The sequence below is a fragment of the Candoia aspera genome, chromosome 8 (assembly GCF_035149785.1).
Source record: "Candoia aspera isolate rCanAsp1 chromosome 8, rCanAsp1.hap2, whole genome shotgun sequence".
Classification (NCBI taxonomy): Eukaryota; Metazoa; Chordata; class Lepidosauria; order Squamata; family Boidae; genus Candoia; species Candoia aspera.
Window position 1 is genome coordinate 14,538,096 of NC_086160.1, and position 71,428 is coordinate 14,609,523.

General features: G+C 40.3%; 3 protein-coding genes across 5 annotated transcripts; 1 reads left to right on the plus strand and 2 right to left on the minus strand.

Moving 5' to 3' along the window:
• Nucleotides 1–1,435: 1,435 nt before the first annotated feature.
• Nucleotides 1,436–14,836, minus strand: YIPF7 (Yip1 domain family member 7). The gene is made up of 5 exons (XM_063309929.1): nt 14,721–14,836; nt 11,864–12,009; nt 5,574–5,719; nt 3,380–3,561; nt 1,436–1,651 (listed from the first exon to the last, which is right to left on the minus strand). The coding sequence occupies exons 1-5, from the start codon at nt 14,834–14,836 to the stop codon at nt 1,489–1,491; spliced, it is 753 nt and encodes a 250-aa protein (XP_063165999.1). The 3' UTR covers nt 1,436–1,488.
• An 8,112-nt stretch (nt 14,837–22,948) lies between these two features.
• On the plus strand, nt 22,949–46,640 carry GUF1 (GTP binding elongation factor GUF1). 3 transcript variants are annotated; one of them, XM_063310347.1, is made up of 17 exons: nt 23,005–23,453; nt 24,911–25,022; nt 26,164–26,312; nt 27,082–27,162; nt 29,180–29,257; nt 30,379–30,462; nt 31,227–31,291; nt 32,062–32,265; nt 32,667–32,806; nt 36,927–37,050; nt 38,237–38,369; nt 39,092–39,235; nt 41,906–42,039; nt 43,200–43,301; nt 44,088–44,207; nt 45,414–45,450; nt 45,872–46,640. In XM_063310347.1, the coding sequence occupies exons 1-17, from the start codon at nt 23,301–23,303 to the stop codon at nt 46,007–46,009; spliced, it is 1,998 nt and encodes a 665-aa protein (XP_063166417.1). In that variant the 5' UTR covers nt 23,005–23,300; the 3' UTR covers nt 46,010–46,640. The 3 variants fall into 3 exon arrangements, with proteins under 3 accessions (XP_063166418.1, XP_063166420.1, XP_063166417.1); XM_063310348.1 differs by lacking the exons at nt 43,200–43,301; nt 44,088–44,207; nt 45,414–45,450; nt 45,872–46,640 and adding an exon at nt 42,918–43,105 and having other exon boundaries at nt 22,949–23,453; XM_063310350.1 differs by lacking the exons at nt 43,200–43,301; nt 44,088–44,207; nt 45,414–45,450; nt 45,872–46,640 and adding an exon at nt 42,856–42,905 and having other exon boundaries at nt 22,949–23,453.
• Nucleotides 46,641–47,953: 1,313 nt separating this feature from the next.
• Nucleotides 47,954–59,624, minus strand: GNPDA2 (glucosamine-6-phosphate deaminase 2). Its single transcript, XM_063310351.1, has 7 exons — nt 59,525–59,624; nt 58,654–58,819; nt 55,753–55,854; nt 55,414–55,596; nt 54,247–54,431; nt 51,921–52,095; nt 47,954–48,879 (listed from the first exon to the last, which is right to left on the minus strand). Exons 2-7 carry the CDS (start codon nt 58,775–58,777, stop codon nt 48,818–48,820), a joined length of 831 nt encoding a protein of 276 aa, XP_063166421.1. The 5' UTR covers nt 58,778–58,819; nt 59,525–59,624; the 3' UTR covers nt 47,954–48,817.
• Between the last annotated feature and the right edge of the window lie 11,804 nt (nt 59,625–71,428).

Below are 71,428 nucleotides of genomic sequence, written 5' to 3' on the forward strand. Positions count from 1 at the left end.
ACAGCTCAGCGGTTTAACCCGCAGCGCCACCGCGTCCCTTACTTACTCTATCTTATCATTAATATCTGTGCAGCTCCTGGAATCCAACTGGACTGAAGTGATAGATGAATCCCATAAATAAATAAAGCTTTTGGTTAACTCATTTTTTAACTGATACAGTAACTAATTTAGCAGTAAAGCAGCTAATTACTTAATCATCTTGAGTGAGATGGACTGTGATGAAATTTGAAATATAAATAAATAAATAAAATTAACCTTTTATGGTATTTTATTCACATCCTGTCCTTTTGTGATCTCAGAGAAAAATAAATTACAGTAGTTTAAGATAAGGGATACATGAATTCCCAGCCCAGTTCAGAACTGGCTTGGTAATTACAATCTTACTCCACATCCATTTGGGATTACTTCTGAGAAGTCCCTCCTACAGTGAAATCCTGGCACAACTATGCGCTGATGGGCTATATATAAATGACCTATGTCATTGCCCTAAAAAAAAAAAAAGTTCCCAGTCATGGCTTTGAACAACTTTCTGCAACCTGATGTCTTCCCAATGTATGGTACTTCCATATTTTGCTAGAATTCAAGTTTTTATGCCCTAGTTTTCTTCACCTCTAAGCCTATTGACCATTAGGGGCAATAAATACAGAATGAGCAGAAGGTCCCAATCGAAGTGAATATTGTAGCTCAGGGTTGAACTGTGGAGTCCTTGCTGTTCTCAACACTAGGATTAACACCAGATGAACCATCAAACAGCACAATACGCCCTAATCAAGGAACTATTAACTCAGGCAATCAACCAAGCAGCAAACAGCAGCCCAATCAAGGAACTCCCAAGGAGAGAACAACACCCCCACCAACACAAGCAGGGCAAGCCACGGTATATAAACTGAGAGCAAGGCCCACTCCCTCTTCGCACTGAAGATGTTGCCTAGTCTGGCAATGAAACGCCTGCAAGAAAACAACAAGGCTCAGAGAGCACCAAGGACTCCAGAGCAGAAGGTCACTACACCTTTAGACATGGGAAAGACTTACTTTGCATGTCTTTATGTAACATTCCTCCTATGGGTTAGATTGACATTCTCAGTGATTTCCTCCCTTCCTTCCTGAAATCTAGGGATTATTGATATTAGATCTGAACTAGGACAACAATCATATAAAATGTTTGCATGAAACAAATCCAAAGCCTTGTCCTAAATGAAGAAGATGTTGATCACACATCAGCTTGGTTGGGTAAGACAGTCATGTGATTCATAGCAATCAATGTATTTCACTGCAAATGAAGCTTTACTGGTCTTTTGGGAACAAGACCACAAAAACAGAGTGACAACCCACAGATATACAGAAGTTACAGCAAGTATTATGAAGCAGACAGATGAGCATCCCCACGTCCCAGGTAATTTCAACCTTTGAAGTTTGAAGATAGTTTTTAGTTTTGCAACTGGTTATACAATAGAGAAAGAATACAGCCACCTGCTATGATAGCAAAGCTCAGAAAACAGTTATAAGGGCAAAAAGCCCATAGAGTAAACCACAAGGATAAGCAACCAAAACCTGCTGCCCTTCCATAGCCAAAGTGGAAGTGAAGATCTTGGAGGCTGAGAGGCTGCACCATCCAACAAAGATCAGAGCTACCAGAGTGCCAGGGATCCCTCTGAAAGAGCATGAACAGTACAGGTCATTGATTAATAGAAACAGAAGGACATTCTCTCAAGACTTTTGCTAGTGAGCGCCTGGGGTTAGCAGCAAAGACAATACCACATCGGAACAAAGAGAGAGAGGAGTGAAGCACATGGGGATGAAAAGCACTTCAGAACTTGCAGGTGTAAAAGATGAAGCAGCAGGTAGTGGCTCAGTGGCTGAGGCCAGGAAGGGCCGCTTTTCCATCATGGTGCCTCCATCATCAAGTTGGCTACCTTGCTGACGGCCTTCTGGAAGCTTTAGAGTCTAAGCTTTTTAAGATAGTGTTTGCGGAATGATTGTGGTTGTCGCTACTTGGGTGTCCATTTTTTATTACTTGGTTATTGTCGTCATTGTTATTACTAAGCATGGTGTCATTCATGTTTTATTACACTTTATTGTTTTGTATTTTAATATGTTGCCAGCTGCCATGAGTCTTGAGATTTGGTGGTATACAAACATGATAAGTAAGAGTCAAATAAATAGCGGTTTTACATACTCGGGACACACCCACAGGGCTCTTTTGCACTAATGCCAAAGCAGTGCTACACTCAAGTTCCCACACCATTGTTTCTCATAAACAACTGGGCTAACTAACTTCCAGCTCATCTGCAGGGCAGCAGCAATCACTGGGAAGATAGCTTTGCGGCCGTCACATGAGGTTGGAGGAGGACAGTTTGCCATCTGTGGGAACTCTTGGACCTTTTAAAGTTGTGCAGAATGGTGGCTTTATAGCTGCCCCTCATGATAATTCACTGTAGCCTTTCAAAGCACTAGAAAAAAATGCTGTATGAGGTGAGAGGGAGGAGGAGGAGGCACTCATATCTTATGTGATCCCTTATTGGCTGGCTGGCTGGAAGAAGGTGACTGGCTTCCCTAGAGGTTATCCTTATTTGAGAAATGCCACCAAAAGGACCATTATTGGTCAATGAGATTTGGTGTCTGAATTTTTTTGTAGCAAAACAGCAGCTGCATGAAAAGTGCCACTAGGGAATCATTGTATCAGAAGTCTATGCACTCATGAAACAAAAGTCTTCTTTTGAAAAACAACAACAACAATCCAAAGGTGTCTACTTCCAGAATAATCTGCCAGGAATGTTTCTGGTGGAGAAGAGTTGTTCTGTGGAAATCGGCAGGAAAACTGAAGGAAGAATGGAGGGGAAAAGATACTGAACAACTTAGCTCCTACATGCATTTAGCCACTCTGTGGATATTATGAAGTGAGCTACAGTTCACAAAAGTTTACACCTTTCAACTAAAGTTCTTAGTCTTTCTGATTTTTTATTACCAATTTACAGTAGGTTCCAGCAAGAGATAGTTTTGAAGGATCCATATGGTAGAATTATAAGTTCCCCTTTGGGCATCAGGAACTGCTCCCAGCTGGGACTTGGCTTCAACTGGAACAATCATCTTAGGGAGTAGGAATATTTAAGGAATATTTTACAGCAGTTGGTTACATGGATCTACTTATTATCTGTGTAAGCTAAACAGAAACCTTTACCGAGATAATATATTGTGTGCTGGGGAAAGGCAATGGGAACAACTGGAATCCAGATGCTCTTGATATAATGTTCTGGATGCTGAGCCAAATATAGTAGTTCTAGCAAAGCAAGATTTCAAGCTCACACCTATCTCATTTGTTTCAACAAAGCACACATGAATGCCCCTTCATTCCATTTACAACATTTCAGAGGATACTTACTGTAGGGAGAAAAATACTGCACAGGTGGATAAGATCACCATGGGCAACAGGCTGTAGCCTAGCACACTTGCTACACATCCACGGGAAACACCTACAATGCTCATCAGATTCAACAAAGCATGGATTGCTATGCAGCCAATAACACTGATGCCATAAACATAGCCAAAATGGACTTTTCCTGCCTGCAGAAATGAGTGAAGCGGAGAGCATGTCACTGTCCATTGGCAGTTGGGTTAGAGAAGAGAGGCTCTCATATTCTTCAGTATAAGGAAAAATACGGATCTGAGCAACAGAAGTACAGTCTTTTAAAGCTCACAGCTCATTAAACACGGTAAGTCAAACATTATCTATGCTATTAAGGGAATGTATACTATATATACTGTGTGTGTGTACACACACACACACACACACACACACTGCTAGACTTCATTCTGAGGAAGAAAGTAGGACTGATTAGTCAGCAAGATTGAAAGATAAAGGAGGATATAGAGAAACATACAAGAAAACTCGTAAGTTGTCATAAGCTCTTCCTTACGATTGATAACTTACTAAGAGAATATAAGCTTTTCTTATGCTCTTCTCTCAATCATCATCATCATCATCTATGCAAAATATTATTTAATGAGGTATAAAAGGTAGTGATCAACAGTCAAGCAATCCCTTCCCTTCCCTTCCCTTCCCTTCCCTTCCCTTCCCTTCCCTTCCCTTCCCTTCCTCAAATTGGTATGATCTCCAGTCCTCAGAACAGCTTTTCTATTGCATACACATTTATAGCATTACAGTGCTAAGATCGCAAACTCATTGCCACAAGATTTTAATCCAGAGGCTGCCATGAAAATAGGAAGGACTTTTTTAAGCCTGAAAAAAAATTCACCGGAAACAACTTTTCCCAACACTCATATTTCCAGTGCTACCAATTTTGCTGCTGGCATGTTATTGGTGTACAACACCATTAGTGGAACAGATTACTATCTACTTCCTCTGCAGTCATTAAAGGTTTTCAATAGATTTAGCATTTTCAATTTGGGCAGAGACATTTGATCCACAATATTTTCTACAGATGCTGTACATAACACAATGCCACCAATAACCAGCCAATATTTTAACTTGTTTGTTCCAGCATGTTTGATTAATTGACAAAGCAAAATTTAGCAGCTTAATCTAAGATTAACAAATTGCTATGCCAGCGGCAGAAGAAGGCAAGATAGTGGCTAAATGAAAACTTGCTTTGATATACCGCTCGATGCAAGAGACGGAGGGCGTTAGAAAAAAAAGAAGGTGAAGCTGGAACAGATCCAGTCAAATTGGTTTTATCTCCTTTAGTTTCATTAGAGCCTTGTTTTAAGTGGGGGCAGGAATAGGCTGTGAAGAAAAATCCACTGAATTGAAGCTTTAGGCATCTGAGTTTATTTATTTTGGGGGATTTTTAGATTGCTGCAGTTGAGTGACTCTCAGCAGTTATGTAAACAAGAACATACTTAATTTTTTTCCAAGAGTAATAATTCATGATCTAACCCTCAGACAGTCACTCTCATGTGGAAAAGTCCTCAGTCCTGAATCAAACTAAAGTATAGCAAAGATGTCACAGCCTTTCTTGGGTTGCTGATAAATATTGCCAGGTACTGACCCATAATGTCAACAGTTTGTAACTTTTTTTTTGAAGTGTTGGACATGTTCTCTCCCAATATATTAATACACCAACTACCCAAGTTTTCTGATCTTTCATCTATGAGATAATAAAACAGAGCTCATGACTGCTTTAATGATATTTTAATACAAAACTTTAATCCCTGCTATCCTGCTGTTGGTCACGTAGAAGAGCATAGTGGGTGAGAACCAGTGTTGGAAGAGACTGAAAATATAAAAATTGCATCCCACTTAACTTTTCAGATTGTAGGCACTGCCTCAAAATTAAATCCCAGTCCTCCTCAGTTTACAAATCCACAGTCCTTTACACCTATTTTAATTTAAATCAAATTCCCTTTTGAAAGTTAATGATGTCACAGAATACTACTTTCAATAAATTCCAAGATTAATTGTTTCAGCTAGCAAAGCTGAGGGCAAAGAAGGAAGGAATTCCCCTGATGTGGTTTTTAAATAACCTACACATTTTTGTAAATATCTCAAGCTGACTGTAATATTGGAGTCAATGACTGACAGATAAGCAGCCTCAGAGCTGGTAAGTCTAACATACCAGGAGCCATGTTGCCCCAAGGGCCAAGCAGAAAACCAAAGGTCCAGTCAGATCTGTCTCGTTCATAATGCTGGCTTCAGCAGGCTTCATTGGGTTCAGCACTGTTAATGTTTTTTGCCAGATATGATTGAAGTTGATCCCTAGCTCTGCAACAGAAAACAGAAAAGGGTTCATTATCTAAGGGAAAACCTTTGGGCAATGGTTCATCAAAGACCTTGAGAGACCAAAGAAGAAAACATCAGTTGGCTGTGGATGTTCTAATGACCCATAGGATATAGCACAACTTAATTTGGACTGCAGCTGGGAGGAGTGTGTTACTAAATTATGAGAGTGAAATCCATGTCAAATTAGGAAAGGGAAAACTATACAAAAATGATAAACTATAGGACTACAACAGCGGAGCTGGGTATAAATCTGAACAACCATGAGATGTCAGCAAAAAGTTACCATTCTCAATGTTTCTTTGCTGCATTTTTGTGGCCACCTGGATTTTTCCAGGCCAGCTATGGTATGCTTTGATTTATAAAACACACACACACACACACACATGTCTTTATAAAGTGAACAATTAATAACTTTAAAAACATGAATGATACCAAGCTGGTATCATCTTGCCCTTGGTCGGCCCCTCTTCCTTTTGCCTTCCACTTTCCCCAGCATCAGCATCTTCTCCAGGGTATCCTGTCTTCTCATTATGTGGCCAAAGTACTTCAGTTTTGCCTTTAATATCATTTCCTCAAGAGAGCAGTCTGGCTTTATTTCCTGGAGCATGGACTGGTTTGATCTTCTTGCAGTCCAAGGCACTCTCAGAATGTTCCTCCAACACCACAGTTCAAAAGCATCGATCTTCCTTCGCTCAGCCTTCCTTATGGTCCAGCTCTCGCAGCCATATGTTACTACAGGGAACACCATTGCTTTAACTATGCGGGCCTTTGTTGTCAGTGTGATGTCTCTGCTCTTGACTATTTTATTGAGATTTGTCATTGCAATCCTCCCAAGAATTAAATGTCTTCTGATTTCCTGACTGCAGTCAGCGTCTGCAGTAATCTTGCACCTAGGAATACAAAGTCTTTCACTGCTTCTACGTTTTCTCCCTCTATTTGCCAGTTATCAATCAAGCTGGTTGCCATAATCTTGGTTTTTTTGAGGTTTAGCTGCAAGCCAGCTTTTGCACTTTCTTCTTTCACCTTCATCATAAGGCTCCTCAGTTCCTCTTTGCTTTCAGCCATCAAAGTGGTATCATCTGCATATCTGAGATTGTTAATGTTTCTTCCAGCGATTTTAACTCCAGCCTTGGATTCCTCAAGCCCAGCATGTCGCATGATGTGTTCTGCGTACAAGTTGAATAGGTAGGGTGAGAGTATACAGCCCTGCCGTACTCCTTTCCCAATCTTAAACCAGTCCGTTGTTCCGTGGCCTGTTCTTACCATTGCCACTTGTTCCCTATACAGATTCCTCAGGAGGCAGACAAGATGACTTGGTATCCCCGTGCCACCAAGAACTTGCCACAATTTGTTATGGTCCACACAGTCAAAGGCTTTAGAATAGTCAATAAAACAGAAATAGATGTTTTTCTGAAACTCCCTGGCTTTTTATTTATTTATTTATTTAATTAATTAATTTGTCCCTGCTCGTCTCCTCCCGTCGGGGGACTCTGGGCGGTTTACAGTAAAATAATCAATTAAAACAACAAACATGCAATATAAATACAGTATGTAAATATAAAATTACTCTTAATAAATAAATATAAAATAAGGGTAAAAAAGTAAAAATGTCCAAGTGGCAGAAGAATCTGATACAGTCCATACGTGGGAGGAGAGGTTTAAGGTACCAGCCATTCCCATGTAGATCTACTCCCCTCTCTGCCCCAGGTGAGGCAGCAGAGCCAGGTCTTTAGACTCCTCCAGAAGGCCAGGAGTGATGGGGCCAGTCTCACCTCCGGGGGCAGCATGTTCCACAGGGCGGGAGCTGCTACAGAGAAGGCCCGCCTCCTGGACCTTGCCAAACGGAACTCTCTTACAGACGGGGTCCACAGCATGACCTCTCTGCACGATTGGGTGGGATGGGCTGATGTAATGGGGAAGAGGCGGTCCCTCAGGTAGCCTGGCCCCATGCCATGTAGGCTTTAAAGGTGATAACCAACACCTTGAATTGGATCTAGAAGCAAACTGGTACCCAATGCAGCTCACGTAGCAGCAGTGTTACATGTGCCCTTCTGGGGGCACCAAAAACAGCTTGTGCGGCTGCATTCTGGACCAGCTGAAGCTTCCGGATACTTTTCAAGGGTAGCCCCATGTAGAGCACATTGCAATAGTCTATATGAGAGATAACAAGGGCACGAGTGACTGTTTGAAGGGCCTCCCAATCCAGGAAGGGACGTAACTGGCGCACAGCACATAGCTGCGCAAAGGGTCTCCTGGCCACAGCTGCCACCTGCTCTTTCAGCAGGAGATGTGAGTCCAGGAGGACCCCCAGATTATGCACCGGGTCTGTCTGGGGCAGTGTAACCCCATCCAGAACCAGAGATGACAAAGTCCCGGATACAGAAGAGCCATTAACCCACAGCCACTCGGTCTTACCAATATCCATTATCGGATATTGGCAATTTGGTCCCTAGTTCCTCTGCCTTTTCTAAACTCAGCTTGTACATCTGGCAATTCTTGCTCCATGAATTGCTGGAGTCCACCTTGCAGGATCTTCAGCATTACCTTACTGGCATGTGAAATAAGTCCCACTGTTCAGTAGTTTGAACATTCTTTAGTGTTTCCCTTTTTTGGTATGGGGATATAAGTTGATTTTTTCCAATCTGATGGCCATTCTTGTGTTTTCCAAATTTGCTGGCATATGGCATGCATCACCTTGACAGCATCATCTCGCAAGATTTTGAACAATTCAGCTGGGATGCCGTCGTCTCCTGCTGCCTTGTTATTAGCAATGCTTCTTAAGGCCCACTCAACCTCACTCTTCAGGATGTCTGGCTCTAGCTCACCGACCACACCGTCAAAGCTATCCCCGATATTGTTATCCTTCCTATACAGGTCTTCTGTATATTCTTGCCACCTTCTCTTGATCTCTTCTTCTACTCTATACTACACCATTATAATCCCTTTAGGCAGAATTGTAACATTAAACATAGCTTATTTCTAGATTTTTAGTGATAAATGATTTTATATTTTACCTTAACTCCTTTTATTATTCTAACTCATCACTGTATAGTTTTACCTAAACTTTACAAATTTTCATGCTCTTGGGTTTAAAATCTTAAATTTATAATTTCAGTTGTGGTGGTATTGTGGTTTCATAGTTTGTTTTAGCAATTTTTAAAAAATTAGTCAATTTTTATAGTATATAAAGTAGCTTACACTGTTATTTCAATGGGACAGCTGTAATCCTATTTTTCACAGCTTTGTTTTGCTAGTTGATGACTGAAATAAAGAGACTTGACTTTTAGTTTGGTGAGTGAGTGAGCCATACAAGATGGGATTGAGGCTGGAATCCAAATATCAGCAGGACAGCCTGTTCAGCCTCAATCAAGAATAAAGCACAAACTAGAATTCACGCTTAGAAAAGGGACTTACTAAAGTTGTTACTCAGATTGGATGCTACCATGCAAGAGCAGCCTCAGATGTTTTTGCAAAAAGTTAACTCAGTTTGAAATTAGACTTCAGCTCTCTTCTGGCTAAAAAGGCATCTATTTTTAAAGGGTTCCTGCCTGAAGCTGGTGGTGCTGGTTCTGAAGATGTAGAGAGATTGGTTGGAGGATGGGAATCACGGCTTGAGTGTAGTTTCTAGGATAAGTCCTCAAACTTGATAGAGATGTCATTTTCTGAGGCCTTACAGGAAATGGAGCAATAAACTATATAATCTTAATGTAGGTTCCCAGGTAACCAATATACATAAATCAAATTTCCATGTTGTATTAACTGCATTTTAGGATAAAAAAAGGTAAGTTCTACAGGTTTTCTTTAATAATCTGTCTATGGTTTACAAAAACAGGATGTTCAAGCTCATCATTCCAAAGATCCCACAGTTAATGTTAATTTCATCCCTCCTTCAGCTTCTTATGCAGGTAAGTTCCTGACTTAGGAACTCAAGTAATTGCTCCAAAACCTTTAACTAATATTACATTTCAAAGAAAGCAACGGCAAAACGAGTCAAAATGATAAATGTTAAGTCGATCCAGGCAAAATCAAATTCAGTTTTTAGCTGTACAGACATTTAAAAAAAACCACTTCGAGGGAACTAGGTTGATCAAAGACAGCAGTATTATGAAAGGCCCAGTGTACTCCCTGCATAAGTGTCCCCTAATGCAACCTTCTCATGAGCAAAGGGATCAAAACGACACCTGTGATCCAACGTTTCACATCTATACCTTGCAGGGTTAAATGCAGGTATTGGAGCCAATCACTGAATGACATTCTATGATCTGCAAAGCTTTTGGGCTCATCAAATACTAACTTTCAAGTTGATCCCCCTCCCCAAAAGCTGAGCCTATAACAGAAGCTAAAACAAATATCCAGTGTGGAGCTTGAAAATTGTGAAAACTGATGCTTCCCAACAAGCAACTGCAATTTATGCAGTGAGAATCTTAATGGATTCGTAGCTTATAAATTCTCTTAAAATTGAATGAAGAATAGAAGTAGGAAGGCCTCTTAAAATGCAAATCAATCCTAGACTTCAAATTCATAATTTATCTTTATCCTCAAGATAAATTTATATTTAACAACCAAGAATGCTTTCTAGGGATCATTACAATGAGATAGATGAGAAATTAACATAGTTAAGCATGATTTGTAAATCCAGTTAATATTTATTTTGCTTAGAGTGTAAGCAAAGTTTGTGAGGCTAAAATTGCTGTGACCACACATACTACTCAATTTTCTTCAAGGAGATTGCTCTAAGGATAAGGTTTCAGCTAAATGTACTGAGATATTAACTCTATTTTCTCTCCTAGATTCATAGAAATAAAAATGGTACAGATGACAAAACACTTCTGAGATATCATAAAATAAATAGTGCAATTTCCATGTCTTTTTACTTGTAAATAAGTCAACATCATTAAAGGAAAGTTACTCTTAAGTGAATGAGTATATGATTGCACCCTAAATATCTCAACTAGAGATTTTGTATATGGGATTTTCCTCTCTCTGAAATATCAGACATAGTGGTTTTATAGTAAACTAGATTCACTGAGACTCACAGGAACTTTTTCAAGTTTTGGAATAATCGACCATTAAAAAAACCTATGAAAATTTATTACAAAATATGTAAACAAGATTATAAGAAGTGTTTATTAATTATAGGTATCTTAGCAGGATATCTGATTATGCAATATAAATACAGAGGGAAAGGCAATGTTATGAAATCTGAATGCAAAATTTATTGAGATGCTGTCATCTAGAGGTAGTAAAGTGTATGATGTATGTCCCATAAATATGACTTAATGACTTTATTTTCCATGCAAATGGTGGTGCTGTCATTTCAAACATAAACATGTTTCTGTGTTACAAATGCAAGACAACAAATTAAATGGATTTTCCCCTACCTTTTCTGATGTGGCAGCTTCAGACTGAACTTTCATTTTAAACATATTTTACCTTGACTTTTGACTGTGTTAAGATCAGGCTAGTTACAACTTCTTTGCAGCTTGTCTCCAAACAAATATGCAGGTGTAGAAGATCATTTAGTGATCTTGTGGGCTTCTCATGCTGGAAAGTCAGAACTGTGCACATTCCATGGAAATGAGAGCTGGTATGTTGTAGAGGTTAAGATGTTGGACTGACAATAAAAAGACCCAACTTCTGTTGCACCCTTAACCATGAAAGCTAACTGGGTGGCTTTGGCCCAGTCACTCTCTCTAGCCCAATCGACATCACAAAGATGTTTCTACTATGGGAAAAATTAGGAGGAAGGACTACCCTGTATGCCATCTTGAGCAGATTAATTTTAGGTTAGATGATCCTTGTACTCCCTTTCAAGTCTACCATTCTGTGATTCTATGATCTTGAACTCCTGGAGGAAAGGTGAGATACATCAAAGAAATACATATTTCTATCTTCAGGTAAAAGTTTAGCAAAGGGAAGATTTTCTAAATAATTCCGTGAATATGTATTTTATAGAATTCATAGTATGATTGAACATTAAATATTATGGGGGATGTGTTGGGGAGCAAGGGGAAAATAAGTGAATTATTTGGTAGCACAGAATCTATGAGGCGTATTCATGGTTTCTGCTTTACCCAGATCTACCAGAACATAAAAACTGTATAATTAAGGGTTTTGATTTTGTACCTTCAAGCAAAGATGGCTCTTCATCAAAATTGTCAAAATAAGTATTGTTGGATGGAAACTGCGAAGCATCTGCTGGTTGAAAGATTTGGCCCTCAAGTGGCTGAGAAGCATAGGCATCGGATTGTGGCAAAGCACCTGTCCAGAGTCTGGGACAGAAAGCATTAAAAAGAAAGGCATTGCTGGAATGAAGAGACATGTTCAGTGGAGGTTTCTTTAGACCAGTGCTTCCCAAACTTTTGCCTTCTTTACCCAAAGCCACTTATCAGAAAGTCCTTTTTACCCAATGTAGGGAAAACACTTTAAGTCAAAATAAATGGTTCGTGTGTTGTTACCCAAAGAAAAACCACTTTTACCCAATTTTGGGTAATTTACTCAGGTTTGGGAAGCACAGCTTTAGACTGTATGCATGCCAGCATGTCTACATTAGCATTCATTGTTCTATATCCCTTCCATAATTAAGATAACTGAAAACTGCTATAACAACTTCCCCAATATCTGGTACTATTTCATAGAATCTTACTGCCCAAAACATACACTGATCCTGCTTATCCTTACCAATAAGAGGGTGGGAGGCATCTCCACATGATTTTTCTGCAAACCATTGTGATAAGGGGATTGTGAAGGAATCATGTTGAGCAGCTAGTGGTGAGAATCTTTTTAAGGTGATTGGGATTGTATTTATTTAGAAAATGTATATGGCTACCCTTCTTATATTCCATAACTCTGGATGGCTCACAGCAGCAACAATAAAAACAAGTATAAAAGCAATAAAAAACCAACATCCCTAAAAATAAAAATAGTGCCTGGCACCCTTAAGCAACACTACCGAATCATAATAACAAAAGTTACTGGGCTCCAGTGTCACCTGATCCCAATACTTGGGGGAAGAATAAACTTTTCAAGCTTTCCAGAAGTCTAGAAAGGTGGGGGCCTGCTGAATCTCAGGAGGGTGGGTGTTCCTCAGGGCTACTGAGAAGGTGTGCTTCCTTGGCGAGCTTTAAGGGAGGGGACCTGGAGCACACCCACCCTATCCAGCCTGCTGGAATGGGCAGATATCTTCAGAGATATTCTCCTTCCTAAATAATTTGAGACTCCTAATATACAAAAACAGTCCCAGTGTGCCAGTGGAGGTACTTCATGGAGAACAATGGCAACAGTACTAAGTATATACTTAGTGCTGTATATACTTTGTCATTGAGCTGCTGAGCTTGCCGATCGGAAGGTCGGCGGTTCGAATCCGCGTGACAGGGTGAGCTCCCGTTGCTAGTCCCAGCTCCTGCCGACCTAGCAGTTCGAAAACATGCAAATGTGAGTAAATTAATAGGTAACGGCATTCCGTTTAGTCATGCCAGCCACATGATCATGGAAGTGTCTACGGACAAACGCCAGCTCTTTGGCTTTGAAACGGAGATGAGCACCGCCCCCTAGAGTCGGACATGACTGGACTTAATGTCAAGGGAAACCTTTACCTTTACTATATACTGACAAAGTATATACTTTGTCATTGAGGAATGACAAAATAAGGACAGTCACTTGCTGAGATGGGCGGCTATAGAAGTCAAATAAATAAATAAATATATCCCTGCCAAAATAAAATACACTGAAGATGGGAAAGTCTGTCTGTTGATTTATGGATACCACACTTCTTTATTTTCCTATCTACTACACAAACCATGATTATAATATATCAGAGTCCTCCTAGATCAAGTAATTTGAAACCTGGCCATCTGTGGATTAAGGAAGAACTGTTGAATAAAAAAAGATATTATAAAAATATTTTATATTTAAAATTAAATGTTAACTGATATGACAATACAGGTATCAAATATGAGCACAGTAATAACAAAAGCCATAGATAACATGTATGGAATGCAAAGGTTAGACCTTCAAGATCTCAAGTTTTCTCCTCAAGCTACTTAGCAACATAATCTACAATTTGTGCTAAAGCCTTATATTTTAGGAAAACTGGAATGGCAATGTATGAAATGTAGTTTGCTTCCCTTTTGAGAGTCAGCCTTTTATGCTTTCATGCACATATGGTATTTGAATTCAATTCCTTTTCATACTTTGTTTCAGCTTTATTTATGTTTAAAATTCTGCATTTTCTAGATCAAGGAGAAGCAAACATTTTAGGTAAGGATGGATTTTACATTTTTCAGAACACATGATAGCCTTTGCACAAGTACCTGTCATGAGAGGGCTTTCCCATTCGTAAAATGACAGCCATGGTAGGCATGGCCATCACAAAATGCTTACTTACCAGAAGACAAACTGGCATAGCTGTCCAGTACAAGCTACAATGATATCACATGTATCATGGCATCATCAGACATTTACATGTCACAAGGCGTGCAATGTCATTTGCCCCCCTCCCAAGAGACACATATGCAGTCTGGCTCCTCACAGCCTCTTCTAGCACCTTTGCAAACCTGCCCTTGCTATTTTAAGGAATGACAAAATAAGGACAATTAAAATATGATGTAGCAGGAACCAACCAAGTATTAATTCATGAATAAATTAGTGTCCACCAACAGCGCTGTTTCTATCTTTTAAGCATTATCTATCTGCCCAAGTGAGGGAGAAGGACCAACAGACAGAGACTTCATTCTATATTTCTATATTTCCTATCCCTCTTTTTAAGGTAAATGGGCTACATCATTTTATTAGGGCAGTCAGCTGATAAAGCACACAAGGTCCTAAATACTGGGCTGTTTGTCTTGATTTCTTCCTTTAAGAATGAAATAAGTACTGTAAAGTATTCATCTGTGAAAATAACTAGGTTTAATGTTACAGATTACCAACTGTATTTTGTTGCAGATTAAATGCCATGCTAAAATCAAATCACATATATTCTCACTTTTTACCACCGTAAATACTTCCAGAATCTTCAGGCCCATTGGAGCTTTCTTCTTGATTGTCAGCAATGTAGTTTGACTGGTAAAAATCTACATCAAATTGCAGAAAGTCTGACATTCTAAGAAGATTTAAAAAAATACTTATAAGCACTGAAGTGTTAAATGTTTTACACATGTATTGTTTGCAGCAAAAATTACCTATTTAGCTCATTTCTGTGTTGCTTCAGAATTAAAGTAATCAATTTATATACATTGTTCTAGCCCATGGCTTTTAAACTCATTGTTTTACTGAAAATACTGCAAGTGGTTGGGTTCACACAATACATTGAACCAAAAGCAAATCAACTGCACTATGGTGTATCTTGCAGGAATCAGACTTTTTTGTGTTTCAGAGGGATTTAAATGATACTGCCAGCTCTGTGTACACAACACACTGAATCACAAAGTAGTCATCCCCATGTTAGGCTAAGATGTTTTGCAAAACCAGTTCATCTAGTTAATTTATGATGTATCATGTGAACCCAGAAAGAGTAGATTGAACCATGGTTAGGTTAGGAACATCACTGCTACCAAACATATTCCGTATTTTCTTCTGTCTTCTTCAAAGATCAAGAATGTAGGGCTTTACTCATACTGTCAGTGCAATAGTTGAGTCTATCTGTCTAATATGGACTAGCCAAGCACATGGTGATTCTCACAGTTCTGCATGGTCCTATCTCAGTTTTAAATTACTGGAAAATGACCTGGAGGGATGAGGGGATTGAAGCCCCACTCCAGCATTTGATTTTACATTGGCCCAGGCCTATGCAATGTTTGATTAGCCTTTAAATGTTTGATTAGCCTTTAAATCAGCCTTCCCTTGTATGGTGTCCTTCAGCTGAGTCCGTTCAGAGAGATTCCCAAAATTTATTTATTTATTATTCAAATTTTGCTACCGCCCATCTCCCCCAAAAGAGGGACTCTGGGCGGTTTACAATAATCCTTAGTCTTTGTTCATGCCAGCTAGGAATTCTGTGATTTGTTGTCTCAGCATCCCTGGAGGAGCTAAAGGTGGGCAAGGCTTTATAAATGTGTAAAGACAAACAAGGAAGAACTTATTTATTTATTAAACACATTTTTATGGCCACCCAACTCGCACACAGTGACTCTGGGCAGCTTACAAAATTAAAATCCACAATGTAAAAACCCGTCAACCCCACAACTTGAGCACATTTGTAAAATATATAACCATATCTTATGAATTTATAAAATATAATCATTATATAATTTCGGATGCTTAAAAATCTTATTTCATATTTATTTTCATATTTGTTTATCTGATAGCCTACAATCAATCTGCTTTAATCTTATGCCTTCATTTATGAAAAATATTTTATATGAGTTATGCCATGAAGAAATGTTATTTCTTACTAATTAACAAATTTTGTTTCCAAATATAAAGAAACACAAACAAATCTAATTTATTTTTAATGAGTATAGTAAATTAGGGACTTTTTATCGGAAATGTGGCATTTCCCATGAATTATGCACAAAAAAAGTAATGAGCTGAAGTGTCACCATTCCTAAAGCACATCAGGTTAATATTTTAAAATTTAATCATGCTTTGAAATACCATTAATATTTCCTGGAAGGACCAAATCAAAACAAAAACAAACTGTTCACAAGCTGTTTTTCCTCATTTAAAATGTGTAAAACCCACAAACAGCTGCGATTTATGAAACGAGTGCCTTTAAAAATTTATATTTAAGGAACATACCTTGAAAACTGTAGTTGCAACTTTTCTACAACAGATTCAGTTTACATACAGCAAAATCCAGCCAACTGTTTCACTAAATTACCCAGGGTGATCTTGAGCTATTTATAACATCCTAAATTTGGCCTTCCAACAGATGTATGACAGAAAGGAAGGCATTTGGTGCCAGAGGCAGTATTTCCAACATGATTTACTTGGCAACAACACTAATAAATGAAAGGGAAAGAAATCACCACACAATGTTTCAACGATCAGTAATTTTTGCTCCTGAATCTAAGTATCTCCTTATCTAAGCTGATACAGAAGAAATTAACAGTCAGCGAACAGCAATACTACATACACAATGGTTGAAGTGGTACAAACTAATATACTGATGCAGGCTTTCATAGCCAGCATCAATCCAATGTTATGTTAGATATACTGTACATTTTGGGGTGTGCTCTGATAAACTTACCTTGTACCACTGGTGATGAGCTTCCAAGCTAGTAGGCCATTCTTTAACTGTCTGATATCCTGATGTTTCACCAACAACTGTGGCTGGCATCTTCAGAGGTGAAAAGGATCTGCTCTGTAGCGCACTTCTTGCCAGCTCACAGGCAACTAGATCACTTTTATCAGAGCATTTTTTGGCTCAAGACTTGCCAAAAGAGGGTTTGATTAAGAACTTGGCCAGTGATTATTATGTATTGCCTTAAGTGCCATTATTTCCCAGCTGGACTAATTCCATCCATCCTATCTGATAAATGTCAATCTTCATGGTATCCTCTTGTGGCCTTTGAGTCTTCACAGTTTCTTGAATCCTCTAGTCTAAGAGAGTCATTACAGTACATCTCCTGGAAACTGATAACCAGAATGAAGGGGCTTCTTATTCCTATATCTATCTCAGCTTGGTTTAAGCACCCAGATGGAAATCAGTTCATTGTATCTATTCATGAATTTCCACATCACAGTTAAGGTTCTCTTTTAGGGCTAGATTCAACAGCCAGAACTCCTATATGGGAAATATAGTAAAGTTCCTATAGCTAGATGGACCTGCCCTTGTGGGAAAGGTTCAACTGAATCTATCCTTTACATACTGTAACACTGGTCGATTTTACAATAATATCCAAAGAAGGCTCATACATTGTAAGTTGTGTTACTTCCCCTTTTAGATTTAGATACAAATTTAGATACATGAATTTTAGTTCTAATAGTCTGCACTGATGTGTCATTTTATTCCGTTTACTCACAAAGTATTGGTACACTTGATCTTACTGTATTTTTTCTTTTCTTGTTTATGCTGGTCACTGACTGAAATTAATAAAATCTGTCTGTCTATCTACATATCTATTTCAGTCTTCCTCAACCTTTTGACCCTAGAGGAACCCTTGAAATATTTTTGAGGCTCAAATATAGGCCAGAAGTTAAGAAGTTATTATATTTGTTTCAGGTGTAGGCTTGTATATATGCATTAACAGTGTTCTTAAACTGAAAATAAAGGATGAAACTTCTTTAATGTGAAGTTGCCTGAGTTTGGAATAATTTTTTAAGTAAATCGTGATCTCCCAGGGAACCCCTAGTGACCTCTTGTGGAACCCTAGGGTGCCACAGAACCCTGGTTGAGAAACCCTGATCTAATTTAAGAAATTCCAAGATAGTAAACACTGGCCAAGTAAAATATCAATGAAACATAAACAAAAACTATCACATAAGATAAGAGTAAAGCATCTTTTCAGTTGATGCTTAACTCCTGGTGATTTCATGACTTGTTTATATTGTTTTCTTGATAAAAATACCGGTGATTTGGCCTTGTTTTCTTACAAGATGTTCATCTGACTTCCCAGTCTTCCCAGTCTAGATACAGATCTGAGATTTTCCAGCATTCTCCCTACTTAGCTTTTCAAGACAAGTGGGGAAAAAGGTTTATACTTATTTTCATATTTTGGACATTATACTGCCATTTAATTTTAGTACAAGAATTTTAAATACTGTATAGAATTATTTTAAATGTTTTGGTTCCTGAAAAATAATCTCATCTCTCCATTATTATCTAACATGAAACATCTGCCTACTGAAGCTTCTAGGAAATCAATGCATTTTGGCAGCATTGTGGCATGGATTTAAATGTAATTCCTTAAATGCATTCAACTGCACATTTAAATGCCAGCATTTCAGTAAGGACATACTTGATTTCCCTCATAGTATGAGTTTCACCTTGCACTGCAAAATTTTTAAAAGGTGAAGCAGAAAAAGTACATTTGTCTTTTGGTCAAATAACCTTAAGTCAGGATATGTTAATTGCTGCTATGCTATCTAGTTAGTTATGGAGTTAGTTTTCCTTGCTGCAATCTAATGACATCCAGATTTTTGCAGCCCAGATGGCAGGTCTAAACTATATTTTGGCAAGTGTGGTCAGCGGGAATGCCAGGGCTGCAAAAAATAAGTTCAGGGGCTGCATGAAACTCAGGGTCCTGGGATGTGCTACAGCAATGCAAAAATGGGTAATTGTACGAAACAATTCTTCCATATTATTTTGCTCTGATTGGAGAGTGTTCCTATGCAATTACGTTAGTTTCTGAGTTGCTGAAACATACAATGGGCATTTCTAGCAATCATTTTAAATGCAGGCAGGCTGTATTGTTCTTTGGTATTGCTACATCCAATTGGCCTTTCAAGAAAGCTTCTTAAAATGACAGACTATATTGTTTCGTTAACATCTCTGGCTACTCCACTGTGCTGAAACTAATAGCACTATTTGCAGATGTTAAGAAAACAGGAGCAGGGCACTGTCAGAGATCTGCCCACTATTTGCTATTATATTTCATCACATTCTACAGAAGCTTAATATTGTGCTGTGTGTGCAACATTTCATCCCTCATCCTGCATTTCTAAATCGCATCACCTTTCTTGACCCATGCAAATGCTGATATGGATTACAGTAATGAATAAATCATGATTCAAATTACCTTCCAGTTCTGTGGAGAATTATTGCTAGCCACAGAATTCAAATAAAGTCAGTATGTTGAAAATGGCAAGTTTCAATGTGTGCTGGGAAGATCATGATTCATATGCCTTACCATGAAGCTGGCTGCACAGCCTTGAGAAAATTACCATCATCCGATTGTTGTACAAGATAAATGACCACCTTGAGCACCTTGAAGAAACCACAGAATTTAATCATCATCACGCGCAGCCACACACTCAATGTACAAGTAGGGGAAGAAAGATTCTACCTTTAGTATCTATCTTTATCTGTAGTGCTTATGTACTTCCAGGGAGAGGTCTGTTCTGAATGTTGTTTGTTTACTTCCACATTTGTGATTCCTCAAATACTTTAATTATTAATTTTATTTATTTGTTAGATTTATATCCTCCACCTTTTCTATCTGGAGCTCAAGGGAATGCACATAGCAGTCCCAATTTCCCCAGCCCCTCATTTTATTTATCTATCTATCTAATTTTTCCCCGCCCATCTCCTCCCGTCGGAGGCCTCATCCAGTGAAGTAGATTGCATAGGCTTCTGGTCCTAGTCCAACACCTTAATCACCCCATTATACCATCTCTACAAGAGCAGTCAGTCAATCATCTGCTTGAGAGATGCAGCCCCTGGCTAACCTTGGTTGATCTTGAAAAGCTAGCCTTGGTTGGTACTTGACTGGGAGACCAGAGCTGTTGGTTAGAGTCAGAAGCTGAAAAAGACTCCACATTCTTGCCAAGAAAACTAGGGGGGGGGGTTTCCATGAAGCCACCAGGAGCTGCAGTTAAAGATGGCTTTACCTTTATGCAACTTCAGTGGATTAATCTGAACGGGAAAAGTGCCGTGATGTCCATTTTTTTTAAAGTCGTATTTAAAGAAACACACCAGGAAGAAAAGGAAAAAAGCACACTTTTCAAAGAAGCATTTAATAAGTAACACCTTTCAACAGCCAACTCAGACGGGCTTCATCTGATCTGAAGACCTTCCAATCAGGTTTTTTGGAAAAACTGAATTTCCTCTTACAAAAAGATCCGCAGGCTGCTTAATGGGAAGGTGGAACAACTACCAGCCACCGACCCATTGAAGTCGTCTGGGCGAGCTGGAGAAACCCAACAAGGCACTGAACTACAACTCCCAGAATCCTTTGCTAACGGCCACGCCGGCTAAGGCCGGCGGGAGCTGTAGTTTAACAAGTTTAACATTATCGAGAGGCGAAGCTGGCTGGCACGTGCTTCATTACGGTCTCTAAGACGACAGCGGAGGGAGGAAGAACGGAAGCGCCGCTAGTGCAGCGAAGGTCTGTTCCTCCCCTCCGTTGCAGATAGCCAATGAACTCTTTCCTAGCCGTTTGCTCATGGCGCATGCGCCTTAGATGCCGTCTCCATCCCGCTCCTTGATAGACTTTTAAAAAGGGTAGAGGGACGATTTTTTCCGGTTAGCTCTTCGCGCGCTCTTTCTCCCAGCCGACGTTACCGCTGCTTGTGCGAAACCCGGGAGAAATCTATTTGCAGGGCGGCTGTTAGCAAATATCCCCCACCGCGTGACAACTCCTAGCACTCCTGATGCAAGGAGGTGCAGTGGGGAGAAGGGGGAATAAGGAGCAGAGAGAGCAATTGGGGAGCCTCTTGCAGAGCAGCCCCTCTTCATCCACCGTAAACCGTGGGCTTAGGACCACGCAGTGCACCGGGTGTGCCGGTGCCTAAACAAGATTCCATCCGTTGCTACCTGCAATGCACCTCCAAGGTTAGGGTATGCGCGTATCTCTGTTCTTTCTATCTCCCTGTCCCTTTCCTCCCAGGAGAGTCGCGGCCGTCGCTGCAGTCGAATCTGGCGGAGCGTTCGGAGCGCGCGCTTCTCCGCTGCAACGCGCGGTGGACGGGCTGCTCGCGGCGCATCCGGACGGCCGGTGCGGCGTGGAAGCGTTGCTACAGGTCTCCGCAGGGAACGGTGGTGGGGTTACTTGCGTGAATTGGCTCTAGTTCTTGAAGAAGTAGTTCTCTTTCTTTCCCACCCTGGGGATGCAGTGGGGTGTGATATGATTGGGAACTAGGTACCGTATACCGTGAAAAGTCAGGGGTGAGGTATTTCACATTTATAGCTGCAGTTCTTGGGCATAGGAGGTGAGACAGTGGAGTCCTTGGTGCTCTCTGAGCTTGGCTGTTTTCCTGCAGACGTTTCATTGCCTGACTAGGTAACATCAGGGCGAGTGAGTGTGGGGTTTGCTCCCGGTTTATATACAGCAGCTTGCCCTGCCAGTGTAGGTGGGTGTGAGGATTTCTCCTTGGTAGTTCCTTGATTAGGGTATTGCTCTCTGCTACGCTGGCTCCAAATAAAACAGTTCTCCAAATAAGAACAGCTAGAAATAGCATTAATGCAGCTTAAAAGTGGAAGGAACTGAAACAGCTTTCAAGGGAGTGCATTCCATAGCTTGGAAAGGACAAGAAGAAGCTGTTCCCTTGGAAGCCAGACAGTTGGGCTGCTGGAAGTGTGGCTATCTTCAAGAGGTCTCTCCTGCCGATCTTAATGTCTTGGCAAGTTGATGTTTTGCGATGTGTGTGCTCTCAAATAGTGTTTAGGGCTTTAACAATTAAGAAATTAAGACCAAACTCTTTCTGTTCCAGTGTTCCACTTCCAGCAGTGCCCAGAAAAGGTCAAGGTGCTATTAACAAGAGATCCTTTTGGTTCTCACCACAAGATGTTTTGAGAGCCAGTTTGGTCTAGTGGTTAAGGCATCAGGGCTAGAAGCCAGGAGACTGTGAGTTCTAGTCCCACCTTTGGCACAAAGCCAGCTGGGTGACCTTGGGCCAGTCACACACACTCAGCCCTAGGAAGGAGACAATGGCAAACCACTTTTGAAAAACCTTGCCAAGAAGACTGCAGGGACTTGTCCAGGGAGTCACCAAGAATCAGACACGATTGAATGGGTTGAAAAAAGTTGTTTGTAGCATTGCTGTTCCAGATTTCATATCATCCAGCATTGCCCTACATCATGCTCATACACTGCTTATACTCTTTCATCATTTGATCTTTCCCCCCTCCCTAAGGGACACCTGTTTATCGTTCAGAAACTTAATGCTGAAACTAAGCGTCCTGGTAAGTTTAAAGCAAGAAGGAAATGAGGTCATGCATTGTACTTTGAGCCAGGGAAGTGAGGTTTAGCAAACCATCTGTCAGAAGCAGGTTCTTAAGTGAAGCTCATCTGCTTTTCGTCATGGGCTGCCAGCTTGCTGCAAGTGAAATACGTAGCCATCACTCTTTTCTCTTTTAGGCAAGCATCATTATACAAAGTGAAGAAAAGGAGTAAGAACCTGTAAGCAGCAGAAATCAAGGCACAAAAAGAAGAGGAAAATCAGCTAAATCTAGTTTCTAGCCACATCATTCACTACACTGCTCCATACCTTTCTGCCACTGCAAGTCATCCTTGTGTCTGTCATCTCATGCCCTGCTACCTGTTCTTTAGGAAGTGACCCATCTCCCAGAAAAAATAATATCTATCTATCTATCTATCTATATATGCATACATACATACATACATATTGCAAATCTAGGGAAAGAAAAAGAAGAAAAATTGGAACAACTTATGAATATTTGGGGGAAAAAAAGTTGAAGCATTCTCTGTTGCAGGATTTATCCAGCATGTCAGCCTACGTAAAGAGGAAATGGATGCTGTGAATGAGATCCCTGTTTTTTCTGCCATTTTAATGTTGTTGTTGTTAAGAATACCTACCTCTGTCTTTTGGAAAGTTGCCCTAAGACTGCCTCTGGTCATTACAGAAATGAGTGTATCTGCAGAGGCCTGAGGCTGAATCATAGGCTGTTGTAAACATTTCCTTTGCTCAACCTGGACAGTGATCCTGCAGTTACTCTGGAAGCATGCCCTCATTCCTAAAAAGGGCATTGTATATCTCTGTCAGGTGTAAGACCTCCCACAGTGCTACCATTTTTTCATATCTTTCTCCTTGGACGGAAAAGCCTTCACTACATCATGCAGTTTTCTCAAGGCAATATTGCTCCAGGACATACAAGGTGATTGCTATTTATTTTACTTGCCCATACCTAATTGTTGGAGATTTCAGCATTTAAGTAATCTTCACATTTACCAATGATAGAGTTGCAGAAACATTTCTCTGTTGATAATGAGCTTGTGGTGTTAATTTTAATTTGAAGTTTATGACATTGTGTAATCAAAGGCTGCTGTAATTGTTCCTGTCTGTCTGAGATTTTGCTCTTCTCTGATGTGTAATATTTATTTGAACATGGCTTTTTTTTTTAAAATTAAAGTGGGAGGCTTCCCAATAGAATCTCAGTTCTAACCACCCTTATTTGAAAGTAAGAGTCCATGTATTGTGGTAGAATTTACCTGCATCACTTAACCATTCCTTATGGGATCCATTTTGTGAAGCTACCCGCCCCATTTTTTGAATGCATGCTAAAAGGTTGCCTTAGCCCTTTTATTGTAATTATTGAAATGCCTGCATATTTGTGACATCTCTCTCCATCCCTTCCCTTCCAGAATTATCTCCTCTACTTTCCCTGCTCCGATCGTCTCATCCTCAGTCTTCCCTTTTCTCACCTTAACATGGTTGCATCTTACTAGAATCAACTGTCAATATTTGTCATCTCTGTTGCTGTTCTCCACAGCAGCTCCTCCTTGCTTTCCAAGGAATCTCCAAGACCTCCCCTTCCCTAACCTTATGCTTCTAGACCCTTATGTGATCTTTATTTATTCAGCTAAGATGGTCAATAATCTGGAACTGCGCGTATGTTTCATTCCTGAACAAGGACCCTTCCTTTAAAAATTATAAACATGAATGAGCTGTGATGTGTTCGCTAGCTAGGGTGCCGTTAATAAGATGTTGCAAAAAGCAGACTGTATAACGGGGGTTTTACCAGCCCAGTATTTTCCAGGTTGGTTGCGTTTCCAATTCCATGGTGGCTAAGCATTCTGGGAGTTGCAGTCCCAAAGAATTTGGAGGATGCTGGACTGGAGCAGGTTGATTTAAAGTGTTACTAAAACAAGATTTATTTCAGTAATGTGGAATTAGAATCCAAAGTTTATTCATAAATACAACAGGCCTTTTTTTTTTCACTGTGACTGTCAGGTAAGTAAATGTACTGCAGATGAAAGGTGTTCCCTGACTAGGGGTTTCTAATGCCATGGTTAGTTTTCATTTCTGATATAGTGGCTCAGCAATGACTGGATTGTGCTATAAAACAATAGAAATCCCTAGCAATGGCCTAAGACTGTTTTTACGATATTTGTGGTGTCTCTGTTGCATAAATACATACAGTTCATATAGTTAGGTGATGATTGCTGTTAAAGTAAGAGGCCATATTAAAAAGTTTAATTCCAAAGGGCAGGAAATGGAAATGATTATGATTTAATCAGAATATAAATATATTTGTGAAAATACACTTGCCAGGATGCAGTTTGTTCCAAATGGCTTTTATTACTTTGTCTTTTTTTTTTTAATCTGTTTTAGGATACAGTGGATATGTCGTCGTTTCCAGCGGAAAATATTAGAAATTTTAGTATAGTAGCCCACGTGGACCATGGCAAAAGCACTTTAGCAGATAGGCTGCTGGAAATAACAGGTGTGGTAGTTTTTATAATATGTTATGCTTCTTTATTTGCATATTTTGCTATGCGTTCTAATGCCAAGTTTCTTGTATTTACTGAACGTTCCATGGGTGAAATACTTCAAGTATTTAAAATCCCCAGGCTTAAAATGTCACATTTCTCTACAGAGGTGACTTTTAAAATTCAGTTTATTGCCATGCTGTAGTGTATTCATTAAGAGTCAAGAAATTAGAAGATTTTATTTATTATTCAAATTTCTATTACCACCCATCTCCCCCCAAAGAGGGGGACTCTGGGAGGTTTACAGTAAACTGATTTTGGGATTTCTGTTCTATTTACACGTGCTAAAGTTATTTATTTGTTTGTTTGTTTTTCAAATTTATTATCACCGCCCATTGACAAGCAGAGTCAATGGAGAACCTGGAAGTGAAATCACAAGTCGCAGTCACATGATGTCTCACTTAACGACCATGGGTGACTTACTTAATGACAGAATGGGAAGTGACATAAGTCTGTCATGGTCACATGATGTTTTGCTTAATGACTGTAGGCAACTCGCTTAATGACCACAGTGGAAGTGAGGTCATAAGTCTGTTGCGGTCACATGATGTCTCACTTAACAACCACAGTTACTCAGTGATGGTGGGGAAAAGTGAGGTCGTAAGCCCATTGTAGTCACGTGATGTCTTGCTTAACAACCGTGCCACTTAGCGATGGAGTTGCTGGTCCCAATTGTGGTCGTTAAGTGAGGACCACCTATATGCTAATGCATGGTCTTTGATTTGGAAAGTCAGCACATGTAAATGGGCCTTTGATACCTGTATTGAGGGCTAACAACAGGAGGGTGTATCCATCTACTAATGGAAGGCTCTTCAATCTAGTGGGGGCTTGGATGGATGGGGTAGTTTTGCTGATTTTCATTCCTCTGTGCCACTTCCTGTGTCTGCCCAAATCTGCTCCCAGAGGGTTGGGGGCTGCCTTGGAACAGTGTGGCCAGTGATGCATTTGGCAGAATAACTTTGGGAGAAAAAGGGAATCTTAATGGCTTCATTCGGTGGACTCTTTGGTGGCACAACGACCTTTCCATGGGAAGAGAATGTAGCTCTTTCTCACTTCGTGATGAATAACGATCAATGGATATCTTCGATCCTTTAGGAACGATTGCCAAAACTGACCATAATAAACAGGTGCTGGATAAATTGCAAGTGGAGCGGGAAAGAGGAATCACGGTTAAAGCCCAGACAGCTTCCCTCATTTATAACCACGAAGGAACAAATTACCTCTTAAATCTCATTGATACACCTGTAAGTGCATCGTCGGAGTACATGAAGTATGAACAGGAAGACTTACTGCAAAGCAGGGGGGAAAAAAAAAAGTTGGTGGCTGCAATCCAGCTGTTCCGATTTGCTTGTGTTGTTAGGCTCATGCCGGGCTGTCATCTCCTGATATATTAGTCATAAGCAATCCTTCTGCGTGTTGTTGAGGTGAGATGAAACCCCATTATCATCATGCAGGAGTAAAATGCAGCTATAATTAATCACTGACCATAATGCTGTTTCACGCTAATACGGCTAATTCATTAAATGAGACTTAAGTTGTTGAGAGAGTTTGTAAACAAACTGGCTGGTGAAGCATCCAGACATCTTCATTAGGCGATACGCAACTCTATTCCTTAACAGTTGTGAGATCACTAGTGGAAATGCATAAATCTCAGGGGCATCAACGGGGGCTATCAACAGTGTCAAAATGGCGGGCGTAACCAGTCAATCAAAGCCCCACCATTTTTTATCTGCATGTGGTACCTGCAGTGCACATAACTTCTGCCAGTTCTTTTAAGCTGATAAAGAGATTGACGTTGCAGCCATTTGTTCCTGCCATGGAAACTATTTATTTATCACTGGTCCCAGAGATTGAGGTAGAGCTCCTGTTGTATCTATGAGAAGGCAAGAGGGGATTATAGTAATGGACTGAAATTGGTTTGAGGCTTTTCTGATAAATAAGCAGTGGGCAGCATGATAACTTCATGGCAATCTGCTGATGCTCTTCACCAGATTTTTCTTCCCCTCTGCATAGGGTCATGTGGATTTTAACTACGAAGTGTCACGATCATTGTCGGCTTGTCAAGGAGTCTTGCTTGTGGTGGACGCAAATGAGGTAGGCTTGAAAAATTAAGCTGAATTGTCTGACTGGAAACCCCTTATAGACTTTTCTCATGAAACAGAAAAGAATGAAATTGTGACATACGGTTTTGATGATTAAAAAAAAATAGATTATAGAAAAATGTAAGTCATGTTGGAACCATAGAGTAAGAGGTTAATTTACATTTATATCTGTAACTGCTGTAAAGGAAATCGGAAGCTACTTCTTTATATTTCCTTTCTTTATATTTCCTTTTTTTTCTGCACAAACCATCCCTCCCTCCCTCTTTCGTTTCTGCAAATCCATCCATTCATCCATCCATCTATAGTTGAATAGTTTCTGAAGAAACAAAAAGGTTTCTAATTCCAAATGTGGATGTGGAAAACGGGTTCAGCAAACAAACAGATGTCATTGTGAATGGCTTTTAAAAATATGAAAAAGAACCAAAGGGGGTCTGTTGTAGTCATTCCTTCCTTGTGAAAGAAAGAGGAGTTTGTGATCCTGGCCTGCCATCTTAAATGAACTGAGTGAAAGAATATATCAATTTGGAACATGTGAAACATCTATCCATATTAACTTGTATTCTTAAACTCTGGTAAGGATTTCAGAGAACTAGACAGATTAAGGAATTAGTGACAATGCCACTGAATCAAATATGATGTTGTTAAAAAGTTTATTGCCCTTGCTCAAGAGGTGAAAAATATGGAGCCTAGAAGTTGCATGCAGCCCATACATGTGACTTTAGGAGCCCCCAAGATTGTGCACCAAGATGGGGTAGCAAGTCACTGAAAATAGCAGCTATGATTTTTCACCTCAAGAAACTGAATCTTCTTTTAGTGCTTTCTCCTGCTGGAGGTTCATGACCATCAATTCCGTTTTTGTCCAAAACAAGGACACTGCATTTTTTGAAAACCCAGAAGTGTTTGCAGGATCAATAACAATGCAAGCTCCTTTGTGCATATGCTCAACTTCAAAATAGATATTTTCATACAAAAGGGACGGATTCTGTCTTCTGTATGGACACTATTGTCCAAACCAACTAAATATATTTTTCAGCCAGGATTTTTTAAAAAAATAATCTGTTTACATGGTTTGATAAAACTAAGTGTCCTTTTGAAGGGCAAAACTTAACACACAGTACCTATTTTACTATCTCCAACCCTCAACATTGTTAAAAAAAAAAATTTTAAAGGAGGGGACAAAAATTAAACTCTGCTCCCTCTTAAGATGTCCTCACTCATGTGGCCTTTGGCAACAGTAGTTTTTAAAATAGGGTTAAAATCAATCACTAAATGAGTGTCTGTTCCTGTTGTCTTGGGGTTTAGAAAACCTGTAGAGATTCATCTCATTCACCAGTCTGCTAATTGCCAATCGGTTTAGTATTGATTTTAATTTAACTTTAAACAAAACTTTTTTAAAAAAAAAATCATTCGCCACCTTGGGTTCTGACTGAAATACAAAGATGGAGCACAAATGGAAAAATATAAAATAACATAGTGGGAGAGAGGAGAGCTGGATGACTGTGTTTGCATTGTGGGCACTTATAAGATGACTGGCTGGCTGGGAATTCTGGGAGTTGAAGTCCACACATCTTAAAGTTGCCAAGGCTGAGGAACACTGCTCTAAACGGTACGCTCCAGATGGGATGAACTACAATCCACAACAGCTGTACGGGCTGGGAATTGTAGTTCAGAACATTTGGAGGACTTGAGGTTGCAGCAAGTAGGCTCCTGGATGTAGCCCCAGCTGTGATAAATTCGTCCTTGCTTCGGCTTAATCATTACAAGTGTCATGTTTGTCATTGCAGTAGGAAACTTCTTTATCCAAACCAAACTAGCAATTGAAAGAATGTGATTTGCTCTGTTTTTTGCCATTTCTCTACAGCTACTCTTTGTTTCATGCTTATGAGCAGTGAAATGTATGTTAACCTCTGTTGTTATATCAACAATTTTCTTTGTGGTTTCTGTTCTGCTGATTTTTGCAAACAAAAGAAAACACGACTGTAAACTGTTGGAAACTCACATTTTTCTAGGGAATCCAAGCTCAGACTGTAGCAAACTTTTACCTTGCATTTGAAGCACAACTCTCAATCATTCCTGTTATAAATAAGGTAATATTTCCCGCATTCTCCGCAGCATTAGTTATTTTTAGATACTTTGCAAATAATACCCACTGACTTCATTTGTCACAGAGATTAGGAACAGTAGGATAGATCCTGTGCTAGCTGTCCTGACTGCCTTTTCCTGCTGTTTCTTAGTTTTAAAGCCATGTGTAATCTCCTGATGTTAGTCCTTGATCTCTCTGGGTATTTCATTTCGTTGTTCAGATTTTGCTTAGTTTAACTTTCCACTTTCCTCCTGTTTCTTAAGTGTTGAGTTATGTTTGATGATTGGACTTAGAACTGTTTAAGCTTACCTGGAGTAAACTCTGAAAAACAGTGGAATTTACTTGAAGGGAAACATGTACCCAATTCTGCTTATGCCTGTCTTCGTTCTTTGAAATGGCAACAAAACTGTAAAATATTGTTAGATTTATATCCTGCTTTTATTTTGTACATTTCAAAGCGCAGTACATAATGTTCTCAATTCCTATTTTCCCCACAACAACAACCCTGTGAGGTGAGTTGGGCTGAGCGGGAGGGACTGGCCCAAAGTCACCCAGCCGGCTTTCGTGCCTAAGGCGGGACTAGAACTCTTATACCACATCTGATTGGCTCTTGGGCTGAGAGAAAGGGACTGGCCCCAAGTCACCCAGCTGGCTTTCATGCCTAAGGCGGGACTAGAACTCTCATACCACACCTGATTGGCTCTTGGGCTGAGAGAAAGGGACTGGCCCAAAGTCACCCAGCCGGCTTTTGTGCCTAAGGCGGGACTAGAACTCTCAGTCTCCTGGTTTGTAGCCCATTGCCTTAACCACTATACCAAACTGGGATTTTTTTTTTATGAGGAATTATTTTAGGCTTTCTAAGATTACACTTCTACTTATCAAGCTGTTTATTTCACATGATTGCTCTAAATAATCTTCTTTGCCTTAAAAAGAGCCAGACATTTTTTTCAGATTAGACTAACAGAAAGACTAACAATAGTAAATGTGCAAATTCTCCCCCCGCCAGCCCCAAAATATCAGCGATTATGTATCTTTTCTCATTTTGCCACAATAGAATTCAGACTTTGCTGCATGGCAAGGATTGTTCTAATTTGAAACTAGTATAACAGCAGCATTGTTTTGCAGATTGATCTCAAGAATGCAAATCCAGAGATGGTTGAAAATCAAATTGAGAATGCCTTTGATATTCCGAAAGAAGATTGCATTAGAGTAAGACCCCTTTTTAGGTTTACAAATATCTGTGTTTGGCAATTGCAATTTTTTTAATATGCATAAATGTTTTAGTTAGTTGCATAAGCAAAATAATTTTCTTACAGTATATACAAATAGCAGTATATTCAGAAGCAAATTGCTTTAAATTCCGTTAAATGTAGTTCATTGTAAATGTGTATAGGACTACAGCCATTGTCACAGGCCCTAATACTGCAGAAGTGATACATAGATGCTTCTGCACACAAAGATGTTTTCTGGGACATGTGGCAGAGATGCCCCTAAGTTCATATTGAAGGCTGATACTTGCTGCAGTGGTTGACAGTCAATCTTGATAGTATAGATCATTTCCTTGTCTGGCAGCTGAATTTAGCCCTCCCTCCCTCCTTCCTCCTCCTCCTCCTCCTCCTGTTGATTTTAACTCCTAGCAACTGCTTCTGTAAAGTTTTCTTGTTTTTTCTTTTACCGTTGCAATCTTTCCAGTTGATTATAGGGAAGCTAAAAGTTTTGAAAGAAGCTGTAGTTTTACAAATTACCCTGTTTTATCTTGAGCTCCACATTGCTGTACCCATTCTCTCTGTTGTGGAATGAGTGGTTCTAATTGTTGAATAACCATACTTGTACACTATTCCTGTTCAAGAGTTCTTCAAATATAATGGAATATTATAATGGAAACATCAGTGGGGCACGTGCCTTGTATTAGTTTGGGTGTATGACAGTGATCGCTGAAATGAGGCCAAATTTGCTTTTTTGACTTGTTTCAGATTTCAGCTAAACTTGGAACAAATGTTGAAAGAATACTTCAGGCAGTTATTGAAAGGATTCCTCCGTAAGTTCGCTTTTCTATCTCATTTTCTCCTTCATTGACTACACATGTGGTCACTTCAGATCTGTGGATAATAGCCTTAGGCAAACGTTCTTTTTCATCCAGACTAAACTTAATTATAGAAGCTATTGATGATACACCTTCCTAAAAAGTTGAACCTATATTCCTGACAAGTTCCAACAAGAACGAAACTGGTCTTCGAGTGGTTAGTAGAGAATATAATCACTGAACTTCATTGTTAGGACTGTTGGTTATAATAATAAAACTTATTTATTTACTTATACACCACTGAATTTTTTTTATTACTATTTTTAATCTTCGCTTCCAAGAGACCCTTGGAGGCATTTTACTGATGTTATTTGGAAAGTTGGAGAAACATTTCAGCCCATTTTTTTAAATTTGGAAATTGAGAAGTTCCTCAGATAGGTGTGTTAAGTCACCAGAAGCTTACCATCCCTATTTTGAGTATTATTTTACTTTGAGAGAGAGAGAGAAAGAGTAACACAGTGTTGAATGTTGGTATTGTGGCCTTCGTTGTCTCTGAGGGCCACAAAAATGAAGGGCTGCTCTTGCCTACTTGATTTAGGAGTGTTAATTTTAATTTGGCAACCAACATATGATGGAACACATGAAGAAGAAAGCCCTTATAAGAACTTTATATCTTACACCTTTTTTAAAAATTGCTGCTTTAATCTTTACTTTGGGGGAAAACACTTGATTCTGAGTAATAACTTTCAGTAGGTTTTGGTGATATCTGTCTGTCCTTGTAACAGGCCAGTGGTTAATGTACATGAGCCCTTGAAAGCATTGGTGTTTGATTCTACCTTTGATACCTACCGAGGGGTGATTGCCAACATTGCACTCTTTAATGGAGAAATTCGTAAAGGCCATAAGGTCACAACGGCTCACACTAAGAAGATTTATGAAGTTAATGAAGTAGGAATTCTGACGCCCAATGAGCAGCCAACCCATAAACTGTAAGTTTTTGAAAGCAAATAAATAGAAAATATTATTTGTCCAGCCATAGGAAGTAGCTTGATTCCTTATTCTTATGGCTGCTTTTTTTTAGAAACTTTTTTTCCTTTAATATATATGGAGCGTTATCATGCTAAGTCTAGTAGGTAAAATCAGCTAATGGCATTCTAGAATGTTTTCCTTATGCTCTTCACCTGCGTTATCAAATTGGGACCTATAGGGCACCAGTTGATTTCCCATTAATTTGCAACTGTTTGTATCTCTTCAACTCCCAAAGTTGGCACAATGACTGGCCTTCCACAGAACTGTAAAGTTGATGTAACCCTATTCCTAAAGAGCTTGTCTACAATGATCTGAAATACCTTAATGTCATCTAATACCACGTGATCCCACTTTCATTTAGATACGCTGGCCAGGTTGGCTATTTGGTTGCTGGCATGAGAGAGGTTACAGATGCCCAAATAGGAGATACAATCTATTTACATAACCAACCAGTGGAGCCGTTTCCTGGGTTTAAATCCGCGAAACCCATGGTCTTTGCAGGTGAGGTGCACACAGTCAAAAGATAGGAAAGCCCTTTGATGTCTGTCAACAAGGGGAAGGTGTTGGGGTTCATTATTACAGAATTGGTGTTGCTGTTATCAGAAGAATAGACTTTGGTGCTGGGCAAAACATTCCAAGCCCTCCTTCAAAATCCGAGCATGAGTCATAGGAAGCGTAGCAGCTCTTCTCATGGATATGCTTGTATTGCAGAGTAGGGATGTTTACTATAGGTCTGTCCATGCCATTGATCTGGTTGAAGGAGAATGTGCTAGGAATGTTGCCTTGAGCCTCTGGAGGAAAGGCAGAACATAAATCTTTGCACATAAGTTTTAATTACTTGCTGAACGAGATGTTGCAAAGCATCATCTTGAATGCTTTGCACAATATTGGATACTGAAAGCTCCACTGTACTCTTTTCTTTTCCTGTGTTTTCACAGCTGTACGTCCTTGGTCTTAATGACATTATATGAGAATATGGGTAATTTATTTCTATTAAAGTATCCCCCAGTATCATCAGTCTGTGTGCTAGAATGACAAAATAGAGATGGTTCCTGCTTCTAATGTTTAATAGTTGGGAAAGAAAACCAAGAGAGCCTTAATGCAAATTAGAACATACTCAACAGGTGCCTGTCCACTCTCTTCTTGAATGCTTTCAGCAAAGGGAGACTTTATTTATTTATTTATTTAGTCAGTCAGTCATCTCCTCCCATCGGGGGACTCTAGGCGGTAGAGTCTAGGTAGATACTATCCTACTGGTTAATTGGTTGTGCTGTCAAACCACTTTTCCAGAGTTTCCTCTAACAATCAGTTGGAATCTGTCTTCCTGTAACTTAAATGCGTTGTTCATTCTAGAATGATTGAGAATAGGTCTTGGCCTTCTTCTCTGTTAATATCCTTTCAGGCATTTGAAAAGGGCTATCATACTCAGCCTCCCTCCTTACCCCAAATCTTCTCTCCTCTAGGCTAAACATACCCTTCCATCTCACTTCATAGGAAGTAATGGCTAAACTACCTACATTTAACATCTTTAAGTGATAAAATGGCCCTAGTTGATTTGGAAGAAAAATCAGATCTTGCACCTGATCATGGATCCATTATAGGCTGAAAATAGCTTTTCACAGGCCACTGAATATACTGTATAGCTTGACTCCAAGAGGTAACGAATGTTCACATGAGTGTACACCTGCTTCTGAAAGAGAGTGGAGGAGAGCTCATAGACCCATCATGTTCTTTTTGACTCTTGTAAGGCAGACGTTGCTAAGTCATTAGCTTTGTCTCTGAAAAGCAACAGGGATATGCAGCAGAGTTTAGCTGAAATTATGAAGGGTTTCCTCCTCCAAAAAATAAGGTGGGGAGCGCTGTAGAAAGAGAGCCAGGAAGGAGAGTTGGAATTTTCAATTGGAAGAGAAAAAACTGAAACTGGGAAGGTGATAAATGGCTTACTAAGGAAGTGGCAAAAGTCCTTTTTAAAATTACATTGTGCTTTATACTAAAAATGGGCATTCTATCACTAAATAGTTATTGACCAGGTGGCCTCCATTTCTTCAGACAGGGCCTTATTTTGACTATATTTGGGGGAGAGGGGTTGAGTCAGTGTTGACTCCTGGCAACTGCCTGGACTAGTCCCTACAGTTTTCTTGGCAAGATTTTTGGAAGTGGTTTGCCCTTGACTTCTTCCCAGGGCTGAGAGAGGGGGACTGGCCCAAAGTCACTCAGCTGGTGTCGTGAATAGTAGAATTCATGGTCTCCAGGTTTCTGTTCCCCAAGCCAGTGTCTCTCCCAGTATAGATAAACTAGCTTGTGTTTTACAGCTCTTTACATTTGTGTGTTTGTGTGTGTGTGTGTGTGGTGTATATGTGAGGTGCAGCATTTAAATTTTAAAAAGAAGAATTTTGCTTTCCTGTAAGCTAGTAGGAGTAAGCGCCTCAAGTTTGAAAATTCTTTGAATTTCTTCTGCACTGGGGAAATGGTCAACATGCCTCTCCCAAGGATTTTCAATTCAACTGTAATGTATGCATAGCTGAGAGAGAGGTGGCAGAAATGTCTTGGGCAGTCAACTTGGTGAAACATTTGCCAGGGGGTCATTGGTGTGCCACCCTAAATGTGTTTAAAAATATGTACCTGTCCACAAGAGCCAGTTTGGTAAAGGTGTTGGAGTAGAATCTGGGAAACCTGAGTTCTAGTCCTGCCTTAGGCATGAATTCCAGCTAGGTGACTTTGGGCCAGTCCGTCTCTCTCAGCCCTAGGAAGGTGGTGGTCATGGCCAACCATTTCCGAAAATGCTGCCTAGAAGACTGCAAGACTTGTCCATGCAGTTGCCTGGAATCAAGGCTGACTTGAAGGCTGTATAAAACCTGTTATAAGGATGCATGAAGCAGGCAGAGGAAGCTAACCCTAGTAGAACTAAAACAAAGAAATATGATAAATAAAATAATAAAATAAATATGAAACAATTTTAACATATTTGATGTTTGATAAAGTAATGCCTGTTATAATGCTGGCAGATGTCCAGCAAAAGAGCTGGGACAGGAAACAGTCATTTGCAATCCATTTATTAAATTTAAAGTCCCTGACCAAAGAGCAGTAACGCTGTAGATAAATCCAATAAAGTGAACAGTAGCAGATTAAAACAAATGTATAGATCCATGAAATGATAATGAGGATAACAGAGTAAAAGAGGGGCTATCAGACTTCGTAAGCCATGAAGGAATCATGAACCAATATTACTAGGCCCAGTATCTTCTGATTGCAATCGATACACTACAAAATTTTGCAATTCTTGTAGACATTTCACTGGATTGATCATGTAATAGGAAAGGCACAGTTTCAGACTGGGACCAGCCTGAGCGTAATAGGAGAGGTGGACACCAGGTAGGGTACAGGGGCCAGCCCAGAAGGACTTACACCGTTGACTCAACTCTACATCTGGGTACAAACAGAAGTATTCTGATAAGGGGTGTCGATAAATCTTTCTTGCGTCACCTTCCCAATGTTTTCAGTGCTTCCATTTGTGTTCATAGTGGGGCCTGCTGCTATCAAACAACCCCTCTCTTTACATAATTGCCCATAGTCATCGATGATTCCAAATGTGTATGCAGAGTCTGTTAGTACATAACTTGCTTTCCTTGGGCTAACTGACAAGCATGATGTAGGGCATAAAGTTCAGCAACCTGAGCTGAAACTCCTGAAGGCAATTCTCCCTCTCCTACACCTTCTGCTCCCCATCAGTCACAGAAGCTGATCCCTCCACATAAAGTCCCAAACTGGCGTCATCTAAAGGTGTTTCCTCCAGATCAGCTTGAGGTGCCATGGGGAAGAAAAGAAAGAGTACCTCCTCTTTAGTGGATATGGGTACAGACATCATATTTAACAGCACAGTACTTTCCATATGCGGCTTTAACTATCACCACTCATGTTGCCATAGGATCTCTGCAACCTCTATTACATAACATGAAACTAAGCAATTACCTTTCACTATAGGGCCTTTATTTGATACTCATTTCTTTTTAGTAAAGACTGACTTGGATGCTAATCTTTGGGGGAGGGATTTGTCATGAAAATTGGGCATCATGCTATACTGTACTCCTGAGGGTGTCTTTATGGATATTCCTGAGCTTAAAGATCAGAACCAATTTTAGGCCATGTTGGATGCTGCAGTTAATTAATTGGATTTCTGTAAACCACACAAGTGGTATTCAGTGCCTGTGGAGATCATTGCATTTTTTCACCAGTAGTTTGAGAATGGTTTTTTTTGCTGAAAGAATAATTCTCATTCAGAAATATTTTTGCCTTTGACAGTTGTTCAGATAACCAGTTTTACTTCTTCAGGTTTGACAGAAAGAAAAATTTTTCCCTGACCCAGAAGAAGTTTGTCCCCCCCAAAAAAAAATCAAATTTATTCCATTGGAAACCTTTCAGTTGTGTGTGTTTGACTGACTTGTACATGTGAAATGAAATTAAAGATGCATTGGTATCTGGTCTGTTAATTGTAAGCTGCAGTTGAAAAAAGCATAGGTTTTCTGCAGTGGCCAGTATTAAATGGGTCTAATTAAAATGCAGAATCCCATATAGGGTATCTGTTGGTTGCCTTTCTCAATAAAACCACTGTGTGTTTGGACAGGAGTGTATCCAACAGACCAGTCAGAATATTCCAGCCTGAAAAGTGCACTAGAGAAACTAACTCTTAATGACTCGAGTGTTACTGTTCAACGAGACAGGAGTCTGGCGTTGGGAGCTGGATGGAGGTGAGTTTCACTACATTCATTCATATTTTGGGTTGAGATATTCTTTAGTAAAATCCGGCAGGCTTGATGTTTTACCTTCCGCAGTTCTTAATGGGAGATTTACCAAAGACCCCAAGTGTTTGAGAACCTTGAGTCCATGTAGCATAAATGCTATTGAGACTGGAGTCCTTGGTGCTCTCTGAGCCTTGTTGTTTTCTTGCAGACGTTTCATTGCCAGACTAGGCAACATCTTCAGTGCAAAGAGGGAATGGGCCTTGCTCTCAGTTTATATACTTGCCCTGCTTGTGTTGGGGGAGTGGTTCTCTCCTTGGGAGTTCCTTGATTGGGCTGTTGTTTGCTGCTTGGTTGATTACCTGAGTTAATAGTTCCTTGATTAGGTGTATTGTGCTGTTTGATGGTTAGGTTTGATGGTTAGCAAGGCCCACTCCCTCTTTGCACTGAAGATGTTGCCTAGTCTGGCAATGAAACATCTGCAAGAAAACAACAAGACTCAGAGAGCACCAAGGACTCCACAGTTCAACCCTGAGCTACAAATACTTGCTATTGAGACTATCACCCATACGGTTTTACACTGCTCCTATTACCAGCACAGTCAAAAAACTTTAATTCTTCCATTATTCACACTTGTTATAGGTCATAATGAAAGCTATCTTCTTGATTTTCTCTTCTCAGATAAGGAACTGTTTATTATATACAACATAACTAGATTTTGCCTGGCAGTAATTAAAATTTGCGAACAGATAATTAAGGGTACTGGGCGTGGATATACTGATTGAGAATTCTTTTTATTTTATGTTTTTTTAAAATCTATATTTTTTTACATCTTTTTTGTGACATTTAGAAACCCTTTAGTTTATAGTTTTAGTATTAATATTAAAATTTTTATAGAGATATTTTAGTGTTTTGATTTTACAGTATTGTGCTAGCAGTTCTAGTTTTTAGTTATTTTCTGTTGCTTATAGGTTTCAGTGAAATGATTGAAATGAGTGTAAGTTTCCTTGTTTGTATTTTATGCTGGTCTGTGGCTGAAATAAAGACTTGTTAGTGAAATGCAACATTTGGGGCAAGTTCTCTATCATTTGGCTTGGAAATTTAAGATGTTCAGTTTCGTTGTGTAAACAGTGATTCTTTAGCAAAATGCAGGTTTGTACCCTTAAAAAATGTCATTTAAATGATGTATTTAAAGGTTGGGTTTCCTTGGCCTTTTACATATGGAGGTTTTTAATCAGCGCTTGGAGCAAGAACACAACACATCGGTCATTTTGACGGCCCCCACTGTTCCCTACAAGGCAATTCTTTCTTCTGCAAAATTGAAAAAGGTTATAATATATTTTTTTTACGTCTGAAATTGTCAATGCGTGAGGATAAATTGAGCATAATTATTATGATTTTCATAATTTATTTTAACTCTCCAGGACTTACATTACTAAGTTCTCAAATAAGACATTCTACTCTAGAAGATAATTTGGAATTGCTTGGGAAATGTCAGGAAGTAGTCTTATGATCCTGGTTTGATTCCATTGCTATTGGCATGGGGGCAGAGTTCACTTGGAGAGCAAGCTAAAATAGTCCAATTTACAAAAACCGATTTTACAAAATGCTTGCATCTCTGCATGAATTCCTCCTGAGTCCTTGATCCTGCCAATTAGCCTTTAGTGGAGGCTTAAATTAGCCTTTAATTATAATAGTAATTCATATCTGCCCTGCATTGGGTGAGAAAAAGAATAATCACAAGGGCTTGTAAAGCAATTAAGAAATATGGCAGATATAAATCTCCGGTGTGAGCCACTGTTGCGGGCAGAATTATGATGTAGCACTAAACAATTTACTTTGGGTAGAACTTGTCCTCAGTTTCCCTAGTTTATTTGCTTAAAAATTATATGTCATCTATGTATATGTCATCTATGTCCACTTTTGGTTATAGATAGCTTACAATTATTTGTATATCATTTTTTTTAAAAAATATTTAAAACGTTGCTAATTTTTTTATTAAAAAACTTCAAAAATCCCTCTATAGCTGTTTTCTTTTCCTGTTTTGTAGGAACATAAAACAGAGGAAATCACAATCATAAATCCTGCAGAGTTTCCTGATAGTTCCATGGTGGTGGAATATTTGGAGCCTATTGTTTTAGGCACTATTGTAACCCCTAAAGAATATATTGGGGAAATACTCGCTCTATGCCAGGTTGGTACATAAGGCTGAGAGTCTTATTGTATTGAGGGTGCATTTCTGATAGCACTTGCAGTTTGCTTAGTAAGTCTTACCGAGCTCTAAGGCACACAGGATTTTAATTATGTGCAGCCATTTGTCTGGCACTGCTAAAGAATCCTTCCATTCTAAATCACTGGTTCTTAAACCAGTGACACACATGTCACGGGCACAGTGCAGGATAATTAAAAATTTAAGCCTTTAAAACTTATTGTCAATTATAATAATGGAATGCCTCTAATCATATTAATGCTTCTTGGAGAAAAATGGGATTTTGTTTCTATAATGCGGAGACCCAGGGTCTTTGATAGAGTGCCTTGTGGGACTTATTATGCAAAAGATTGAGAATCCCTGGGCCAAGCTATCAACATGGTTCATCTGAAACCTGAGCAACCTTGAGCCTGTGTAAACTGAGGTTTCTTCTACAATGCATTATAGGGTTTGGAGAAGGTCTGTGCTGAACACATTTATGTGGAAACTCCATGTCCTCAAGAACTACTTCATTTTGACTTAACAGATAATAAAATATATTGTGGTTATCACAACTGCTATTTACAATACAGCAGTTTTCATGTTTTATCTCAGTAATTCTTATTAAAAACTAGGTCTTCGAAAATATGTTTGACTTTCAGGCATTTCCTTAGCTTCTTCAGAGTAAGTACACCATTCAATCTACAATCAGTATTTTGAACCTGTTGTAGGATATTATTTTTTAAAAATAAAAAACACCTTTTTCTAACAAATTAGTCCAAACAAATAGGTTTTCTACAAATGAGTTCCTTTTGAGGTAAAAGATAAGACTTGGTTCTGAGTAAATTGCTGTAGGTCTGCTTTACTATTACAATATTACTACTATATTTATTTATTAAATTTATATCACCGCCCATCTCCCCCAATGGGGGACTCTGGGCAGTTTACAATAAAATAACACTGAAAACATAACCACCTAAAAATTACCATTAAAATATACATAAAAACAAAAGTAAAATCCAAGTGGAGATGGAACACAATCACTAAGCGGTGCTATGGCGCCAGCCATCCCCAGGTGGAGCTATCACTCTCCGCCTCCCAAGCAAGGCGGGAGAACCAGGTCTTAAGTTTCTTCCGGAAGTCCGAGAGCGAGGAAATCTGTCTCAACTCCGGGGGCAAGATGTTCCAAAGGGCGGGCGCCACTGCAGAGAAGGCTCACCTCCTGGACCCTGCTAGATGAAATTCCTTTGCTGATGGGGTCCGTAGCATCCCCTCCCTGCCTGACTGGGTGGGACGGGTCGATGTTATGGGGACAAGACGGTCCCTCAGGTACCCTGGTCCCATGCCATGTAGGGCTTTAAAGGTGATAACCAACACCTTGAATTGGACCCGGAAGCGAACTGGGACCCAATGCAGCTCACGTAACAGTGGTGTCACATGGGCTGATCTAACAGCCCCAATAACTGTCCCCGCAGCCGCATTCTGGACCAGCTGAAGCTTCCGAATGCTTTTCAAGGGTAGCCCCATGTAGTCTATATGGGAGATGACAAGGACATGAGTGACTGTTCAGAGGGCATCTCGGTCCAGTAATGGGCATAGCTGGCACACCACCCAATGGTGTGCAAAGGCCCTCCTGGCCATGACTGCCACCTGCTCTTCGAGCAGGAGTCGCGAGTCCAGGAGGACCCCCAGGTTCCGCACTGGTTCCGAATGGGGCAGTGCCACCCCATCCAGAACCAAAGATGACAACTTCCTGGAACCCGAGGGGCCATCAATCCACAGCCACTCTGTCTTACCAGCGTTCAGTTGAAGCCTGTTGTTCCTCATCCAGGCCCCACAGCCCCCAGGCACCTGGAAAGGGTGCTTGATCTCCTTATGCTATTTTTCACTTTGCAATGAAAGTTACAGTATCTGTGACTTTGAGATTTAAAATCTTAAAATTATCCCTGACTATTGGCCATTCTGGCAAAAGCTGATGATTGCCTTCAGCAATAAAAGGAGGACTATGTATTCTAAGTAATAAAATACAATACTTTTATTATTTTCATGAGTCTTTTCACAAGTAGTCCTTGAGTTACGACGGTAATTAGGACCAGAATTTCCATTGCTAGGTGATGTGGTTGTTAGTCGAAACATCACATGACTGCATCACTTAATGATGGCAATCCCAGCACTGCCTTCAGCAGTTTCAGCTAGCTGCCATTGTCCCTGGGCCTCTACTTTAGCCCCAGCACTGCCATTGAGGAATGCCACTGTGCAAAGTGGGCAAAAGGGCAGAGATGGTGGGGAGATAGGCGGGTGGGGGGAATTGAAGCACCCCTGTGGTTGTAAGTGCGGGCAGGCTGCCGAGTGCCCGGATTTTGATCACATGACTACGGGGGCGCTGAAACGGCTGTAACTTTGAGGACTGGGCATTCGTTCAGCGCTGCCATAACTTCGAACAGTCACTGAATGAATGGTCATAACTCGACTACCTGTACTGCTTTAGTAGTCAGAACTGTTAGAATTTGGGGCTATTATATAAACTTATTCCACAACGAAACTTTGAAACTTGACATCATTTACTGTGTTAATTGCCAGGGTCGTTTTTACTCCTCACCCACATCTAGCATTTGATCAAGGTTTCTTATAACAGAAAAGTTGGTGTTCATCTCAGATTCTGTGTCACTTTGTCAGACTCGAAGAGCTGTTCAGAAGGACTTGGTGTACATTGATGATCACAGAGTCATGATGATTTATCACTTTCCACTGAATGAAATTGTAGTGGATTTCTTTGATGCTCTGAAATCCCTCTCCTCTGGCTATGCCAGGTAATGTAACTTTTATATCATGGTAAAGCATCCCATAGGTAAAAGGTAAAGGTTTCCCTTGACATTAAGTCCAGTCGTGTCCGACTCTAGTGGGCAGTGCTCATCTCAGTTTCAAAGCCGAAGAGCTGGCGTTTGTCCGTAGACACTTCCGTGGTCATGTGGCCGGCATGACTAAACGGACGCCATTACCTGCCCGCCGAAGCGGTACCTATTAATCTACTCACATTCGCATGTTTTCGAACTGCTAGGTTGGCAGGAGCTGGGACTGGCAACAGGAGCTCACCCCGTCACGCGGATTCGAACCGCCGACCTTCCGATCGGCCAGCTCAGCAGCTCAGTGGTTTAACCCACAGCGCCACCGCGTCCCAAGAAAGCATCCCATACTTGCATAATTTTGAGTATAATAGTTAGGAATCCAATGCTAGATTCTACTCACTTTTGGAAGATGAGATGCATGATTTGGGGCTTGGGGAAAGCATGATGTTCAAATGCATTTGCTGGGAGTTTGATGTGTGTCCATACACATGCATGTATTTATGGTAGGCAGAGGACATAGGTTTAATTGTCTAGGACTATCCCACAGGCTTACCTGTGTGTGATGGGAGTTGGCTTCTCCATGATCTTTTAAGATCTTCATAAGCTAGATAAGATTTTTCTCCTTCCAGTGCTATTTGAGTTCTTGATTTTTAAGTACTCTAGCAAACTCTAGTGGAATATGAAGGTATACCTCATAAGAAAAAAAGCTCTTAAGAATTGTGGCCACCTCACACACTGGAGGTAGAGGAATAATAATTGCATATACTTGTGTGTTTATAGATACGGTTGAAGTAAAGCATGCTTCCTATGTCATGCTAAACCATGATATATTTTTCTCATAGCACGATGTCCAAATTCATCCACTGTGGTTTGTGAACCGTGCTTTCTCCTTGGAAGGGTTTACACATCACGTTCAGTCAAAGACACACACTGCCTTATAGTTTAAGGGTATAAACCTGCTGGAGTGAACTTGTTTTGTGATGGCGTTATAAGTGAGTGTGAAAAAGAGGCATTTTCCTTAGGGACAAAAACTGCCTTTTCAGGAATTGTCCAAAGAATATAGTAGAAATTGTATCTTTTAGAACGCTCAAATATGAAGTTAGTTGGACTATTGCTGTTTTCAGTTTTGACTATGAAGATGCAGGATACCAGCCTGCGGATCTTGTCAAAATGGATATTCTTTTAAACGGAAAGGCTGTAGAAGAACTGATAACTATTGTACCTAGGTAAGTCAATTAAATGCACATTCATTTTTAAAAAGCATAGTAAATATCCTTGGGATAAACTACCCAAACCACATCACATCTTTTCCATGCACATTTATTTTATTCTAAAGAAAACCAATGCTTTACTCACACTTGCAGTTGAAAGTTTAAATGGATAAACAAATAACCCCTGAAGTATGAATGATAATGAATGTAACAAGACTCCAATGGAACCTGTCTGGATTTGCTATTTTAAGGGTGATTTCCTGGTTTTGTTTATAGTCCCCCAACTTTCCTTTTTGGAGTTTTGCTACATAGAGATTGTCTGTCTGTCTGTCTCACAATTCAATCTTTTCTCTGAGTATGATCTCATTAACTTAGCCTTATCTAAGTTTAAGTGGAAAATATTAGTATATTTTATAACTTACAGAGGGAAGTTTAACATTTACGTATATCCCACTGAGGTTGAGCAAGTAGGTTGAGAAAGCAGAGTTACCTAATCAAGATCAGAAGCCAACAAATCTGTTCTATTAAGATTCTCAAACCCAGAGGTATATTCATGCCTGTCTACAGATCCAAAGCAGTAAGTACTATACTGAATATGAAAAGGATCGGGCTAGGGAAGCAGTCACCATTCAAGGAAGATAGATGTATCTGGGAAACGGTTCACAAACTTGAGTTCCAGGATGGGGTTCTTTTGGACACCATTGTTGAGATGTCATCATTCATGATGTCCGCTGTTGACACCTCCTCCCCTGGGAAAGGGCCCAGGGGCAGACACATTCTTACCTTTTTTTTCTTTTTCAGAGACAAAGCCTACTCCGTTGGTAAAAACATGTGTGAGCGATTAAGAGACATTATTCCAAGGCAATTATTTGAAATAGCTATCCAAGCAACTCTCGGAAACAAAATAATTGCAAGAGAAACGTAAGTCATTATGCTTGACTTGATTTTAAAAGATAACTGCATAACTTTCCCCCCTTTTCAGTTCTCTTAACTGTTAATTTTTTTTAGTGATTACTTGACATTCAGACTATAATCCTGATTTCTCTAAAGTAGGTGTTTCAGACTGAGAATTACTCTTGGCCTTTGAGGGAATGCATCCCTTCAAGAAGTAGGCTGAGCCAAGGCAAAAACACATTGATTAAAAGTAATAAAAATCGTTTAAATTCTTTTAACATGATTATTCCCCATGCACATTATTTTTCCCTTTCTGCCACATTTGAAATTATAATTTGTCACAAGTTCTGGAGAACTTCTACAATTTTGGGCACACCCGGCTTTAAGAATTCTAATGAAGGTGGATGTAAATGATGCCATGTTTTGACCTGATAACCTGATTTCAAAAGCATGTCAGAAATTTGAGAAGGTTTTATTGTGAATTAAGTGACTATTGATTGTTAGCTTGGGGCAGCTAACAATCACCAGGCAAAAGAACCCCCCCCAATAATAAATAAATAAATAAACAAACCCATAAAATAAACCAAATAGAGTATCTAACTTGAACATATATATACAGTATACACATACAAAAACATGCATTCACTAAATTCAAATCCCCAATCATAGCATGCACTCCTCCTATGCTTAATGGAACAACCAAGTCTTAACTGCTCTCCTGAAACTCAGAAGAAAAGGACAGGCTGGATCTCCATGGGGAGGGAATTCCAGATCATGGGAATGGTGATTGAAAATTTCCCCACTTCCAAGGCTCATCAGATGACATTCTCATATAGATAGGACCAGGAGGGAATTTACCTTATTTGACTTGACTGGATGGGCAGATAAATATGGGAAAAGATGGTCCCTCAGATAACCAGTTCCAGAGCCATGTAGGGCTTTAAAGGTGACAACCAGCATCTTGAAAACATCCAGAAGCCAACCAGCAATCATGGCAGCTCCTAAACCGATGGGGGTTACCTAAGTCTATCAGGATATACCTGTTACTACCTGGGCCACCATTTTGTACCACCTGTAGCTTCTGAAAGCTTTTCCAAGAGCAGCCCCATTTATTTATTTGTTTAATCAATAAATCGATCAATCAATCAGATTTGTCACTGCCCATCTCCTCCCACCGGATTATGGAATACTTTGTATTATACCCTCTAAAATGCAACTTATTTTATTTTCCAGGCTGAAACCTTTTAGAAAAAATGTTCTGGCAAAATGTGTAAGTACCAATTTCTCTGCTTTCTGTGAAAAGAAAGTCAAATCATCCCTTCCTTGTACTTTAATAGTAATTGCTGAATATATAAAGTGGTAACTTCCTGTATGTTTAAATCAGTTTTCGTGAGTCCAAGTTTAGTGTTTCATTTTTAAAAAAATTCTTCTTAATGTATGTGAGCCACTTATTTTTTTTAAAGTAAGATTTCATCCACTTCAGTTAAAGCTAGAACTGATGTTAAATTCAATTGGAGTGTTTGATACAATTATCAGTTTTTAACATACTTTTTATTATTTAGGATAGTAGCAATGCAAAAAAAAAATGGTATTATTAAACTTGACTTGCAGTCTTCTGGTTGGTATTGTCAATTATAATCTGGATACATTAATATTTATACATATATATATATATATATTTTAAAAAACAGTATGGAGGAGATATTACAAGGAAAATGAAACTTTTGAAGAGGCAAGCAGAAGGAAAGAAGAAGATGAGGAAAATTGGCAATGTGGAAGTGCCAAAGGATGCTTTTATAAAAGTTCTCAAGAAACAGCTGGACAAGTAGTTTATAGATGTTGCTTCCAGCTTTTTTTAAAGTCAAGCTGATGAACTGTTGAACCAGCTGTTTACAAATTGGATATTCTTGACTTGAATTTAACCTCATCAATATTAATGCACAGATTTGATACCAATCTAATGTAACTCTTTAGTAAAGCACTGAACCTGATGGCTGAACATTTTATGCGGGAAAGTCTAAAGTACAGCATGGAAGCTGAGAGCATTACTGGTATCTTTTGATGAAATTTCTTAGGGCATTGCCTTGTGCCAGCAACTTTCAAACAGGTACCTATTCATCTCCTTCCATATTTGATTACAATCTGGATATTGACATTTGCAAGCTCTTGGCTATGCCAGGTAAATAAACCTGGTGTACAGATATTGGATCTTTGGGGTGAGCTTGCTTAGTTTGTGTTTTTTAAAAATACTTAAATCTTAGTGTGGACCATAAATTGGATTATCTGCCTTACAGTATATTGACTTCTCATCTATTTTGATGCCGTTTGTATAAAGTTAAGAATTTGCAGCAACAATTTATTTGAACTGAACTTCACTTTCCCAGCAGAGGATGTCAAACAGTTGATGTGTTCCAAGTGCAGAAAGACTACAAAGTGCTTTAAATAAATGGAAGTACTGGATCCAGAGAGTAACTTTATAACAAAAAGATGCTATTTCTTGCTGGTATATTTTCATGGTTATTACATATTTATGGTAGCATCAAATGCTTTAACTGTTTTAAATGCACTAAGTGTCTATTCCCATCTGTTCTTTCACACCATATATATTACCTAAATGCTGTTAGCATGTGTGCTGGAATGGCAAATGGTCCTAGGTACTAACCTTCTGTACAATCTAAATATGTCCTGGCTATGTGCCTAGGGTATTGTTTTCACCTTGTTCCCAGCCCATGAATAAGACAGGCTTAAGTTATCCTTAGTTGTACTAGCGATATATTAGTATTTCCTCTTATTTCAGTACTGTCTAGAGGAAGCCTCAAGGTGTGTAAAATCTATTATGCTGTGTCACCTGTTAAAAGATAGCTGAGTGGCAGTGGCTGGGAGGAGAGGCAGGATAGGAATTAGTAATAGGGGCATCATATTTTTTTCCCCCAGTGGGAGGCCACAGACATTAAGGGACTTGTAGGCAGAGAGAATTAGGCTGTGCTTAGTTTTGTAGTCCCTTGTGGATCAAGATAATGCCCTGATCCTGCTAGCCTTTCTTAAGGCCCTAAAGACCTGGTAATGTGCCCAGGCCTGGGGTCCCAAGTGTGTGAAGGGTCCCGTCTCCTGGTTATAGTAACAACCACGGATTGTGACATTCTCCTCGGCTGCTGTGTATTTTTATTTTTGCGCTCGTAATGGAAATTTATTTTTTAATTTATTTTAAGATTGTTTGCTGCCCGGAGTCACTCGCTGAGATAGGCGACTGTACAAATTGAATGAATGAATGAATGAATGAATGACTAGGAGTAAAAAGCTTAAATTGGTGTTTTTCAAACATGGCCACTTTAAGATGTGTGGATTTCAACTCCACACAGTTGAAGTCCACATATCTTAAAGTGGCCAAGTGGTTTAAATGATGGTAGAGCTCCAGGGTTTGGGCAGTTAAAGATGGAACTATAGCGATTCATATTATTCAGAGTTTTCTTGCTGCTTTTCCCACTCTTTAATTCCCACAACAGTTTAAAAAATGGGTGAAAAATGGCATGATGCCCTTAGATGACTTCCTGCACGCTCCAGAAATTGGGCGGCTGAATCCTCAGTAGTAGCTGCTTCTGCTTTGTCTCAAATGTGAGCAACCAAATTCAGGACCCCTTACAATAGTGAAGGGAGTCTCTTGCTTTGCTGAAGGAAGTCATACAGCATACCCACTTCCTCCTTCCCCAGAGGAAAATTTCCATCTCTCTTTAAACCCACATGACTCTTGAAAAATGAACGGTGAGCACAGGAGATAGCAATATGACTCTTTACTTAACTAAAATCATATCAGCATGGCATAGGAGATTTTAATAGTTGCATCGGCATTCAAAATATATAGACTCCACTGCCCATTCCCCCTTCCTGGCATGAATAACCATGTAAAACAGCCCAAATTATTTAACCCTCCCCCCTCAAATGAGCATTATAGCAGAAAGAAATATACATTTAAGACCAGTCTAGAAGATGGGCATTATACTCTTCTGCACCATATTCTACCCCCACAGGTGTAGATTTTAAGGCAATGAATTGCTGAGGTGTAGACAGGAGAGTTGTGTGTAAACATCTGATTGTAAAGTGCCTGCTTCTCAGTTACGATGAATGACAAGAGGCCAAGATCTAAAACAAACAGCAACAGAGAGGTGTTTATATTTGAGTTACAGAACCAGGAGTGTCTGCAGGGTACAATCAGAAAAATCAAGATGGCCACGATGGTGTGATCAAAATCCTGCACGTTAAAAAAAGGTGGAACTTAAGTCATACTGTGGCGGCCACCCTCCCGACTTTTTTGCCTGCACCCTGCAGAGACCCCTGCGAGAACATTATTCTCCCCCTGGGTAGCTTGTTTGAGGCTATCCTCCTCCACCAGAACTGTTCCATCGTTTCAGACAGCTTATAATATGCAACAGGCAAAACAGGTCTGGGGAAACAGAGAGCAGGCCTTGTAACAGCACTGAGAGGAATGTGCGCGTATAATTGGACTGCAAAGAAAAAGAACGACAAACCCTGGGTTTGAAAGATGCTTGGTTTTAGCCAGTTTTTCACGATCTTGCCTAGCAGTCTGCTCCCTAAAGCACACTGCCAGGGTTAACCCAGTGAATCCCGTGTGGATTTGTCCTTCAGCTTTGTTCTTTCATACTATGTAGAGGGTCCACAAGCTTGTTGTGCACGTGCATTAAACCTTGAAGATAAAAGTAAATAAATCTGTATTCGTCATGTTACTAGTTAACGTTACTCTGTAATAATACAATATGTAAAGTGAGCTCTCTATATGGAATGAAAGGCCACAACGCCCTATCAGCCTTTTGAGATAGGCCAGGGCAGGAATCCGATTCCACAAGAAATACTGGAACTCTGCTTTACTGATTCACGGCGACCTTAATAGAATCATGAAAGGAGGGTTTCATGCTTCTGTTCAGGTCACGTATATCAATCAAGCAGAGCTCCAGCAGTTTCCCTCCCTCCTCCTCTTTCCAAAGACAGTGAAGGTAGAATCACTTTAAGTTGCTTTTTAATGCTTTTTTCCTCTCCCACACTTAATTCATGCTTCGCCACGTTCCTTCTCCAAGGACATCTCTGTGATTCTCTACACACACCCACTTACACTGTCACTGAGGAGAAGAAAAGCTTTGAATTTGCTCCTTAGTAGAGGGAAGTCTGAAGCTTCTGCCCCATGACAAGGACAGGTGCCCTTTCCCTACTGCTCATGCCAAGGAGGAGAGGACATCCGTGCTCCCTACCTCAAGAGCAGCATGGAGATGGACCAGATGCAGCATTGACCACACAGTACCATCAAGACCAATTTGTCTCTACAGCATGTGCCGTAGGTTTCCATTACCTGTTTACTGATTTGACTTAATTCAGGCTAGAATGAGATGAAGAGCCAGTTTGGTATAGTGGTCAGGGCACCAGACTGGAAACCAGGAGACTGAGAGTTCTAGTCCCACCTTGGTGACCTTGGGCCAGTCACTCTCTCTCAGCCCTAGGAAGGAGGCAGTGGCAAGCTATTTCTGAAAAACCTTGCCAAGAAAACTGCAAGGACTAGTCCGAACAGGTGCCAGGAGTCAACACTGACTCAAAAGCACAAAAAAATTGGGGGCAGGGGGATGAGATGAGATCTTCAGTTTGAGGTCAGTTCTATCAGTCACAACATAGCATGCCGCAGAACAGTATCATAGAATTGGAAGTGACTAAACAGGTACGCCAAATATTTCAACTTCAAAATTGGGAAGGCTGTTCCAGTCTTATCAAAGTGTTCAGACGTGGTTTGACCCTTCTGGAAGTGCTCTGAATGTAAAATGGCCCACTTTCCATATGGGTTTATCTATCTACAAAAGACGCACCCACCCCCATCCAAGATAGCTTGCATCCGAAAGAGTAACACGTTCCATTGAAATGACAAACAAGCCAAAATCAATTACCGGTAAGTTTGAATTCAACTTAACATAAACACCGACCCACAACCACCAAACCAATGCATTTACATTAAAATGACCAGCAGCCCTTCGAATAGCCATTTCCAACCTTAAACACGTGGCAAAAAGGACCATCTAGGCCACCCTTCTGAAAGCAATCAAGGTGAGGGCTGGCCTACTCTCTGGGGGCCTCTGGTCTCCCACCCTCCAAACCTCCTGAGTGGGGGGATCCAAAAGATTTCCTCTCATGCTGCACACAACGGTAAGTTTTTTTGCTAGGAGAAAATGACCTCAAAACATTTTGAATTTTCAGAATTGCTACTACTGCCAAAGTAGATTGGCAAATATGTCTTGCCTGTACAGGTAGTCCTCGCTTAACTACCACCACTGGGACTGGACTTTTGGTTGCCAAGCAAAACATTCATTAAGCTAATCTGACCCGATTTTATGACCTTTTTTGAGGTCATTAAGGAAACCACGTGGTCATTAAGCAAATCACATGGTTCCCCATTTATTTTGCCTGCCAGAAGCCAGCTGGCAAGGTAAAAAATGGTGATTATGTGACCACGTGATGTTGCGATGGTCATAAATTCGAACTGGTCGCCAAACTCCCAAAGCGTGACCACGGGGACGCTGCAACAGTCATAAGTGTGAGAACTGGTCATAAGTCTTTTTTTTCAACACAGTTTTAAGTCCAAACTGTCAATAAACAAATGGTTGTTAAGTGAGGACTATTTCTAGTATCAAATTCTTAGTATCTGACCAATTTGTGATGTCCCAACCATGTTTTCTTCTGGATATCGGGGGGGGGGGGATATTTTCTCTCTTTAACCTCAGTCGGGGAGTGCAGCACTTTTTCCTATCAAGAACTACATTTCCACAAGAATAATGATCTGGGTTCACAACATAAACAGTGGGCTCTTCTGAAGCAAACCATCATGTAGGGCCTGAGCTACAATTGCACAAGACACACAATCTTTGTTCCTCTGATAGTTTTCTCTCTATGGAGTGTCTTTCTTCATACTGCCAGAAAAGACCAATCACTCGTTCCAAGTGTTCTAACATTTTTTTAAAAAATATTATTTAAATTTCAAAAAACTACACAGGACTAATACATTTTAAAATGTCCATAATTTTTGACAGAAGCTGTTGCTAGGATGCTTATCTCTTCTAAAAAAAATAAAACCTGAAATCCTACCATTTCTTGTAAAATAGTGATTCACTACTTTGCCTCAGCCTACAATGGATTTTATCAGAGATTTTGTTGAACAAAGCAATAGACCAGACCTCCTGCCATCTATCCATTGAGTTATTATCCAGATACTGTATTTCTAATATTTAGTTAGTAGAAACTTAAGTTCTTGACTTTGCCATTTTCAGACTTGACTGGTTGGAAAAGAACTTTTCAAATTAGATTTGCAAGCTGGTATACCTGCCCCTGCTTTAAGAGTCAAGAAACTAGTATTTATGGGGTCTGTCAGATCAAGGAAGCCCACATAGTTAAATGTAATCTCACACACATTTAGATGGGAAATGCTGAAATTTGCTGATCAGAGCATCAATAGACAACTGAAAATTACCTCCCCCATCCCCAACAATAGCCACACTTGAAAGAAACCTCCTACTGGAGCCAACAGTAGCTTTTTCATACCTCTGCAGGAATGTGCATGAAAATGAATGGCAGTAAGAGGAAGGGTCTGAATGAGAGAGATGTAGCGCTGATTTCATCAGCTGCTGGCAAATGGCCTCATAATGAAAAGTGTTCCTCTGAGGCTCCAGTTTTACTCTATCAAATGATGGCACTCACCTTTAAAATACTTAACCGTTTTAACTCTGAGTTCTAAAGTGGCATCTTCATCACACACAAAGATTGTATGGGGATGCTGCTGGAAGGCAGAAACTGTCCACATATGGTTGACCCCTTCTTCAATTGCCTTGTATAAAGCAAAGGCTTTGTGTGCTCCCGTGATGAGAATCATGACCTGGAAGACAAGCATGAATGGGCCAGTCAAGCAAGTGCCACTACTTCCTAAAGCAGCAGCATCAACCGTGACAGTAGATGCTAAGCAGAGGTGCTCTGTTGAGTAAAATGGATATTCCTAAAATCTTGTGAGATGGTCAGAGACGCCTAGGTTTTTTTCTGGGCACTCCAGAAATTAGACGGGGCGAGGACAACCCAGTATTTAATTACACGTGAAAGCTATGTAATAAATATGATTCCTCCCCTTGTATTTAATATTTACCTTTGTAGGACATTACAGATTATAATTTGAGAACTATTGGAAGGGCTCTGCAGGATGTATGCTATGTAATGGCACTGTCAGAGAAGTACGTCTAGTACATAGGAAACATTCCAGCTGAAGGCTGCCTGGTAGTTGTAGGAAAATCAAGAGACATCCTGATTACAGATCAACGGGAGTGTATGCAAAGCATCAGAGGTTTTCTGAGTACTTAGGTTTTCTAAGGAACCCAGTGGAACATGAAATGAAGGATCTTTGTAAAAAAGATGTAGGTATATTGACTTGTGCATCATTTTGATGGTTGTATATCTGTGTTTTTAAGAGGCTAGGCTCACTTTTGTCAAGATTCAAACCATCGAAGAGGTAGTTACTTTGCAGACAATGGTTACAGTATCATGTAGGGTATTAGAACGGAGGGTTATGGCCATTTTCCTGCAGCGCACTGACACATGTCTCCAGAAATGATTTTTTTTTACAGGAAATTAACTTTCATATAGGAGAAAATAGACTAAAAAGAAAAATATCTGGCCTACTAAAATTACATGTTCTAACTTCAAGATGGGGTGGTAATTGTTTGTACTGTTATTAATTGCCCTGAATTGTGCATAACCATTAGAATAGTGGAATAGAAGATACCCTACAGCATGGATTCTCAACCAGGGTTCCGTGGAACCCCAAGGTTCCACAAGAGGTCACTAAGGGTTCTCTGGGAGATCAGAGTTTATTTTTGATTTTTTGATTTTTTTATCCCGCCTTTATTATTTTTATAATACTCAAGGCGGGAAACATACCTAATACTCCTTCCTCTCCTATTTCCCCCACAACAACAACCCTGTGAGGTGAGTTGGGCTGAGAGAAAGTGACCGGCCCAAAAAAGTATTTCATATTTGGGCAACTTCACGTTAAAGAGGTAAGTTTCATTCTTTATTTTTAGTTTAGGAACACTGTTAATGCATATATACAGGCCTACCCATGAAACAAATATCGTAATTTTGTAACTTCTGGCCTGTATTTGAGCCTGAATGGGCAGGGGTTTCCTGAGGCCTGAAAAATATTTCAAGGGTTCCTCCAGGGTTAAAAAGTTGAGAAAGGCTGCTTTAAACTATGAAATCCTATAAAAAGGAAGGTGAGGGGCAGTTTTTTGCAGCTGATTACTTTAGATTGAATAAACGTATTTCCTTTGACTCTCCACTAATCATCTGGTGTGTTTTATTGGACTCCTGGCTTGGCATGGGCCAAGGCGAAAAAGGGGTCTAACCCTTCTAACAGTGGAATGTCTAAAGACAGGTGAAGTTTTTTGCATTTATTTTCTCCACTTGATTCTGTCGAAGCATAACTATGGGAATCAATCACTGGTATGACCAGATGAGACAAGACGCATTCCCCCCACCCACTGCTTTATATGCATTTATATTTATATGCACACTGTTAATGCATATATACAGGCCTACCCATGAAACAAATATAGTAATTTTGTAACTTCTGGCCTGTATTTGAGTCTGAACGGGCAGGGGTTCCCCGAGGCCTGAAAAATATTTCAAGGGTTCCTCCAGGGTCAGAAGGTTGAGAAAGGCTGGTCTACATGTATATAATATAGGGGGACTAGGGTCTGATTCAGTTCTATCAGAATGATAAGCTCCTAGGAGGGTGAGCGAGATTAATAGAGGCAGAAGAGTTGAAAAAATGAAACCACTCTTGCCCACTTGGAAGCAAAGAAATAGGATTTTAATGTAATAAACAACATGGGATAAAATAAGCTCTTTTGGGGGGGAACCAGTTGTATTTGACTAATGGACATTTGTAATGCGCAAATCCTTTAGGACTTGCCTTACAGATCACACCAGTTTTCAGATACATTTCAGAAAATGCAAGTATAAAGACAAATGTTCTTACTTCCCTGGCATCCATGACTGTCCCCACACCAACTGTTAATGCCATAGTTGGAACCTTAGATAAATCACCATCAAAGTATTTTGCATTTGCCAGAATGGTATCCATGGCTAGCGTTTTCAGTCTTGTTCTTGACACCAAACTGGATCCTGGTTCATTGAAAGCTATGTGACCATCTGGGCCAATGCCTTTGAAAGACCACAAATAACAAAACCAGTGTATGCAGGCATACTTGACAATTTTCTAAATACTTTGGTACAACCACCTCTATGAAAAAGAAAACAATGATAATACTAGTAGGCTTGAATGAACCATTTGCCAAGAATCCCAATGCGATCCTTCAGTGCTTGTCTTGGTCGCAAAGGTCACAGAGACAGATTGCTCTGCAGGAACCACTGTTAGCAAGTGACCTGACAGATTCCACCTGAACAGAGAAGGAGATGCTTTGTGGTTTTGCCTCAAATGGGGATCCTGTTCAGGGTCTTGGTGAAACCAAGACTGCTTTGAAGTTCTACACAACCCAAAGTAATGGGGAGCCACATGCACCCAAGAGGCTTCATATCAAAATACTGTTTATTAACTATTTATAGGATTGTGCCAAGCTTCAGACTCAGTTCAAAAAGGGTGCTTTGGAACACAAACATAACACCTGTCTCCAACTCTTTAAAGCAGCCATATCTTTTCCTGCAAAGGATAGCTTCATGACCCCAGGAAAAGACACAGCTGCTGTAAACAGTTCCAGACAGATGCTACATTTGAGCACCCATGTGCTCTGAAGCACCGCTGGGATCAAAGATGAAGCACAGCATAGCCCTGCCATTTTGGGTTGCAAGCTGTTCGGCATCTTCCTTCTAGAACAAATAGTTTTAATTACTGTAAGAATAATTCAAAATCAGTAGGAGAAAACAGGCTAGAATACAGGAGAACTTGGAGCCTTCCAGCGTGGCAAACAGACACTTGGATAGGTGGATCAGGAACTTCCAATGAACCTCAGGTTCCCCAACTGTGGGCTAGAATGCAGACTGGAAAAGATGAAAATGAACCAAACTTGCTAGCTGTTAAGTATTATTTTCTTCCATTAAGGAATGATACTTAAATAGCACTTAACACTAATTGGATTACTCACTGGCAGCTTCAGTTTTTTTGCTTAAGCACACAAAAAAAGCTTACCTCCAACAAACAGCTCTATCCCCCCAGCTTCTTCTATCTTCTTTTCAAACGCATCACACTCTGCTTTTAGATCTGGTGCATTCCCATCAAGAATATGAGCATTGTTTGGATCTATATCAATATGCTTAAAAAAATTGTTCCACATGTAAGAATGGTAGCTCTCTGGGTGATTCCTTGGAAGCCCTGGAACCAGAGAACAGCTCTTTAATTAGTGGGTCTCAAAGAAAATGTAAATGTATATGGAATGTATTGAAGCATGCAGTTCTATCCAATGCTGTATAACACCGTTTGCAAATCTGAGCCTCTGCCACAAACACAAAAGTGTTTTAAAAAACTTACCTACGTATTCATCCATATTGAATGTCTTCACATATTTAAAAGAGAGATCTCCTCTTTTGTGATAGTCTATCAGTTTCTGGTAGCATCCCAAAGGTGTGCTTCCTGCATCAAGCAATTGGTTTCATTATCCCATGTACTAAGAAAAAATATCTTCACTGGATTTGCAAAAGATGAGACGATCACAAGTCCAGTTATAATTATACTGATCACACCCTGGGAAAATCACGCCCTCTAGACAGGAAGATTCTCTTCCAGCAATCCATTAAGGAATAAGTGACATTCTAATTACTTCTCTTGTCTTCTCATGATCACTCATGCCTTGGTTGCCTTGCAGTTGATTATTGCAATGCGCTCTACATGGAGCTGCTCTTGAAGACTGCTCGGAAGCTACAGCTGCTCCAGAATGCAGCAGCGCAAGCAGTTATGAATGCACCTCAGTACACCCATGTACTACCTCTGCTATGCAAGCTCCATTGATTACCAGTTCCTAATGCAATTCAAGATGCTGGTTATCACCTACAAAACACTTTTATGGTGTAGGTCCTACCCATCTCAGGGACTGCCCCTCTGCCATTATTTCTGCCACCCCATAACAACCAGGGTGGGCACGCTTCGTGTCTCATCTATTAAGCAATGTCATCTGACCCAGGAAGTATATCTTCTCTGTCACTGCACCTGCCCTCTGGAACAGCATCTCCTGGAGATTCAAACTACCTATATATACTATATATCTTTGGACTTATTTCTTTCCCAAACTCTGGGATGGATCAGGGTGGGTTCACCTGGAATATTGTGTATTAAAATCAGTGTCAAAATCATCTTTTCCAGTCTGCATTCTAGCCCACAGCTGGGGAACCTGTAGTTCATTGGAAGTTCCTGATCCACCCATCCAAGTGTCCATTTGCCATGCTGGACGGCTCCAAGTTCTCCTGTATTCTAGCCTGTTTTCCCCTACTGATTTTGACCCCTCCCAGAATCATTATGAGTTGGGCAGCATTACAAACATAAATTATAAAGAGGTGAACTTTCACAAATATCTGATTTTATTCTGAATAGTACATACGTTGCTCTGCAACTCTTCTCATGCAGTGTAAAGACTGAAGGCTGTGAGGCCAAATCATTTACAGTGATTAAAACAATGAGGGAAAATAAAGAGTTCCAACAGGATCTTCCCAAATGGAAGAATAAGCTACAAATGTCAACATGCATAGGTACAAGGAAGATGAAATGTATGTTTACTGATCTTCTAAGTAGCCACTTGGGTTATACCTTTAAGTACAACTTGATCTGCAAAAAGCAGCCCAAAACCCATTCAGGAAATAGAGGTCAAGGAACTTTTTGAAGACCTACAACACCTGATTGAAAAGTTGCTATTGTTGCAGTTGGGATCCTTCTATCCTGTAAAAGCTTGCCATCGTGCAGAAGTTCCAGAGACAAAGTTGTTGGAGTGAATTGGGAAATGGATGTAAAAAAGGTTGAATTAAGCAGAGCGAATGACAAATCTCACAAACCTGCATAAAGTTAAGATATGAGGAGCAGGCTATCAGGACAGTCCCTATACAGCAGTGTTTCTCACCCTCAGCAACTTTAAGATGTGTGGACTTCAACTCCATGCTGGCTGGGGGATTCTGGGAGCTGAAGTCTACACATCTTACAGTTGCTGAGGTTGAGAAACACTGCTATACAGCAATAGTTGGGACCAGAGCAGCATTGGCCAGTGACTTCCAATGAACATCCAGATAAAGGCCTACTTGTCATGATGGCTGTATGCTACCTTTTTTTATCACAAAAAGAATGTCTCTGAGTGCCAGTACCCAGGGAACAGAAGCAAGAGAAGGCTGTTGTACATCTGCCCAACTTACACACTTTGCAGGTATCTGCCTTGCTATGGTGAAGATGAAACTGAGCTATATAAACATGTTCTTCAGATTTAGCATCTCCTGTGATGATTTTAGGTGCATATCCTATGATGTTTCCTTAGTGCCCACTACAGATTTCCCTCCCGCCATTCCCGCTATCCTTAGCACAATCCTCTCTCATCACAAGTAAGCTGATTCATGATGATCCATATGCACAGGGGTTTTCTGTGTACTTGCACTGACCTGCAGGAAGGGATTCCTTCCTTAGACCACAGATATACAGTATGTATTGTTATCTTTCTTTCTTTCTATGCTGGGGTTTCTGTACTGCTATATACAGCAATAGATTTTTTTTTATTTTCTCCCTCTTCCAATTGACAGTTTAGGTGGATGTGTCTTGTTTGGAAGCTAGTTGAACTCAAATTCATGGAACTTGGTTCCAAGTAAACTAATTGGGCCCTTGTGGACAGATGTTTCTTCAGAGCTTAACCATATGCTTCCTATCAAAGTAGGCAGTTTGCAGTTCACCAGCCTTCCTTCAAGGTGCCCTCCAGGTATGTGAATTTTGACTCCGAGAATTATCAGCACACATCTCAGGAATACTCATATTGAGGGCTGAGGGTATTCACTACTGTGTGTACAGGTTTTTTTCCCCTCCAACAAAGATGTGTTTGGAATCCTGCCAGAGGAAGGGTTGTGGTAATAGCAGGGAGAGCAGAAAAAACATTAATTTGGCCTTTTGGTGTTCTTCTCACTTCCACCTTCAAGCTACTGAGGAAGTTGAGGATATGAGTCAGCACATTCGGAAAACTGAAAGCAGGCTAAGATAGAGAGGGGGCTATGGATAAAACAAAGTTAAAACTCTGGAAATGGATTAATTGCTCCCTTTATTTCCTAAACTTACTACAGCTTTTGCTCAAGGCAGAAAAGCAACAGAGCATCAAATGAGTTAAATCGAGCCACCCTACTGGAACACTAAACCATTAACTCCTTATCTTCCAATAGCAAACATGTAGGAGAAGGAGAGAAGAAAATTAATTACCTGTTGGCAAGCCAAGAGAGAAATACTGGCTTTGGTTAGGCTTGAACTGGATGATGCGATTACAGATATACTTGGCAGCCCATTCACTTGCCAAATCATAATTGTCTAGGATTACGAGCCTCATCCTTTTGAGAAACAGCTCCCTCAGAGTAAAAGACAACTGGAGCTGTAGAAGAGCCCAAGTAGAGGGTTATTCAAACAAGCAGGTTTTACCACAGACAGTGCAGAGTATGACCTCAGCAATTCCAGAAATTATTTTGGGTATGTGTGCAGCGTTAACAGTAGATTTGGGGCTTCCTGGTGGTCCTCTTTGTAGCAGCACTTTCTGAATAGCTTGATAGATTAAAGGCCATACAGACCTGTTTAAGTCCTGTGTTTAGACAAGATTATAGCAATCGTACAATATTTCTCCAACATGTCACCTTCAAAATGTAATGGACCAACTTCCAAAATGTGCAACCAGCACAGGATTTTGGAACTGGAAGTCCATTATATCAGAAGACTGCCCAGTTGAGAAAGACCAGGTATTCACCCCACCCCACCCATTAGGAAACTAAATATTTGAACGTTATTTTTTTTCTAGAACAATAATGGGAACCCTTTGGAGAGCTCCCACTTTTAGAAAGCTGGTCCAACAAGTTCAAGTTCAGGCCAGGCGCTGCTCCCTTTCAGACGAGGAAGAGGGCATTGCGCAAAGTAAAACCGCGCGACGATTGCTAAGCCTCTCCGCCCGCCCTCCGCTTTAATCAAAGATCACTGCACGGGAACAAACCAGGCTCCGCAGCCCCGGCCGCGATCTCGCCGCCCAACTGCAGCCCCGCCGCACCCAACCCAGCCGCTTCCCAACTCAGACGAGCCGCTCAGTCCTCACCTGGCGCGAGAAGCCGCCCGCGGTTCCGGGAAGGGGAGGCGGGGCCAGGGCTTCCGGGACGAAGCCCCGCCCCCTTCGGCCCCTGCGGCTTGGGCCCGCGCCACACATGGCGAAGGGGCGGAACTTCGGCGCGCCGGCGCGAGGGAGGGCGGGCCGAAGTGAGAAGGGACTCACCGCGCGTGTGCAGGACGGGCCAGTCGGAGTGGCCCGCTTCGCTTATCGCGCGTCCTTTATCTGTCTTGCGGGAGGTGGTTGTGAGGCTTAGTGGGAAGGGAGGAAGGAAGGAAGGAGAGTTAGGGAAGAAGGAAGGAAGGAGAGTTAGGGGGAAGGAGAGAAAAGAAGGGAGGAGAATTAGGAAGGAATTAGGAAGAAAGAGAGGAAAGTGGGTGGGTGGGAGGAATGAGAGTTCTCTTAACTCTAAGCTGTGTTAGTTGAGAGGGCTGTTCCCTAGGTATGCAATATGGGGCCCTAATATACATACAAGCAGCCAAGAAAAGGAACAAATGGATCATCGAACAAATCAACCCAGAGTTCTCACTAGAGACACAAATGAACAGGCTCAAATTAGCCTACTTTGGACACATTATGCAAAGACCCAGCTCTCTGGAGAAGGTTTTAATGCTGGCAAAGGTGGAAGGAAAGAGCAGACGAGGATGACCAGCAGCAAGAAGGACGGACTCTGTTACAGTGATGATGGGGGCAATGTTGGGAGACCTGAAGGGCCAAGTTGGGAACAGGTTGTCAGGAGAGAATCTTTCTATGTGGTCAGTAACAGTTGACACCATCTTTATGGCACATAATGTATGTGTACACACACACACAACACACACACACAAGTATAATCTGGCTAAAATAGCTAATTCAGTGATTTGGCTGAAATCAAAAATCAAACTAGAGTCGTGCCTCAGCCATAAAAACTCCCTGGGTGATGTGGGGCCAGTTGCTCTCTCAGCCCAGCCTACCTCGCTGGGTTGTGGCGAGTAAATAGGAGGGAGCGTTGTGAGTGCTGCTTTGAGTTTTGGTGCAACAGGCAGGATATAAATCACAGAAAGCACCAAATTGCCAAAGGATTATTGCATTGCCTATGCCACTTAATTGGTGGGATGTGGAAAACATTTTGTGGGCTTGCAAGACAATGTAGGAGGAGAGCTGCGTTAGTCTATAGTGGCAGAAAAATCAGGAGTCTGGTAGCACCAAGACTACCACTCTCACTTCATTATACGTGCCCATCGTACCCATGCTATGTGTCGGATGAAGTGAGCTGCAGCTCACAAAAGCATGTGCCTTTCATAAATGTTTTTAGTCAAAAAAGTGCTACCAGGGACTTCCAGTGGGGACATGGCAGACTGAACAGCTGTGCCCATGGGCTTAGCGGGCAGAACTGACAATGTGGCTTTTTTGGGGGGGGCTCAGGCAGGTTTTTCCTGAAGCCCAGGAGTATTTTTCCAGAAAAGGAAAACACTTGGGATCATCATATGTGTCCTCTGGAATGGCGGCTTGTAGCCAGAAGTTCACAAACAGCATTTGTGCTAGACTGGTAAGAGCTGGCCAGGAGACTGGGACATCACCATTTTCCAAGCCGTGCTTGGACATTAAGATCAGCCACCCCATTTCTGAATCATCCAATTTATGCATACATAAACACATACATATATACTGTATATTATATATATATACACACATACAGAAAGAGAGAAAGTATATATAATGTGTACCCTAAGAGAGGCTTTCTACAACAAGGAGAAGCTGATTCTTTTCGTGCTTATAGTTACTTTGGGGATTTTTTTTTTTTTTTAAATCTTTTTAAGTTTTGGACCTTGTTTTCCCTCCAAATATTAAGAATAATTGAGAGTAAATAATTGTCTCCCTGTTACTATTTTTGTACTAAATTGGAAGATATTAGCATTTTCCTACATGTTGAACGGGCTGCTTTGAACTTCCAGTTTCCTGCTTCTACTTTCCCTGGGGAACTGTCTGCTTATCACTTTCACTAGTGTAAACATATTCTGTAACTCCTTCATATCCTCAACTTTCACTGGCTAAGCTCCTAGGGGGTGCCATAATCTACTGCTTGAGGCATGGAGGATCTTAAACAAACTTTCTCTGACTTCCACCAAGATTTCAAACAGATTCTTTCTGATTCTTGCCAAGTTTTTATGCAAGGCATTCAGGATATTGTGGAAAATAGGAGCTTTAAAATGTGTTACTTGGATGGGGATGTTGTGGATGGAATCAAAGAATTTAACAGCAACAGAAATGTATCTTTGGCTTCTGTTGAAATGCTGGATGAAGATTGGATAGTGGAGTTGAAGAAATTAAAGGGAGAGATTGAGTTGCAAGCCATAAGTGAAATTAATCTTCTGATGGAATGTCATTAAAAAGAAAGGGTTATTATGTATGGGAGGTTTCCTGAAGAGAAGTTGGGGTTTTTGAGGGGGGCACTTGGGCTGTTTGATTTCTGTATGAAAAATGCTCTGTGTGCATTGTGGGGACATGTAAATGCTTTGGTCTATTTTGAAGTGGGGTAAGGGCTTAAGAATATCTATCTGGATTGTTTTTAGGGTTTGGATGATTTCATTTATCTTTAATGATTTGGATTAAGATTACTAAGATATAAAAATATTTGGTTTTCGGTTTAATATGATTAAGATTATTAAAACTGTTGTATTATCAAGTATAATTTATTTTATTTTTATTTATTTATAAACTTATTCACCACCCATCTCCACCTCATGGGGGACTCTGGGCGGTTTACAATAAAATGCAGTTAAAATTTAAAACCATTTCAATACTACAATACAATAAAAATATAATAAAATTTAAGTGGCAAAAGATTTAATCTGTGAGTGTAACAGGCCCCTCAAAATCACTTAGGGCACTAGCCATCCCCAGGTATAACTATTCCCCTTCCCATTCCAAGCCTGCTGACAAAACCAGGTCTTTAGTCTTTTTTGGAAGTCCAGGAGTGAGAGGGCCTGTCTGACCTCTGGGGGGAGGATGTTCCAAAGGGCAGGAGCTACAGCAGAGAAGGCATGCTTCCAAGACCCCACTAGATGAAATTCTTTTATAGATGGGGTCCGTAACGTCCTCTCTGCATGACAGGCTGGGGCGGGTCGATGTAATAGGGATGAGATGGTCCCTCAGTTATCCTGTTCCCATGCCATGTAGGGCTTTAAAGGTAATAACCAACACCTTGAATTGGAGCCAGAAACAAACTGGGACCCAGAGCAGCTCACACAACAAAGGTGTTACGTGTGCAAATCTTGGAACACCCAAGATTGTCCATGAGGCTGCATTCTGAACCAGCTGAAGCTTCCGGATACTCTTCAAGGGTAGCCCCATGTACAGCGCATTACAGTAGTCTATATGGGAGATGACCAGGGCATGAGTGACTGTTCGAAGGGCCTCTTGATTTGGTAGACAAGTTATATGCTTTTTAGTTTGATCTTTATTATACAGTAAACTCTCAGTTAACTGGAACTCAAGCAACTGGCACTCTCAAGCAACCGGCAGAAAAATCGAACCGGAAAAAAACTGGCACTCTCAAGCAACCAGAAAAAAAAATCAGCACTCTCAAGCAACTGGCAAAAAATCTGTATCTCTCTGCTGCCTTCTAGTGGGTATTAGGATTTAATAGTAACTCTCAAGCAACCAGAAACAACATTTATCTGGCATCTACCAATCCCCATGGGTGCCAGTTAACTGAGAGTCTACTGTAGTAGACAGGAATGTATAGAATAGTAGTAGGAAGGAAATAACTAAATAAATGTTATTCTGGAGTGGGTAGTTGATTGTCTGTCTGTCTAATATATATATAGAAGATAGATATAAGATAGATAGATATCTTCTCTTCCTTTTAATATAAGGGAATGGAGCAACTATATTTAGTGATTTTTTTATAATGTGCCAATGGAATGATTTATAGAAATAACGTGATTTTGGTTTAATATAGAGTAGGGGATTGACTATGGAAAATTGTTGTATATCCTTGCTGTTAAAAGTCGGAAGTCACCTCTTTTTGTAACTTAAAAAAAAAAAATTCTCTTATGTTTCCACACTTTTTAATTTTTTTCTTTTTTCTTTTTCTTTTTCTTTGTAGTTTTTGTTTTTCTGTAGCTTTTATCTTTGTCTGAAACTTAATAAAATTCTTATTTTTTAAAAAAAAAAGGTGCTACTAGATTTCTGATTTTTTGGCTAGGCCAACAGTCTCCAGATTTAAGACCTTAGCTTGCACAGAATAACACAGGTGTGCTAAGGAAGCCTGGTCTTTGGTTACACTTAAGGCAAAATGTGCCGAACCTGACAGGTACCTTCCTGCATGTGGTCCTTGTGCCACGAAAGCAGGTAACTTGCTCTGGCTTACTAAAAAGTGCCACGTCCTAGCTTGCTGCCATGGAATGGGTTCACTGGAGTCATGTAATTTACAAACTTCTTTTCACAACTATTCAGAAAACAGAACTGATTCATGGATATATGGGAGAGCTAAGGGGATTACAGGAATATCATAGTTCCCTTCCTTGCATAATCAAAAAGATGATTTTTTTTCAAAAGGAAAATAATTTTCTAAGATTTGCCAAAGGCAAAAGGATATTCAACTAATCATATAACAAATGGTCATGGTATTTCTCAATCCAGAGGGGGGAAAAGACGTTCGGTGAGGAGATACGTATTTATATTATACTATAACTATAGACTAAATGGCTTTGAGATACCTAAATTATGCAAACTGGTATTTGGAAACCCTTAAAAATTGTGGAGGTGTTAAGTCATTTGAGAGTCTACAGTTTGAACTGCATTCGCTTAAAATAAATCACAGGCTTGACCGGAGAAAGAAGGGAATCATTCTTGCATTCCATGGCTGGAAAATTCCTGCTGAGGCATCCCTGATAAAGTGTATTCAGCTAAGGGCATCATTGAACATAAAGATGATCACTTGGGCAGCTTCCTTTTTAATATTGTTTAAAATTAAAACAATCTTTTTAAAATGTAAGAGGCAAACTGTCACAGAGGGTTTTACTGGGAACAAAGGGAGGTGTCCAGAGCATACTGGTTCTCTTGGGCAACATGTTATGGATTTTCAAGCTTAGTATAATATATATTTGTTTGCTGTGGTTTGTATGCTATTCTAGAGACACCAAGTAGCTTACAATTGTCTAATGCAGTAGGGTTAAAGACAGTAGCAAAAAAACAGGCAACTGTTACATCTGAATAATGCACCTACGTCTTGGTGGTAGTATGTTCTACTGTGTCCCCCAATGCCATGATTTCCTTCACAATCTCCCCCCCTCCACCTTTTGTGGTTTACAAAGATTGACAACATATGAAGCAGATATGTTATAAGTAAAATTTTGTTAATCTTTCTGCTGTACCATTATTCCTTTTATTTCCATCTCACATGGCATTTTGCAACACATTTCTTTCAGTATAGCCAGGAACATGCAAGTACAGACTATGCATAGCATTGTGGGAAAGCGTGCAGCATTCTGAATGAAGGATTCAAAAGTAAGAAGAAGTTGTGAAGATTGAATGGACCTTTTCTGTGGTATCAAGAGTGGGTCTTGACAAATAATGGACATGGAATAAAAAGAAAGAAATTAGAGCAAAAGTAGCACAATTGTAGAAAGTGAAAGTACAAGTCCTGTACGAAAAAAAAATTAGAAGATTTAATGTCCAAGCAGAATGAATGGAAAATGGACATAAGGAAAGAAGACATGGAAGTGGCTTGAACAAAACGAAAAGATTTATGTTAGAAAGTGCCACAGAACTGTGGAGAATTCCTCTAATGGGAAGCATGAAAAAGAATGCCTGGTGGAACGATGAAATAAATGAAACTATGGATGAAACAGAAAGGCATCTAAGAATGATTGCAGGAAAAAAATGAGGATGAGAGAAAGGTGTTGCATCAAGTCAACAGAGAGAAAAAGGTAGTTGCAAAGAATGGTCAAAGAAAGCAAGGAACAGTTATGACTAAGGCAGGGAGAGAAAATAGAAACTGATTTTGATGAATATTTTAAAAACTATTTTGGACCTAGGTGAAGAGGCTGAACAAGGAGTCACCAACCAAATGACTGAAGTGCCATGAAGTGATTTGGGATACAACTGAAGTGAGGGACTGCTGGAAGAAGTATTTTAGAGATTTGGACGAGAATAATAGTGATATACAAAAGAATAGAATTGAAACAAATACTATAAATGTTAGTGTCTAAGAAAGGATAGCTGAAAATGAAGTCATAAATGCTGTGGGCAGGTTGAAAAATGCTAATGCTGTAGATGGAGCTGGTGTAACAGGAGAAGTCTGAAAATATGGATGTGGCTTGCTTACAGAGCAGCTATGTGATGTGAAGACTGTTTTTGCCTAATAATTGGAAAGAAATATTATTGTTCTCTTATTCAAAGTGAAGGGTTGCAAGAATGACAGCAAAAGTAACAGTAGATTAGTTGTTACGTATGCCTTGGAAGGTATTTGGCAAAATTTGACTGAAAGAGAATGAGATGTGACAGTGAGCAGATTTTGAGAAATGCAGTGTGGCTTTATAGCAGTCAGAATGTTTTGCACAAATGTGGAGTTGAAGGTGAGTTCCTGAGTATGAATGTATATTGTGGAAGTAAGGCATTCATGAGAATAAGTGGAATGCTTATCAATCAAACAGTTCAGCATTGAGCAAGTACTAAGATAAGCATGTGAGATGTTGCCTTTGTTGTTTAATGTATAAGAAATGGTTGCAATGATGTTAGAGATGTGTTGGCTGCTTAGTGAATGTATGTGTATTTTGTATGCAAATAATATGTTGCTGATGATTTGCAGCTGATGTTAGATCATATGATACAATAGTGAGTAGGGATCTGACAGTGAATGTATTAAAGACCAACATGGTCGCCTTTGTAATGAATGATTGCAAGTTAAATGTATATGTCAAAAAGTTAGAGGAAGCAGATTAATTTATGAATCTTGGTAGAATATTAATGAAGAAAGGAGAAATTTCAAGATGAACAAATATTGATGGCAAGAGAGTAGATACTTGTAATGGTATATGGGAATGACCTTGGGAGACAGGAGGAGCCGCAGACTAGACAACACGCAAAAGGTGTCTCAGCCCACAGAAGGGGAGATGGTGTGGGAAGTGTTTCAGAAGGGACCCTCCCTAGTTTCCTGGAGAATAAAAGGAAAGGAGGGTAGGAATACTTTCAGACCTGCAAGATTCTGTTAATGTAACCTTACAGTAAAATAGAACTAGTATTTATTGTTGTGCTTCTTGTCTGGACTACCTTGCAGGGCTAACAATATGGGATTATCTGTTACAAAGAATGGCTATTTGTTGAAAGCACGAACATGGCTGTATATGAGGATGTGCTTCTGTTCGAAGTGAAAGTTAAGCATGCCAGGAAAAACATAAAAGTAAGCTGAATGCAGTGGGAACAGGCCAGTTAAGAAATGTGTGTGATGAAACAAGAAGAGATAGTGTCAGGAACAAATGAGTGATTCATAAATGCAGATTGAAATAAAAAATGAGTGACTAGTGCAAAAGTACAGTGTGGTAGTTTGGTCATGTAGAGAGAATGAATGCAAATGCATGAGGAGGGGTTGAATGGCTTGAAAGGAAAGGGAAGACTGAGAAAGTTGTGGCAGAAGAAAAGATGGAAAGATATACTGAATGGTGTTTATGTAAACTAGATTTAGATTTATTTTCCTTTGCTGAATAAAGGACTTGCTTTATTTATTTATTTTTAAATGTCTTACCCTTTTTCTGTAAGCCCTAACTATTGCTGTATGTTTTCACATACAATTCCTTATCTATTCTTTCATTTAAAGATCTAATGTTCATTTTTGTTTGCATTTTTCATTTTAAAAAGAAATAATACAATTTGTAATTATTGGACAACCCAGAAATGTTGAGTGTACATGGAGAGGCATTGTATAGTCAGAGAGAATCAGATATCTCTCTGACTATACAATTCAGTTTTGGAAATTAATTGCTGAATGATATACCAGAACACAGTCACCTGATATTTCACTTTATGAATATGAGAAATAGCTTTCTCAAAATACTTTCATATTGGATAAAGTATCATATATTTAACATTTAAGAAAACAATTTTTCTGAATCTCAAAATCTGGTGTGAATTTTTGTGAAAAAATATCCAGTTGAGCGATCAAAGATAGTGTAATGGTTGCCTATTCTGACAAACTCAGTCTCACAAGCAGGTGCTTAAGGATAACTGATTTATTGAAAGAATAGTATGCAGATACAAAGAAAGCTGAGAATGAGCAAAAGCGCGCCAAATACAAACTAAAAACCCTCGCTTCAAATCCAGTCCCGCCCTCGCTCCCTCTTAGCAACCGCCCCCTCCCCAGGTGTTAGCAACCGTTACCCACATCGGCCTGGGAAAGTAACCTTGGACAGAGGCAATAACCCAAACATACATTCCACAGTGCAGTAAACAGATTACAGCCTGGCATGGCTGGAAATTTCCCTCCAGCAAACCCGGGTCAGGAAAATGACATGCGAAACATTACGATGTATTCAGAACATTGAAACGGTGAACATGACATATCGCCCCCCCAACGAAAAAATGAGTCAAGGAGCAGGTTTAGTAGGGTAGGCAGCATGAAAATGAGTAACTAAAACAGGAGAGCGAACATGTTGAGCAGCCACCCATTCAGGATGCGGGAAATGCTTCCAGCGAACCAAGTATTGCAGTGTAGAACGAAGGCGCCGAGAATCTAGAATTTCTTGGACTTCAAAGTGTTGCTGGCCATCAATCATGATAGGCGCAGGTGGTGCGGGGTGTGGATGCCAGCGGTCAGATTGATGGAAAGGTTTGAGTAAGCTGCAATGAAAAACAGGATGCAAACGTTTAAGATTATGAGGCAAGTCTAACTTAAAAGTAACCGGATTAATTTTGGCAACAATAGGAAATGGGCCCACGAATTTGGGTGCCAACTTTTTTGAGGGTTGGGGTGATTTAATAAATTTCGTGGAGAGGTATACTTTATCCCCAACTTGAAAAAGTGGTTGAGGTGCTCGTTTGGTGTCAGCATAGCGTTTGTAGGTGGCCTGGGCATCAGCAAGAGCTTGTTTTATTTTTGGCCAGGAGTCCCCAAGATGTGCTGCCCAGTCTGCCGGGGACGTAGGAGGAGCGGTTGGTTGAGGAAGCTCAGGAATGGGTACGAAATCGCGTCCAAAGACAGTGCGGAACGGCACCTGACCAGTGCTTTGATGTACTGCATTGTTGTAGTACAGGGTACTACAAAGGGTCTTCAGCAAAGGATAGGAGATCGACCCAATTATCTTGTTGATAGTTAACAAAAGCACGCAAATATTGCTCCAGTGTGGAATTAAGTGCCTCTGTAGATCCGTCAGTCTCAGGATGCGACGCAGTGGAGAGCGCTTGTTTGGTGCCCACCAATTTCATAAAAGCCCGCCAGAATTGTGACGTAAATTGTGTGCCTCTGTCAGTCACCAAACGGGAGGGGCTCCTGTGGATCCTGTACACGTGTACAAAAAAGAGGCGGGCTAGTTGTTGTGCGGAGGGAATGGAAGCACATGGAATGAAATGGGCTTGTTTTGAGAAGAAGTCTTTTACAACCCAGATCACAGTTTTCCTCTGGCTTGGAGGTAAATCCACAATAAAATCCATAGAGATCTCCTCCCAGGGGTGAGAGGGGCTGGCCACTGGTTGCAACAACCCTTGGGGCTTCCCAACCTTCCGTTTGGAGCCAGTGCAGACAGGGCAGGAGGCAACATAGTCTTTAACATCTCGCCTTATTGTTGGCCACCAAAATTGGTGCCTAACCAAACGGAGTGTTTTAACAAACCCAAAATGCCCAGCTAGTTTGTCATCATGGCAACGTAGCAAAATGTCTTTGCGCAAAGTATCAGGCACATAGAGGCGATTATTTTTCTAAGCAAAATTGCCGTCAAAAGTAACCTTGTGTAAGTTTGCTTGCAACCAAGTGTCAGATTTCAATTTGGAATGAAACTGTTGTTGCAAGTCTGCGGGAACTGGCAAACGTCCCGGACCGGGTGAAAGTGAAGTATCCGGTTGCTGTGCACGAGTCTGGCTGCGGGTCACAGCTGCCAGACCCAGTTGGGGCTCCGTCCACAGTGTCCCTACGATATCAGGCACAGAACTGGAATCTTGGGGTCTGCGGGATAGTGCATCAGCTAGAAAGTTTTTCTTTCCCAGGATAAATTTTAACTTGAAATCAAAACGGCTGAAGAATTCAGCCCATCTAATTTGCTTTGGGTTGAGCTTACGAGGTGCACTGAGTGCTTCGAGGTTCTTGTGGTCAGTCCAAACCTCGAAAGGGTGGGTAGCCCCCTCCAACAAATGGCGCCAAGTGTCTAAAGCAGCTTTAACAGCAAAAGCCTCTTTCTCCCAAACGTGCCACCTCCTCTCAGTCTCAGAGAATTTGCGGGAGAGATAAGCACAAGGCTTTAAACATCCCGATTTATCTGCCTGTAGCAGGAGTGCTCCAATTGAGAAATCAGAGGCATCCACTTGTACCACAAATGGTTTGTTAGGATCTGGATGCTGCAAAATGGGTTCTGCTGTGAATAGTTTCTTAAGCTTGTCAAAAGCCACCTGGCATGCAGGCGTCCATTTCAGTAAAGCCCCCGGATTTTTTGATCTCCGTGTGTCGCCTTGCCCCTTAGTTTTTAGCAACTCAGTGAGGGGCAAAGCTATTTCTGCGAACCTCTTGGTAAATGACCGATAATAGTTCGCAAAACCAAGGAAACTTTGGAGCTGCCTCCGTGTACGTGGCACCTCCCATGCCAGAATGGCTTCAATTTTAGCTGGGTCCATTTCAATACCCTTGTCTGAAATTCTATACCCTAAATAGTCAATTTGAGTTTTATGAAAAGCACATTTAGACAGTTTAGCATATAGTTCAGCTTTTCTCAGCTTGCTGAGCACTTGTCTGACCAGCTTTACATGCTCCTCCATTGTTTCCATATAAATTAATACATCATCCAAATACACCAAGACCCCTTTGAACAAATGGTCATGCAAGACCTCATTAATTAATCGCATAAAAACCCCAGGTGCTCCCGCCAACCCAAAAGGTAACACTTTATATTGGAAAGAGCCCAGAGTACAATTGAACACAGTTTTCCATTCATCCCCCTCCCTTATACGGATATGGAAATATGCCTCCCTCAGATCCAACTTGGAGAATATTTTCCCCTTTGCCAGATGTGATAACATGTCTTTGATTAACGGGACAGGATATTTATTTAATATTGAGACTGCATTCAAACCACGGAAATCTGTGCATAATCTCAATGTTCCATCCTTCTTTGGTCTGAATAGAACGGGCGCCCCCACTGGGGAATTGGCCGGTTCGATAAAGCCCATAGCCAGATTTTTGTCCACAAACTCCCTTAGCGTTGCCAATTCTTTCTGGGTCATAGCATAGATTTTTGGCTTAGGCAACTTTGCATTAGGAATAAAGTCTATGGCACAGTCAGTTTTTCGGTGCGGCGGTAGCTGATCCGCTTCCTTTTCACCAAATACATCCGCAAAGTCCTGGTATTGCTCCGGCAACCCCTCTAACGGATCAGCAAGGAAGTGCGGGGTTGTTGCTGCCGCCCTCCCCGCTGCACCGCTGTCCAATTCATCCCCCTCCGGCGCTTTGTAAAATCCATCTGCAAAAGTCACAGTCCTGTGAACCCAGTTTATATGTGGGTTCTGCTGAACAAACCAAGACATTCCCCAAATGACCAATGGACCCCCCACAGGCGCTACCACAAAAGGCAGCTTTTCCCAGTGGCTTCCCATTTGCAATGCCACCATCCCTGTGGACTGCGTTGCCGGTTTCCCCCCCGCCATGGATCCATCCAATTGGGTGAAGATCATGGGTCGTTTCAAAGGGAATATGGGCAACTGCAGGGCAGCTAC

Coding starts and splice junctions, on each gene's coding strand:
- GNPDA2 (XM_063310351.1), bottom strand. CDS start 58,777: ATGAGGCTCGTAATCCTAGACAATTATGATTTGGCAAGTGAATGGGCT. Junction 55,855..58,653: donor CTCTCTTGGCTTGCCAACAG/GTAATTAATTTT, acceptor TGCTTGATGCAG/GAAGCACACCTTTGGGATGC. Junction 54,432..55,413: donor GATAGAGCTGTTTGTTGGAG/GTAAGCTTTTTT, acceptor GGTCTTTCAAAG/GCATTGGCCCAGATGGTCAC.
- GUF1 (XM_063310347.1), top strand. CDS start 23,301: ATGCCCTCATTCCTAAAAAGGGCATTGTATATCTCTGTCAGGTGTAAG. Junction 25,023..26,163: donor TAGGCTGCTGGAAATAACAG/GTGTGGTAGTTT, acceptor TCGATCCTTTAG/GAACGATTGCCAAAACTGAC. Junction 45,451..45,871: donor AAAATGTTCTGGCAAAATGT/GTAAGTACCAAT, acceptor TTTAAAAAACAG/TATGGAGGAGATATTACAAG.
- YIPF7 (XM_063309929.1), bottom strand. CDS start 14,836: ATGTCAGACTTTCTGCAATTTGATGTAGATTTTTACCAGTCAAACTAC. Junction 12,010..14,720: donor AGTATTTACGGTGGTAAAAA/GTGAGAATATAT, acceptor TTTCTGTCCCAG/ACTCTGGACAGGTGCTTTGC. Junction 3,562..5,573: donor TTGGGGCAACATGGCTCCTG/GTATGTTAGACT, acceptor TCATTTCTGCAG/GCAGGAAAAGTCCATTTTGG.